Source organism: Peromyscus maniculatus, chromosome X (genome assembly GCF_049852395.1).
Source record: "Peromyscus maniculatus bairdii isolate BWxNUB_F1_BW_parent chromosome X, HU_Pman_BW_mat_3.1, whole genome shotgun sequence".
Classification (NCBI taxonomy): domain Eukaryota; kingdom Metazoa; phylum Chordata; class Mammalia; order Rodentia; family Cricetidae; genus Peromyscus; species Peromyscus maniculatus.
The window spans coordinates 143,737,881-143,809,969 of NC_134875.1; the positions used below are offsets into that span (position 1 = coordinate 143,737,881).

The following is a 72,089-nucleotide window of genomic DNA, read 5'->3' on the forward strand; positions in this document are numbered from 1 at the left end:
GCCCAAGATGTCAGAGCAGTAGCTAAGAGCTAACTCTAAAACTGCCTTCTTACCACCCTACAATTACTCCTTCTCCTCTTTTGTAGGATTCCCCAAGCTCTGCCTAATGTTTGGTTATGGGTCTCTGCATCTGTTTCGATAAGTTGCTGGATAAAGCCTCTCTGATGACATCAATCTTATCAACTCTTATAGTATATATCACACAAAATCTACCTAACATCTATCTATCTATCTATCTATCTATCTATCTATCTATCTATCTATCTATCTATCTATCTAAAGTATTTAGAGGGCAGTAGCACTATCTATCTATCCATCCATCCATCTATCTATGTATTTGGAGGGGAGTAGCAGAATGGTTAAAAAATGTTGACGAGGCTACAGCAGAATTTCAAGTAGTCATAGAAGTATCCTGATAGAAATGTTCACAGAATCAATAAGAAATCCAGACCATTTAGAGGAAAGAAGCTGCTGTTGTAGAGTCAGGCCACAGTGGATCACAGCTGAGAGAAAAGCTGCAGAATTGAGTCCATCTGCAGAGGTTAAAGGGTAGGATTGGGTGCAGGCATGGGAACAGGAGGTCCAGACAGGTGAACAGAAGGATAGGTAGGTGGCAGTTGAATATGCTGTATCAACACTAAGGGCCAAGCTGAGCTGAAGCCACTGGGATAGTAGGGAGTTCTCCACCCCTTAGTCCTTGGTGCATATCCTGGTTATTATTTTTTTGTCAACTTGATGAATGCTAGAGTTATCTGGGAAGAGAAACCTCAATTGAGAAATAGGCCTTTCTCAAGATTGCTGAAGGCAAGTCTGTAGAGCATTTTCTTAATTAATGACTGATGGAGGAGGGCTCACAGTGATGAGCACCCCTTGGGACCCCTGGGCAAGTGGTCCTAGATGGCAAAAGAAAGTAGGCTAAGCAAGCCATAGTGAAGTGAGCAAGCCAGTAAAAAGTGTTCCTTCATGGCCTTTGGTTTAGTTCTTGCCTCTAGGTTCCTGCTTTGAGTTCCTGCTGTCACTGCTTTGGATGATAGACTGTGTTGTATAACTCTAAGTTGAAATAAAGCCTTTCCTTGTTGTTAAGTTACTTTTCTATTTCTGTGACCATGACAAGGCAACTTATAAAAGACAGTATTTATTTGGGCTTATGGTTTCAGATGTTTAGAGTCCATGATAGAGGAGTAGAAGCATAACAGCAGGAACATTGAGAGCTACATCTCAAACCACAAGAGGAGGTAGCAAGGGCACATAGGAAATGATTCCAGTCATTTCAAACCTCAAAGCCCACCCCAACAAGGGCACACATAATCTTTCCCAAACAGTTCCACCAAATGAGAACCAAGTTTCCAGTGAGCCTATGGGAGCCATTCTCATTCAAACCACCATACCTCCCCAAGTTGCTTTTGGCCACGCTATTTTACAACAACAATAGGAACCCTATCTAAGAGTGCACAAATCAGGTGTCAAATTACAGGTCAGTGGGGGCCATTGCCATCAAAGTACTGGTTGATCACTTTTTCATGAACTCACAATCAGAAGGCTGCCCCCTTTCCTCAGCTGAATGTGTCCAATAAGTTACTGGACTTATATCACTGATACAATTTTAACATGTCCATGTACCACAAAAGTCTCAACTCACCTGATACATTTATAGGGTGATACTCTCTTTGCTCCTTTTGCTTATTTTGATATGTCATTTATCAGTCTGTACTGCATAGGTAGTGTTGGAGACCGACTCTGGACAGCTGTGTCTTGAACCTTGTGTTACCTGCCACGATTTATCAAGCCTCGTGTAAATAAGAGGCTTTTAGTCTAACCTAGGAATGTAGGATTAAATAAACCTCTTTAAATCAGCCAGCTGCAGGGGCCTGGGACCAAAGCGACCTCCTGCTGACCCTCCTTAGGAATTTTCTTTGTCCTCTCCTCACTCCTGCTCCCCCTCCCTACCTGAAGCCCTGTTTATAAGCTCTAACACCCAGTCAATAAACGAGACCTTGACGCAACTCAGACTGACTTTGTCTTTCTTCACGCGCTTGGTCTCCTTTCCCTCTCACCCCCCATTGATTCACAGGTGGCCCCTCCTCGAGACCCTCGAATAACCTGGCCTGCTGGATGGGTCAAGTGGCACCCGAACGTGGGGCTCGAGGCACGGTGGCTCACTACTGGACGGCAAAGAGAAAACGGGGTCTGGCCAGACTCACTAGGGTAGAGGTGCCCCAACAGCATCACTCGTGCGCCGCGGGCAGCCTTGAGGTAAGTGCCGTTCATCAATCAATGGGTAAAGCACTCTCTAAAGAGGCTCTCTTCATTTAGGAAATGAAGATTTCAGGGAGAGGGGAATAAGAGTCAAAAAGAAAGAAAAAAAAGATTTAATTAAGTTTTTCTATTTTGTGGAAGAAAAATGTCCCTGGCTGGTTATTAATGGCCCGGGCATCTACCCTTTGACGTGGAATAAAGTTGGAAAGGCTATCAATAACTTGCTTAAGGACGGAGAGTACATCCCCGATGCATTCTTTAGTTTCTATGGAGTAATCAGAGATGTTTTAAAGGATTCAGAAAAGGATAGTAGGGTGTCACATCTTCTGGCACTTGCTGAGGACCTATTAAACGATGTGTCCATCCCAGAAGACGGTAAGAGTGAGGTTGTCACAAATCACATTGAACAAAAGACCAAAAGACCCACCGGGACCCTCAAGGGTCCAGAGGTTTATTGACATCTACCGGTAAGAGCGCTCTCTGTCTTGTCTCTGTCTCTGTCTTGTCTTGTTAAGTTTTGTGCCAGTCGACTGATTTGTACTTTGCAGGCTCTCACTGGGACAGACGTGTCCGGACAGTGATCCTGGGAGGGAAAGAGAGACGTCTCATTCCCTGATTTGGGCAAGGGACCCCCTAGTCCCGAGCCATTTGGGGCCACCTCAGAGGTGACCATTTGATTTTAGGAGTCTCTTCCAGGGAGTGCTCAGGAGAGGAGCATTTTTGGGTACCTTTCCCCATGGTGGGAGGAAGTGCCACTTTGTATTTTGTTCCGGGAAATTGTTAGAGCCATTTTGTGGGGGATTTTTTTATTTTTTTTGTATGTTTTATTGTGGTCATTGTTACTTTACACTCTGTTTCTCTTCCAAGAAATAAGGTACATGTCTGACTGACAGGGATGTGAAAGCCCCCTGATGTCTGTTTGATCTGGATTGTTTTTGGTGTGATTGAGCCTGGAGGGTCACTCTCCACAGAGCACATCAGGCTGTCATTGTTCTTGGAGCTTTGTTGGTTGTCTCGTTGGGGCAAAGTTTTTTTTTCGTGTGCCCTTTGTCTTGTGTGTAGTGTGTTAACTGTTCTCATTGTTGACTTGACTGTGACGGACGCTATGGGACAGTCCCCTTCTTCTCCACTAGACCTTTGCCTAGCCCACCAGAAGGATGTGCGAGCCACAATCGAGGGGCTTGCTTGCTGTGAGTGAGGCCATCATCATCTCAGTGCTGATGTGCTGGTACTTGGATTGCCTGTGTAATTGTCATCTGTTTCTGCTACTCATCTCCCTTATTTTCCCGGGGAGAAGGAGAGAGAGGCACAGCGAGGGCCACCTCCCTCCTTCCCTAGCTCTCTTGCTTTCAGGACTGCAGGCAGCTGGCTGCTCTCACGAGGGTGGGGGTGCGTGCTCTCGGTACAGGAGGGCTAAGATTCTCATGTCCTGCTCTGGACAGGACAATGGCTACCTGCAACTGACAAAACTGTGTGAACACTGAACAGAGATAGTCAGAGGAGTTAATAAAAACTTTTTTTTTCAGGAACACTGGCAGCCAAGGACATACTTTATGACCACTGCTCCCCCTCCCTTCCTTTACTGTGATAACTTCAAAGTCTCTTCTGCCAGCTAGGAATTTCTCTTGTTAACCCTTCTCTGTCCTGATTGTGAAACCTCAGTAACCTCCCCCCCCACAACTTCATCCCCTACAGACAAAGAGAAGCTAAAACCAGGATTCTTAAATGTAGATAAGAACTTAGACGCCTTTTTCCAGGTGGCTTTATCAACTACAGAAACTTAAGAAAACACAGAGTTAGGATATATGACCATCTGACAGAGACTAAGTGGTCATAAAACATCCCAAACTCCCCAAACTCCCCAAACCCGGGAGACAGCTCATAAAACTCCTAAACACGGTTGCTAAACTAATGAGAAATAAAGATAACATAAAAAAACTACTGATATGAACATAAAAGAGGGATGTGGGCGGTGGGAGATGAATTATGTGGTCTGTGCTAGCCTTACAAAGAAAGACATGTGCTCCTTCCAACCTCCCTGCTGTGTGTGAGAAGTTTGGAACTAGCCCCCCTGCCGAGGCTTGTAAACTTCATTTGTGTAAACCTTGCTTTTGCATTCTGTACCTGAGGTCTCCAGTGGCTTCTTTGGGGATGCGATCTGGGCATAACACTGATATTGCTTGATAAAGAAATGTTAAATCACCAGTTCAAGATACTAGGAAAATTATGCTTTTGTTTCCACAGGAAAAATAAAAATTTACATGGGTTTTGGTCATTTGAGTTCAATGTGTTACAAATACTTGCCATCATTTAAAAAAATTGGTTTCAAATTATTGTTGGTTAAAATAAAAGTTTAAATAAATGATTTTTTGACTTGAGGAAACAGTTTAAGATATAAAAATTTAAAGTCTTAAGCATGTCATGAGGGTTTAAAAAAATATAATGAAACTTTAAGGTCTAACTTTAAAGTTTAAGTAAACATGTTTCAGATTTCTTTCTCTTGCTATTCTGCTGTTTCATGGAGACTCCAAAAGGTCATAGTTTTAAAAATGTCTGTCTACTCTGCAGGTATGAATGAAAATGTGGCCACATGTGTGTTTGGTTTTGAATGTCTGAGTTTGCATGCATGTCCTCTGTGTTAAGGAATACAAGTTAATACTAGTCATCTGGCTATCCAGATACTAGTTTAAAGCATAAACGGTTCTATTTAAATAAAAACAAACTGAGAGGTATATTTGACTAATATATCATCTATAGGAAAACAAATTAGCCTGGTCATTATTACCAAACTTAGAGATATTTTCAATATCAGGCCTAGATTTGTTTGGCTCAGATACATTTAATAGATAATGGTCCTCAAACCTGTCAATGATCTGATGAATATGACATTTAAATTATTTGATTAAAAACTTACTATCGGAAACAGAGACTCCTAGCAATGACTCCCAAGGTCTCCAAAGAAGATATGGAATGACAAGAAGATGCCACCTGAATTGCAAACAACACTGACCACAGGGCAAGATGCCTCAATGCAACACCTGCCTCCAGGACCCAGCCCAGACTGTGGACAAGTAGTAGGACACTGTCAGTCTTCCGTGTCCCTATTCCACAGAAAAGGTACTCTGCCTTATGGGCTTGATGGTGGTAGAAGATTGAAGTTGTTCTGACTGGAACCTCCAATGCTATAGAGACCTGGGTAGGGATTGATCACTGTAATTTATAGGATTGGATGCTTCTTGGTCTGCACTCAGATATAGTTTATCCTTCTCAGAACTTTGATGGCTAGGCTAGCTCTAACTTTGTCAGCATGGCAGCATCAGACAACCAGATCCTTCTGCAAGGCCATAGCTAGCCTGTTAGCTCACTTTAAAAGAAAATGTTCTAAGATGTAAAAATTTAAATAAATCATAAAGGTTTGGATATGAGTCTAAAATAAGATATGATTCAGATTACTCTCCTGTTCTATGGTTCAGAGCTTAACATTTAGGAGTCCTGATGAGCTGATAGAGCAATGACCACTTACTGTTCAGTCACAAACTCAACATTTTGGATTTGTTTTAGATGTCATCTAGATATGTCTAAATGTAAACCTAAAAGTGCTTCTCACCAGGCCAAAAATCTCTGTCCAACTTACACCTGGCTTTCTGGACAGAAGTAAAATGCCCAAATCTGTAGTTCTTGTTGGGACTCAAAGGTATAAGTCTACTTCTGCTGTTTTACAGATACCCATTATCTGCTTTGTCTACAATATGGATTTCAGTACAGATTGGTAATACTAATGTATCTAAAACTTTTATGTCATTTTGTAAGTAGGCCTCAAAGGATTAAAAGAGTCATAAAAACATAGACCCACTTCACAGAGGTCGAAAGGACCCCAGATAAGTATTCCTAAAGATGGTATTTTTCCTTTCTCCTGGTCTTGGGATTACTGCTTTTCCCATTACTAAGGGTATAAACCTAAGGGTTCCAAATAAATTCATAAATTTTAACCTCTGTTCCTAGTTTAAATCTGTCTCAACAGATTTCTACTTGGCTGGCAGACACCTCCAAGTTTCAGTTGCTGACTCCAACACTCCAGACGACTGTGGACTCCGGACGTGCTAAAGACTAACGTGGACCAGCCCAGCTAACATGATTCTTCTCTGTCCCTATGGGGTCAGGCAGCTACATGCTACAGACAAATGCCCCTTGCCCAGTCTTTGACCAGCTTTTCAGCCTTTTTGGGGAGGGGCCCTGATAATGACGCCCCAATGCCAGCTTGAAGCAGTTCCAGAAGAGAATACATCGTCCCAATTCCTTGTTCAAAAGAGGCTGAAATGCTGGGTCAAAAAAACTCCCTGGCATAGAGACAAGATGGCTAATTATACATGAACTATGCATGGCCATTATAGGCCATGAGTTACTAAAATAGGCCATGAGTTACTAAATGTAATACCATAATTTTAAGATTAAAATTTGCCAAAAAAAATGGGGGAGTGAAAGACCCTAGCCCTTCAGGCTTACACCCCCAAGCCTCAGGAATAGAGAAAACTTCAAGCACCAGGAAATGAGAAACTAAAAATCTAGTTCCAAGAGCAACCTGACTTAGCCATTGTTCAATCTCCCCTGCAACCATATAACAATGTAAAGAGATTTCTGTTAAGAGATGTGCTCAACTGTGACTGGGATAGTTGCAGGTGTTCCAGGAAGGACCACTGTGACCTTTGTGTAAACTCCACTCCTGCCTTGATACCCCCCCCCTTGAGGTTTCAGGAAAAATGTACCTGTTGACACAAATTACCCATCTGTGATCACTCTGTACCCAGACCATGATGTTGTGAAACGAAATTGTATGGGAATTGTAATCTTGTGGGTTTTTCCTTTATTAGCCTTTATGGGGCTTCAGTAAGATGCGGCTCTTGCTCTTAGGAGCAGGGTTTGCTCTTCTATACAAAAGCTTTAAAGAATCCCCTTGGCTTTCTACCCTGATCCCCACCCTCCTGGACCCCTGATTATTTTCCTTCTCCTTCTCATTACCTTTGGTCCCTGGGCCTTTCAGCAGTTGACTCGGTTTATCAAAAATCAGATTGATTCGGCCTTACCACGACACGTCTCGATTCATTATCACAGAGTAGATGCCAAGGAGGCTGGCCAGGAGCCCCATCAAGGACTCAGATTCAGTGTCCTAAAGCCCTAACGTCCCCACAGTCTTGCTAGAGAGTACTCAATGACGGGAATAGTACAGGGCCCACGCAGGAGACAACAGTGTACAGAGGTCGTTGAGACCGGCTCAACATGGCACCTGCCATGCGTGGGAGTCCCCCTGTATAGCCTAAGACAGAGGCTCTCTCGGACCTCCGCAACCCCGATCACATGGACTTGGTCCATTTTTGAGAAAAGAGGAGGATATGTTGGAGACCGACTCTGGACAGCTGTGTCTTGAACCTTGTGTTACCTGCCACGATTTATCAAGCCTCGTGTAAATAAGAGGCTTTTAGTCTAACCTAGGAATGTAGGATTAAATAAACCTCTTTAAATCAGCCAGCTGCAGGGGCCTGGGACCAAAGCGACCTCCTGCTGACCCTCCTTAGGAATTTTCTTTGTCCTCTCCTCACTCCTGCTCCCCCTCCCTACCTGAAGCCCTGTTTATAAGCTCTAACACCCAGTCAATAAACGAGACCTTGACGCAACTCAGACTGACTTTGTCTTTCTTCACGCGCTTGGTCTCCTTTCCCTCTCACCCCCCATTGATTCACAGGTGGCCCCTCCTCGAGACCCTCGAATAACCTGGCCTGCTGGACGGGTCAAGGTAGGGCCACATAGATAGATGATATTGTTTATATATCCACTCAGGTGAGCAGCTGTCCTCTATCTTCAAAATGAAAAAAAAAATGAACAAAAAAAATATGATTATATAATGGACTCTTTTTTGTTGTTTTTTGAGACAGGGTTTCTCTGTGTAGTTTTGGTGCCTGTCCTGGATCTCACTCTGTAGACCAGGCTAGCCTCAAACTCACAGAGATCTGCCTGGTTCTGCCTCCCGGGTGCTGGGATTAAAGGTGAGCACCACCACTGTCCAGGATAATGGACTTTTTAGGGCAAGCCACCACAGTCTGAAGACCCACTGTTTTCCACAATATAGAGTAACTTAGAGCTGGTCTGGTTAAACAAATAACAATAGGTGATGGTGATTTCTTTAGATGGGCTACCTTAGGGCCCCCAAAATAAGACATGAAGATTATGATAGTAGTTCATAGCAGTGAAATCAAACGAAACCAACTTCAGATTGGAATCCTAGGTTCATGTCAAGAATCTTCTGAATCTTCCTCTATTGCTCTTCTACCATTATCCTTTGAGGGAAAGTCTCTCAATTAAACCCAGAGATCACAGATACACTAATCTCATTAGCTATCTTGATGTAGCAATACTCTAACTCTGCCTTCTGAATCTCAGATTATAGGTGGGTTACCATGGCCATCCTGCAGTTACATGGCTTCTGGGGATCCAAGTTCCAGCTCTCTAGTTTGGGTAAACAGTGTTTTAACCACTGAGCAATCTCCCTAGGTCACTAATGTGTTCTTGTTTCCTTGTTTGCTCTAATTAAACACTTAACTATTTCATCTATTACTTTGTCTCCTTTGAATATCTCTTAGGAGCAAAAGACTGCAGCCTGCTGTTGGACTTGAGACAGGAAGAAACTGGAGCAATCCCCCATAACACACATTATTTAACAGTTTTTAAAATCAAGTGAAGAATTATGCATTCACATTATGTTTTATAATTACATAATTGTTTTTGCCAGTATTTATTTTATTTCCCTTTTTCCTGTATGAATTTGGATTACCAGCTGAGGTTACTTGTTTTATTCCAAAATAGCTTCTAGTATTCTACTAAGATGGTGTCTGGTAAAAGAGTATTGCTCTTCTTGTTTATTTGATAACACCTTTTGTTTCACTTTTAGCTCTGTAAATTTACTTTGCTGGACGTAGAATTTTTAGTTGACTCCCCCCTTCCCCAACTTTTGGAGCGCAGTGACTGGTTCCCTAACTTCAACTCCAACCTTCTTCCTTGTTATTTTTGAGCTCTTGTTCTGTCTTTGACTTTTGTTTTTCTCTGAGAATGGCTGGCTTATTTTAGTGAAGACCACTCCCTCTCGTGAAGCCTCTGATATTGTTCCTCCCCCACAAAGCATGCCTGTCAAGTTACCCTGAGGTGATAGAAATTTTACAGGCCCCTCTTTCTCTTTCCTTGAGCGATTTCATCTGTTAAATCCCAGGGATTACCAGCCAATTGCTTTATTGTTATCAACCATGTTTTGAAGCTTAAGTTCTTAGATAGACATATAATCAAATGTAAGATCCTTTGACCATAATTTGTATGTTTGCTTGTTTCTTTCATTCCTTTTGTTTGAGACAGAGTGTCATGTAGTCCAGGCTGGCCTCAAACCCACCATATAGCTAAGGATATCTTGACATTGAACTTGTTTTCCTCCTGTCCCCAAGTGCTGGGACTATAGCCTTTCATCACCAAGAAGCTCTACTTGAGGCAGGAGAGGGGCTCTTGAAAGTTGTATCCCTAGCTGAGGAACTCTTGGCAACTGATGGCTGTGGGGGGTAGGGAGATAGGGTAGGGGGGCAGAGAGTCAATTTTCTCCAGGGCATGGCCCCTGAGACGCTACCCATGCTCCAGTAGATTGCCCTACACCTCTTTACATATAGGTAGCTCTAAGTAGACACAGTAGGCACTTTTAAAAAAGTACATATGAAGTTGGGAAGGAAAAGTGATGCTAGGAGAAGAAGGAGGAAAGTAAAGGGGAGGGAACTGGGGACAGATTTTTTATCAAAACATACTATATGCATGTATGGAATTATAAAAAGAATAATAAAATAATAAAAAGGGTTTTTTGTTCATATTTTATTTTTTGCTTAAAAAAAGAAAGAAGGAAGAAAAGTTTGGTTTGACAATAGTGCTTGAAGTCAGTGTTGGAAACCTGTTCTGACCCTAGGAAGGCTGCCTCTTCCCCTGAGAGGGAAAATCAGTAGCCATCTTGAGAGACACTGCCCCCCTCGTCTAAAGGTATTTGCTGACCAGCAGTTTTAGAACTGACCAGAAGTTGAACTTATAGGAAGATAAGGCTGAAACAATAAATCAGTATACCCTGGACTTGGTAAAACAGGATATGGGGAGTAATGGACTCAACTGACCAGAAATTGAACTTATGGGAAAATAGAACTGGAACAATATATCTGAATGTATATATCCTGGGTTCAGCAAAAGCAGGGGATAGGGAGTAAAAATTTATGTCTCTGTAGATACCCTGAATCCTGTTAGCCATCAGTAACCTCATGCTTATAGTTCAGCTAGTAATTTCAAAGAACTACCTCATCCCTAGCCCTGTTTTCCAATCCTGAGATATGTAACTCTCTGCATGTAAACTTTTCTTATATAAACCCCTTAAAGTAAGTGCTCAGGGGCATCCTCCTTCACCTGCTATGTTGAGTGTTTGGAATGTGGACCAAGCCCTGGGGCTTGCTTTGTTATTAAAAAACCTCTGTGTGCTTGCATTGGATATTGGCTTTGTGGTGGTCTTGCTTGGGGATGTGGGCACTGATATGGATTCACACGTCCCCATGGTTGGGCATGGTTACGCATGGCAAGTGGGAGCTAGTCACTTCTGCCTGGTCATTACCGGGTCAAAACGTCTCACGTGACCAGGACCCGGGGGCTTTTTGTGGTTGCATAAAGCATGCAGTGCAACCATGTTATCTACACGCATGCATGGAATAGGCACATGGGCCTGTGTATGCAGGGGTGGCACAAACTTTATAAGCCGGCGCCATGATTCCCAGCTCCATCTTTACTCACATGTCCTTTCCACAGGCCTGTGCACCTCTGTCTCTTTACCTTATCTTAATAAAACTCTTGTTAGTGGATTCTGTAGTATTTCATGACATTTCCTTGCAGGGTAAGAGCACCGCAAAAAACCAACATCTGGTGCTGTGATGAAACGGGAGTGCCTGTAAACCTGTAAACTGGGGAGTCTACTCCCAGACCACTGTCCATTTGCCTGGCTGCAGGAATCTGCATGCAACACCACTGCTTCAATTGGTGAGTCTCCCACTTTTCAGCCAGCGTAAATGGTTTCCTGAATCTGTGAGAATGACCATTGAGCATCCAGCACCTCACTGAGTATTCTTGAAACTAGGGGAACCCCCGACCACATTCTTTATTGGCTATGGTCAGCCCTAATCGCAGGCCTAAATTTCTAGCCATCTCCCATGTCTGCAGTTTGAGATATTCTTCGTCGTTGGATTACTGCCATTGTGTGCATCCTGAGGCTGTGTGAGAGTGACAAGTTTTTCTGGCTTAATGAAGCTGTAGACATTGTTCCAGATTCCCAGGGACTCCTTACTTCACACAGTGTAGGCCCCTGCCTTTCGGCTGATGAGCCATCTGGCAGCCTGTGCCTGGTGAAGATCCGTCCTTGGCCTTAGGGATGCCTGGGGCCTTGGCTCCAGATCACTTTTTTTTTCTGCCTCTCTGCTGCAGACATGGGAAATAAGTCTTCCAACTGCATCAGTCCTACCTCTCCCCTAGGCTGTCTTCTTGAGGCTTTAAAACCTCTCAGCTTAATGCCTTGCTTGAAGAATCCTAAGCTTATCCATCTCTGTACTAAGAGATGGCCCAAATATACTTAAGAAAATAACAAAAAATGGCCACCAAGCGGCTCCTTAGATCCCGATATTTTATGGGAATTATCTATTTTCTGCCAGCAAACAGGCAAATGGAAAGAGTTGCCCTATATCATAGCTTTCTTCTTTCTGAGTACTAAACCTTCTATTCTGGATTCCTTCTCCCCTGCTCATATGCTCCTAGTTATGCCTAAATCAGAGGATTCTCTGACTTCAGAAACTCTGACTCTAGATCCTGCTAACGAACCTCCACCTATCTGACCTTCCATTTCCACCCCTATTCCTAGGGCATCTGTTCCTTCAGATCCATCTCAAGATTCCTCTTCCTCTAAAGCTGATTCTTCCTTGGCAACGGCCATTTCCAAAGGCCCTGCCCTGGCTCCAACCTTCACTCCTCCTGCCACTCATTCTCAAACTGCTAAAGGGCCTGACCCCAACCATTCAAACTCTCAAATATTCTAACTTTGTGAGAGGTAGCCGGTGTGGATGGACTGATTAAGGTCCATGTTCCATTCTCTCTCACAGAACTGTCTCAGATAGAAAGTAAGCTGAGTTCTTATACTTCTAATTCTGCTTCCTTTATTAAACAGTTTCAATATATAACTCAATTTTATAGTCTCACCTTTCATGATATATACATGATACTTTCTAATAATTTACTTCCTGAGGAGCACAGGCAGGTATGGGAGCATGCTAGGACCCATGCAGATGAAATTCACCAGACTAACCCTTCACATCCTCCAGGAGCTGAGGTGGTACCTGACCAAGAACCACACTGGGACTGTAACACCCAGAGAGACTCTCTAGCCAGAGATAGGTTTATTACCTGTCTCCTGACAGGCCTCCGTAAGGCTGCCCTAAATCCAGTAAACTATGAAAAACTAAAAATCATAATTCAAGATAAGGACGAAAATCCATCTCACATCTTGGAGTGCCTCACAAAGACTCTATTTCAGTTCACTAGCTTAGACCCGGAGAACCCTGAGGGCATGCAGCTCCTAATGACCCACTTTGTCTCACAGAGCTTCCCTGACATTAGGGCTAAACTTAAACGTTTAGAGAACAGCCCTCTGACCCCACAGGCAGATGTGCTAGCAATAGCATTTAAGGTATACCATGGGAGAGATGAGAAGGCTCAAAAAAGGAGCTGCCAGATGCTGGCAAATACTATCTGACCAGCTCCCAAAAGCCATTTGGTCCCTGCCTCAAGTGCAGGAAAGAAGGCCATTGGGCCCGGGTTTGCACCACCGCCCCACAAAGGGCACCAACAGGGCCTTGTCCAAAATGTTGCCAAAAGAGTCACTGGTCAACTGACTGTCCTAATGTCCCAAGTGACATAGGAACACCAGATGAAGACCACCCTCTGGCTGACTTTCTAGGCTGGGCCTATGGTGACGACTGACACTGCCCGGTTTCCACCCCGGCCTCTCCCAACTCACACAGGGAACCTAGGGTAGTGATAAAAGTAAATGGGTGCCCCATCTCCTTCCTTTTGGACACCAGAGCTACCTATTCTGTCCTGAGAGAGTTTTGGGGGCCTACCTCTCCTTCTTGTCTCCCCATTGTCAGGGTTGGGGGACAGCCTTATCTACCTCATCAGACACCACCACTTAATTGCATTTTCAGAGGCATCCCTCTCTCACACACACATTCTTAGTGGTGTCAAGCTGCCTGGTGCCTTTAATGGGAAGGGACCTTCTAGCTAAAGTAGGAGTGTCCATTTCTTTCACTTACCACATTTGTCTCACCCCAGACTCGCCAGCAATTCCCCTCCTCCTTCTCCTAACCACTTACTCTACTGACTTTAACTGTTCATTTTCCTTGTCAGCCTCTCAGGTAGACCCAAAGGTCTCAGATACCCAGAATACTTCTATCACTAGGCACCATCAGCCTATTACTATCCATCTACAGGACCCTACCAGATATATCACCCAAGCTCGGTACCCGTTCTCACTCCAGAGCCTAAGAGGACTTAAGCCTATCACTTCTGACCTTCTCAGGAAAAACCTGCCCTGCTCAACCTCTTCACCTTTTAGCACCCCCATACTTGCAGTTAAAAAGTCTAATGGAATCTACTGCATGGTTCAAGACCTCCGGCTCATTAACTCAGCAATGTTCCCCCTCCTTCTCTTAGTGCCTAACCCTTATACTCTCCTGACCACTATCCCCTCAGGAACCTCTCACTTCTCAGTTCTAGATCTCAAAGATGCCTTCTTTTCTATCCCTCTCAGTCCTCAGTCTCAAAATATCTTTGCTTTCACCTGGAATGACCCTGACACTCACCAATCCACACAGCTGACCTGGATTGTTCTGCCACAGGGATTCAGAGACAGTCCACACCTATTTGGTCAGGCTCTGGCCTCTGACCTGCTTTCTCTATCTCTCCCTGTCTCTAAACTAATACAGTATGTAGATTATATTTTACTTTGTAGCCGGTCCTTACAGGTTAGCCAAACTAACACTCCTAAATTTCTTTTCCAGCCGAGGTTACAGTGTATCTCCTTCTAAAGTTCAGCTGTCAACTCCCCAGGACACTATTTGGGTCTATTACTCCAACCCACAAGGCTATTGCTGTAGACAGAAAGCCTCTAATCCAGTCTCTTGTAGTCCTTTCTACTAAACAGGAGATTCTGTCTTTCCTAGGAATAGCTGGCTTCCTATGGTCTTGGGTTCCATCTTTTTCTCTCCTTGCTTGCCCATTATACGAGACAGCTCATGGTTCACCACATTAGCCCCTCCTCCATCCTGTCACTAAACCTTTCCAGAAGCTCCAACAGGCTCTTCTTCAGGTCACAGTGCTTCATCTCCCAGACTTAACCTGTCCCTTCTCACTCTATGTAGCAGAGAGCGAGGGATTTGCCCTGGGAACTCAGCTGGAATCCTCCTTTGCAATGTAGCATATCTGTCAAAGAAGTTAGACCTTACCAGTCAGGGCTGGGCACCTTGCATCTGTGCCTTAGCAGCTGCAGACCTCCTTATTTGGGAATCAAGGAAGGTAAGCTTGGGTCACCTATTACTGTCTTTTCTCACCACAACATGGCCCATACCTTAGCTTATAAAAGCTTACAAACTTTACCTCCTTCCTGGGTTCTTTCTCTCCAGTTGGCATTACTAGAGGATGACACTCTTAATTTCCGGACCTGTCCAGCTCTTAATATTTCAAGCCTTCTCCCTCAACCTACTGCTGACTATTCTCCTTCTCATTCCTGCACTTAAATCTTAGAGGAACTGTTACCTCACCCTTCACACATATAGGAGGGCACATTGCCTCAGGCTACTTATACCTGGTACACAGTTGGCAGCTCCTTTATGCCACACCATTTCCAGTGTTGTCAGTGTGACATGAACAATTATGTCTATAATAGTGGACAGGAGATAGGTGTCCCACAGGACTAAGCTTCCTAAAGGTCCCTGGCAGAGTGCCCACATTATTATGCTTCCTTCTCAAAAAAGATATACTTCACAGATCATGAACAGAACATGGGTTCTGTATAACTGCTTTTCTGATAATGTTCTAATTAATCTATGCAGCACATCCAAAATTAATAAATGCTTAGGTTGTGAACTATGGAGGAAAGGGGAAGCTAGACACGGATCTTAATTAAATGTAGCAGCATGAGCTGTTTTTTAAGACCCCAAGCCTCTAGATAAAGAAAGTATAAAGTTTCAAGCACTTGTAGGGAATGAACACTCACCCATTAGGAATCCTTTAGGAATCCCAACTAAAGTGATTTATGGCAGAAGAAGTTATCTCATAGGAGGCAGATGGTGGGCCCCACCGTTGAGGAAGTTTAGCATGGGAAACTTAAGGACTACAACAGAACCCCTTTCCCTTACAGGCTTAAGAGTACAAGAGTCCATATTCCAGCAGGTAAAAAGGTTTTATAGTAAAAGAGATATGTGATAAAAAAAAAACTAAAGAAAGACTTAGAGAGGGTCTACAGCATCCAAATTGGCTAAGTGGGTCGTGAGAACCAGAAATGTAAAAGTACATAATAAACTAAAAAGCTGCTGAGATAAGATAAAGGACACAGGTACAACCACAAAGAAGTCTACACAAGTCTAAGGACGGCACTAATTTTAAAAATCACAAGCTACTCTGGTTCATAAAGTTCTTGTGGGTGAAGGGATATGTCTAGCGCCAATTAATAACTGTGTGCTTACTGTTTTTTTAAAGATGATGTAATGGAATTATTGCCAAGCTCTTGTTGTTCCTTGTATGACCTGATAGTTTTCTTTTCTGTATATAAAATACTGATTTGCAGAAGTAAAATTGCAGCAGATTCAAACCACTTCTGAGTGTGTTGTCTGTCTGTCATTTGCCAAATCTTTGCCTTCTTGACTACCCAAGCCCTGGTTCCCCTATGGTCATGGTACCCACGATGGTCCAGTCCGTGGTACCTTTTTATATGAATGGACCCGTAAAGTGTGTTATGCCATAGTGTCAGATACTGAGATAATAGAAGCACAGGCATTACCCACACACACCACTAACCAACAGGCTGAGCTGACAGCTCTCACTCATGCCTTCCAATTGGCACAGGGACAATCTCTAAAAGTTTATACAGACTCCAAATATACTGTTCATATCCTCCTGTCCCATGCTGCTATTTGGAGGGAACGTGGCCTTCTCACAGCAAAAGGGGAATCCATATCTAACTCAGGCCAAATAATGGCCATGCTGGAGGCTTCCCACCTCTCCAAGGCCATAGGAATTTTCCACTGCAGGTCTCATCAGACCAATAGCTCTATCATCTCTAAAGGAAACAACCAGGCTGATCAGGCAGCCAGGACAGCGGTCCTCCAGGGCCAAGTCTCACCACACCCACCACGGGGAATCCATACAGTACAGCTTACACCCTCACAGGGAACTCCTGACCCTAGGCAAATTCTTTCCTATATACACCAGCTCTTTCATCATAATAATCTTGCTCTGTCTCAATACATAGAAGTTCACCTGGAGCCCACCTCTGAGGACTTACAGTTCTTAAGAACTAATGCTGTCTCTTGTGAGATCTGCCAAAAAACAGATCCCAATACCAAGTACAGGAGTCAACCTTTTCCCACCCAGCTGGCTAGAGGTTCCCTTCCAGGGACTGATTGGCAGCTCGATTTTACCAATATGCCCACTGTCATGAAAGTTAAATATCTCCTCATGATGGTAGACTCATTTTCAATTTGGGTGGAGGCATACCCAGTTTCTAATAAGCAAGCCCAGATGGTTACAGACCTCCTTCTCTTAGAAATTATTCCTTGGTTTGGGGTTCCTGCTTCTCTTCAGCCAGACAATGGCCAGAAGTTCACCTCTCAGATTTCCCAGACACTATTTAAGGCTATTAACATTCCTTGGCATTTTATCTTTGTATCCTATATTATTTATCATTTTATCTTATATCATTGTAACTTGATAACTCTTGGCTAGCCTATATCCCTCCTCCTAAGCCCTCTACAACTTCTAATCTTGAGTAACAATCATTCAACTCATGTTCATTCTTAAGGCTTAATAACATTCCTGTGTGTGTATATCACATTTTGTTTATTTGCTTATTGATGAGTACTTGTTTTTTTAAATTAATTTTTACAGTTTTGTTTTGTTCTGTTTTTCCCATCTCTCTGTCTCTTTCTCTGTCTCTCTCTCTGTCTCTCTCTCTATCTCTGTGTGTGTGTGTGTGTGTGTGTGTGTGTGTGTGTGTGTGTGTTTGTGTGTGAGTGTGGCTGTGGTGTGTGGAGGTCAGAGGACAATAGTTAGATTACAGATTTACTACCTGGCTCTGTCTTTCCCAGAAGTTAGCCCTACCCCCATGGAGTCTGTCTCTTGACAGAAAGAAAACAGGTAACTGTTAGAGCATGGAGGCCTGATAAGCAGCAGAAGAAAAGCCAACCTGCCCCTCCGTTGTGAGGGACCAAAGTAATTTTGAACTATGGTCTACTTAGCACACAGGCATTCATGTCAGGGGCCACATAGACCAGAACAGACTATATCACATGGTTTGAAACCTTCCCACCCTTTCTGGAAACTTGTAAGTGTCAGAAATATTCTTTGTTCACATATTTGGAGGTTTTCCTTCACGTGTCTTATGCTATACATGAAGACTTGCTCACTTAATGTAGCCTATGTCTGGAATCGAAGGCCCTCTCTTCTGTTCCAGGGCCCTTTCTCCCCTAATGCAGCCCCTGTGTGGACTTGACAGCCTTCTCTTCTGTTCCAGGGCCCTATCTCTCCTAATGTAGCTCCTCACAGGTTTTAAAGAAAAAGCTCGTTCTCCCTTCAAATCTCCACTATATTGTCTTTGGTATGACACTCTATATCTCCTTATTATTTTCCCATTTCAAGAATGGATCATCTTTGGCCTTTGAGACAACTGTAGTTAAAAGGCCCTCTCTTCTAATAAAATTCATTCTGAAAAATAACTCTGCATCAGCTCCTTTTCTGAACCTGCTATTCTCTCCTTTGTAACAACTTTGGGGAGTCAGTTCTTTCATTTGTCTGTGACATCTGTGGATCTGGATTAGGCCCTCAGGTTTGTGCAGAAAGTGTCTTTATCCTCTGAGCCATCTCACTGACTTAATCTTTTTTGCACATTGCAGATATTGTGAATATTGCTATTATGAACATGATTGTATAAACATCTCTTCAGAACTTTGATTTTAGTTCTTGTCTACATATCTAGAAACAGGATTACAAGATTGTATGCTAATTTCAAGTTGAAATTTAAAATGAATTGTCAGCTTTACTATTTAAAAATTGTTTTATTTTTATTATTTAATTTTTGTATGTACACGTGTGTGTGTGTGTGTGTGTGTGTGTGAGTGTGTGTGTATGTGTGTGTGTGTGCCCACCCATATGTATATGTGTCTGCCTACCATAGCACACACATAGGTCAAAGGACAACCTCTGGGAGTTGGTTTTCTCTTTCTACCATATAGGTCTCAAGGATTCAAGTCATCAGGCTTGGTGGCAGTTGGCTTTATTGGCTGAGCCACCTCAATAGCCAGGTTCAACCATTCATACCCTCTCTTTTCACTATCCCCCATAGCTTTCTTCCAGTGGTTCTCAAACTCCAGTGTGCATAAGAATCACCCAAAGAGTATATTTAGATGTAGACTGTTCATCCTACACCAAGAAATTGTCATTCAATAGGTCTTCAGAGGGTCACAGAAATTTTCATTTTCTAAGTTGACTGAGGTGGTTCTTATGCAAGCATTTTTGTATGGGATGAAACTTGAGAAAAACTGTGGTTAAAGGTGCGAATCTAGAATCTCATAAACACAAAGTTTAAATGTTTGCCTGAATGCCAATTTAGACAACTTTGATATGTCAATGTATGTCATGCCTGGGTGTGAGTGACTGTGTACAGCCAATGTCCAAAACCCTGATTACATGACTTAGGAAAGAACATCTTGTCAAGATTCTTCCTGGTTTCTTCAGCTTTCTAGATTTTTACCATTTTCTCCTCTTTATACTTTTCTATGTTTCTATTTGCCCCAAAGTTTCCCACATTAAACTCACATGACTTTTATAACTAGAAAAAGAATTTTCAAACTAAATAAAAACCCTTTTAAGGCTTACATACTTCCGCTGTGATATCTTTTTTGGCTCTGAATTCCCTGTACATGAAGGTACTTTAATCACTCTGAGGTCTACCTTTCTTGGTATTTCATTTGAACTCTAGTAAAGAACATTTTTTTTCATGAAATGATAGTTGATCACATTTGATAGAATCTTAAGAAAGGCAGGCCAGTAGGTCTTTCCAATGGAGCCTCACAGGCAATGGGATTTGCTTGAAAGAATGTAGGAGCAGGAATTTTATTTAGCTAGTTATGGACCCAGAGACTAAGATTCAGGGACTATAAAATCACTAAAGGCCAGATGCTTATTTATTAAATCATGGCAAGCAATGGAACAGCAGACTAGAGGTATAGCTCAGAGGTAGAATGCTGATTTATAACTTGAATTGAACAACACTACTTTGCCTTGGAGAAAAGATTAGCTAGGAGGCTAAGTGACTACAATTGAATAATTAATTGCTTGGTGCACACAAGGATCAGACCACAAGGGTCAGATGGTTAGAATAGCTAGAGCTACCTGATGGGCATGTTAGCCCAAATTTCCAGGGCACATAGGCAGAGGTGAAATTAGTACCACTCTGGTCACTCTGTGGAGCTACATTCATGTTTATTTTTGCATTCCATATATACTATCATGCTGTAGAGATATAATTCATTTTAGAGCAAATATGTGGGCATGTGACTCTCATTTCAGGACTACTTACATGAGCAGGCATCCTCATTGTGCCATATGCAGCAGAGGACAGAGAAAGCCCTGGAGGGGCTGTGAGTGGCAGACACAAGGTCAATTAGGGAGTGGGTGTCTGGCTGCAAAAATCTGTGTAAAATGGCAAAGACCACTTCCAGAAGCCAAGGAGTTCCTGGTAATGTGACCAAAATCAGATAGCAGAGACAAAAGACAGTAAATGAAAAGTCAGAAGACAAAAAGTCCCTGGTAAAACAGGAGCCAAAGACAGGGCTGTAGAAAGCGCATTCAGACTAGTTCTCATGGAAAAGTTTTCCTAATGATAACCATTGCCAAGAACAAAGCCTGCATCTGGAACACAACCTCTCCATCTGCAGGCTGGCCTATGTCTCATGGGTGCCCAACAGCTTCTAAGTATTTCAATGTATACCATGGTTAGAAACCATTTGTTAGGTATCTTCTCCATGTGGCTAAGACAATCAATTTTATGTTTTTTTAAATTCATAAGGTGACTTTCAACTGACCTTACTTATAAAACCTAAGATCTGATATATCCAGAGAAGCCTGCCCCTAGGTCTCATCCCTGGGGACCAGCCATTCTGGGGAAGACCTGCCCAGGTTGGTCCCACATTCTGGCAGGACCCCCTATCCCGAACCCCACTGGGAAGGTTCCCCTTCTCTAAGACCTCCAACAGACCCTGCAATCTCCACGTCCTGCTCCCATGCCCATCCACCTGAGACTCCAGCCACTTCCTGAGTCTTAGAGAGCAGCCTCCAGCTCCCATCCAGCCCAGAGCTTCCATCTGGATCCAAGAGAGACTTCCTGAATCTGTCAGCTCTGTCTGGATCAACAGCGCTGATAAGACCAAGAATGAATCCAGAAAGAGATGGGCAGACCTCAAGGCAGAAGTACATAAAACAAAATGAAGAGCAATACAGCATCACCAGAACCTAGCCCTCCTCCAACAGCTAGACCTGAACATCACAAAATGGAAGAAGCAGAAGAAAGCAACCTTATAAATAACATTATGAAGAGGGTAGAGGCTTATATAGAATAAATCAAAAATGAAATTGAGGAATAGACAAACAAATAATGGGAAGAACACTATAAAAAAACTAGAGGAAAGGACAAATGAAGCACAAAAACAATAAATCCATAAGAGAAAATCATGAAAAAGCACAGAAACAGATGAAGGAAAGAGTCAAGACCTGAAAAGGGAAATAGAAAAAAATGAAGAAGACACAAACAGAAGGAATGCTGGAAATAGAAAATCTGAGTAAACAAACAGAAACTTCAGATGCAAGTATAACCAAGAGAATGCAAGAGATGGAAGAGAGGATCACTGGCGTTGAAGATACATTAGAATAAACAGACTCATCAGTCAAAGAAAACACTAAAGCCAACCAAGGCAGGATCCAAAATGTCCAAGAAATTTGGGACACCATGAAAAGACCAAGCCTAAGAATAATTGGGATAGAGGAAGGAGAAGAATACCAACTCAAAGGCACAGAAAATATATTCAACATGATCATAGAAGAAAACTTTCCCAACTTAAAGAAGAAAATGCCTATGAAGATACAAAAAGATTATAGAACACCAAACAGACGAGACCCCCCAAAAAGTCCCCTTGCCACATAATAATTAAACAAACAAACATAGAGAATAAAGAAAGAATATTAAGAGCAGCAAAGGACAAAGGCCAAGAGACTTATAAAGGCAAACCCATCAGAATAACACCCGATTTCTCAATGGAGACTTTGAAAGACAGAAGGTATAGCCAGATGTAATGCAGACACTAAGAGACCATGGATGCCAGCCTAGACTAATATACCCAGCAAAACGTTCAATCATCATAGACAGAGTGCACAAGACAATCCAAGACAAAGCCAGAATCAAACAATACTTATCCACAAACCCAGCCCTACAGAAAGCACTAGAAGGAAAATTCCAACCTAAGGAAGTCAGAAACACCCTTGAAAACACAGGCAATAGATAAAGCCACAGCAGTAAACTCCAAAGAAGAGAAGTACACACACACTACGATGAAAAAATAACAGGGATGAACAATCATTAATTAAGGGTCATAATTATCCCTTAATATCAATGGCCTTAATTCACCAATAAAAAGACACAGGCTTACAGAATGGATATAAAAGCAGGACCCATCTTTCTGCTGCATATAGGAAACACACTTCAAATTCAAGATAAACACTACCTAAGAATAAAAGGCTGGGAAAAGACTTTCCAATCAAATGGTCTTAAGAGGCAAGCTGGTGTAGCCATCCTAATATCCAGGAAAATAGACTTCAAACTAAAATCAATCAAAAGAGATCAAGAAAGGCATTACATACTCATCACAGGAAAGATCCACCAACATGAAGTTGCAATTCTGAACATTTATGCCCCAAACACAAGGGCACCCACATATGTAAAAGAAACATTACTTAAGCTTAAACCCCATATAAAACCCCACATATTAACAGTGGGACTATTCAACACCCGACTTTCACCACTGGACAGATATCCCAAATTGAAACTTAACAGAGAAATAAAGGACTTAACTGATGTTATGGCTCAAGTGTACTTTATATCTACAGAACATTCCATCCTACAGACAGATCTCCCTCAAGAACACTGATGCAAAAATACTCAGTAAAATACTGGCAAACAGACTCCAAGAACACATCAAAACAATTATCCACCATGATCCAATAGGCTTCATCCCAGGGATGTTAATGGTGGTTCAACATATGAAAATCCGTCAATGTCGCCAGGCGGTGGTGGCGCACGCCTTTAATCCCAGCACTCGGGAGGCAGAGCCAGGCGGATCTCTGTGAGTTCGAGGCCAGCCTGGGCTACCAAGTGAGCTCCAGGAAAGGCGCAAAGCTACGCAGAGAAACCCTGTCTCAAAAAAAACAAACAAAAAAAAAAAACCAAAAAAAAAAAAAAAAGAAAATCCGTCAATGTAATACATGATATAAACACACTCGAAAAAAACCATATGATCATCTCACTAGATGCAGAAAAAGCATTTGACAAAATCCAACACCCCTTCATGATAAAAGTCTTGGAGTGATCAGGAATACAGGGAACATACTTAAACATAATGAAGGCAATTTACAGCAAGCCAAGAGCCAACATCAAATTAAATGGAGAGAAACTCAAAGAAATTTGTTGGGGACCGAATCCGGACAGCTGTGTCTTGAACCTGTGTTACCTTCCACGATTTATCAAGCCTCGTGTAAATAGGAGGCTTTTAGTCTAACCTAGGAATGTACGATTAAATAAAATTCTTGGAGCTTGTACTAAATCAGCTAGCTGCAGGGGCCTGGGACCAAAGCGACCTCCTGCTGACCCTCCCTTAGGAATTTTCTTTGTCCTCTCCTCACTCCTCCTGCTCCCCCTCCCTACCTGAAGCCCTGTTTATAAGCTCTAACACCAAGTCAATAAATGAGGCTTTGACGCAACTCAGACTGACTTTGTCTTTCTTCACGCGCTTGGTCTCCTTTCCTTCTCACCCCCCATTGATTCACAGGTGGTTCCTCCTCGAGACCCTCGAATAACCTGGCCTGCTGGACGGGTCAAGTGGTGCCTGAACGTGGGGCTCAAGGCATGGCGGCTCACTACTGGATGGCAAAGAGAAAACGGGGTCTGGCCAGACTCACTAGGGTAGAGGTGCCCCAACAGCATCACTCGTGCGCCGTGGGCAACCTTGAGGTAAGTGCCGTTCATCAATCAATGGGTAAAGTACTCTCTAAAGAGTCTCTCTTCATTAAGGAAATGAAGATTTCAGGGAGAGGGGAATAAGAGTCAAAAACAAAGAAAAAAAAAGATTTAATTAAGTTTTTCTATTTTGTGGAAGAAAAATGTCCCTGGCTGGTTATTAATGGCCCGGGCATCCACCCTTTGACGTGGAATAAAGTCAGAAAGGATATCAATAACTTGCTTAAGGATGGAGAGAATGTCCCCAATGCATTCTTTAGTTTCTATGGAGTAATCAGAGATGTTATAGGATTCAGAAAAGGATAGTAGGGTGTCACATCTTCTGGCACTTGCTGAGGACCTATTAAATGATGTGTCTGTCCCAAAAGACGGTAAGAGTGAGGTTGCCACAAATCACATTGAACAAAAGACCAAAAGACCCCACCAGGACCCTCAAGGGTCCAGAGGTTTATTGACTTCTACCGGTAAGAGCGCTCTCTGTCTTGTCTCTGTCTCTGTCTCGTTAACTTTTGTGCCGGTCGACTGATTTGTACTTTGCAGGCTCACTGGGACAGACGTGTCCGGACAGTGATCCTTGGAGGGAAAGAGAGACATCTCATTCCCTGATTTGGGCAAGGGACCCCCTAGTCCCGAGCCATTTGGGGCCACCTCAGAGGTGACTATTTGATTTTAGGAGTCTCCTCCTAAAGAGGAGCATCTTTGGGTACCTTTCCCCATGGTGGGAGGAAGTGCCACTTTGTATTTTGTTCCGGGAAATTGTTAGAGCCATTTGGTGGGTTTTTTTGTATGTTTTATTGTGGTCATTGTTACTTTACACTCTGTTTCTCTTCCAAGAAATAAGGTGCATGTCGGACTAACAGGGATGTGAAAGCCCCCTGATGTCTGTTTGATCAAGGACAGAGATCCTCGAGTCTCGATTGTTTTTGGTGTGATTGAGCCTGGAGGGTCACTCTCCACAGAGCACATCAGGCTGTCATTGTTCTTGGAGCTTTGTTGGTTGTCTCGTTGGGGCAAAGTTTTTCTTTCATGTGCCCTTGGTCTTGTGTGTAGTGTGTTAACTGTTCTCATTGTTGACTTGACTGTGACGGACAATACGGGACAGTCCCCTTCTTCTCCACTACACCTTTGCCTAGCCCAATCGAGGGGCTTGCGTGCTATGAGTGAGGCCATCATCATCTCAGTGCTGATGTGCTGGTACTTGGATTGTCTGTGTAAATGTCATCTGTTTCTGCTACTCACCTCCCTTATTTTCCTGGGGAGAAGGAGAGAGAGGCACAGCGAGGGCCACCTCCCTCCCTCCCTAGCTCTCTTGCTATCAGGACTGCAGGCAGCTGGCTGCTCTCACGAGGGTAGGGGTGCATGCTCTCGGTACAGGCGGGCTAAGATTCTCATGTCCTGCTCTGGACAGGACAATGGCTGCCTGTAACCGACAAAACTGTGTGAACACTGAACAGAGAATCTGACTTTAGTCAGAGGAGTTAACAAAACTTTTTTTCAGGAACACTGGCAGCCAAGGACATACTTTATGACCACTGCTCCCCCTCCCTTCCTTTACTGTGGTAACTTCAAGGTCTCTTTTGCCAGCCAGGAATTTCTCTTGTTAACCCTTCTTTGTCCTGATTGTGAAACCTCAGTAACCCCCCCACACACACACTTCATCCCCTACAGACAAAGAGAAGCTAAAACCAGCATTCTTAAATGTAGATAAGAACTTAGACACCTTTTTCCAGGTGGCTTTATTAACTACAGAAACTTAAGAAAACACAGAGTTAGGATATATGACATTCTAACAGAGACTAAGTGGTCATAAAACATCCCAAACTCCCCAAACTCCCCAAACCCAGGAGACAGCTCATAAAACTCCTAAACACGGTTGCTAAACAAACGAGAAATAAAGATAACATGAAAAACTACTGATATGAACCTAAAGAGGGATGCGGGCGGGGGGAGATGAATTATGTGGTCTGTATTAGCCTCACAAAGAAAGGCATGTGCTCCTTCCAACCTCCCTGCTGTGTGTGAGAGGTTTGGAACGAGCCCACCTGCGGAGGCTTGTAAACTTCATTTGTATAAACCTTGCTTTTGCATTCTGTACCTGAGGTCTCTGATGGCTTCTATGGGGACGTGATCTGGGCATAACACCGATATTGCTTAATAAAGAAATGTTAAATTACCAGTTCAAGATACTGGGGAAATTATGCTTTTGTTTCCACAGGAAAAATAAAAATTTACATGGGTTTTGGTCATTTGAGTTCAATGTGTTACAAATACTTGCCATCATTTAAGAAAATTGGTTTCAAATTATTGTTGGTTAAGATAAAAGTTTAAATAAATGATTTTTTGACTTGAGAAAGCAGTTTAAGATGTAAAAATTTAAAGGCTTAAGCATGTCATGAGGGTTTAAAAAATATAATAAAACTTTAAGGTCTAACTTTAAAGTTTAAGTAAACATGTTTCAGATTTCTTTCTCTTGCTATTCTGCTGTTACATGGAGACTCCAAAGGGTCATAGTTTTAAAAATGTCTGTATATTCTGCAGGTATGAATGAAAATGTGGCCACATGTATGTTTGGTTTTGAATGTCTGAGTTTTCATGCATGTCCTTTGTGTTAAGGAATACAAGTTAATACTAGTCATCTGGCTATCCAGATACTAGTTTAAAGCATAAACGGTTCTATTTAAATAAAAACAAACTGAGAGGTATATTTGACTAATATATATATAGGAGAACAAATTAGCCTGGTCATTATTAGCAAACTTAGAGATATTTTCAAGATTAGGCCTAGATTTGTTTGGCTCAGATACATTTAATAGATAATGGTCCTCAAACCTGTCAATGATCTGATGAATATGACATTTAAATTATTTGATTAAAAACTTACTATCGGAAACAGAGACTCCTAGCAATGACTCCCAAGGTCTCCAAAGAAGATATGGAATGACAAGAAGATGCCACCTGAATTGCGAACGACACTGACCACAGGGCAAGATGTCCCAATGCAACGCCTGCCTCCAGGACCCAGCCCAGACTATGGACAAGTAGTAGGACACTGTCAGTCTTCCGTGTCCCTATTCCACAGAAAAGGTACTCTGCCTTATGGGCTTGATGGTGGTAGAAGATTGAAGTTGTTCTGACTGGAACCTCCAATGCTATAGAGACCTGGGTAGGGATTGATCACTGTAATTTATAGGATTGGAAGCTTCTTGGTCTGCACTCAGATATAGTTTATCCTTCTCAGATTTCTGATAGTACTGATGGCTAGGCTAGCTCTAACTTTGTCAGCATGGCACCATCAGCCAGATCCTTCTGCAAGGCCATAGCTAGCCTTTTAGCTCACTTTAAAAGAAAATGTTCTAAGATGTAAAAATTTAAATAAATCATAAAGGTTCGGATATGAGTCTAAAATAAGATATGTTTCAGATTACTCTCCTGTTCTATGGTTCAGAGCTTAACATTTAGGAGTCCTGATGAGCTGATAGAGCAATGACCACTTACTGTTCAGTCATTTGTTTTAGATATCATCTAAATATGTCTAAATGTAAACCTAAAAGTGCTTCTCACCAGGCCAAAAATCTCTGTCCAATTTATACCTGGCTTTCTGGACAGAAGAAAATGCCCAAATCTGTAGTTCTTGTTGGGACTCAAAGGTATAAGTCTACTTCTGCTGGTTTCTACATAACATGGGTACATGAATGTGTACATACCTAAAGCGCTCTCTCTCTCTCCCTCAACACACACACATATACATATTTAAATGAAGTCACAATATGTGGAGTGATAATACTTCCTCCAGATTATTTAACAACAACAACAATAACAACAACAAAATAGTACCAAGTATGGGAAACCTCCTTCATATTTGTTGGTCAGTGGAGTCTAAGAGACTCCCAAACAATTGAAGCTGTTGCTGTTGCTCTTGAATGCCTCCCAGAAATTAAAGTTACATGCCTATTGCTGAAGACACTATGCACTTTGGACACTATGCACTCAGAGGACTGGAGCTGGAACTGACCCAAAAGCTTCCTTCCACCCTGAGGACTAGCTTCCATAGTACTAGAAGGAGAAAAGCAATTAATAGTCCTACCCAGCTGGAGGAAGAGGAGGTATAAAGATTGCAAGAGCCAGAGGACTAGGAAGTCTGCTTTAAGAGTGTAGGGAGCCTCTTGGCTGCTCCAAGGAGCCTGAGAGACCCACAGAGGCTTCTTTTAGAGCCACAGGAGCTGAGGATGAGCCTGCTGCATAAGAAGTATCTCCGGAACACGTGGGTGGGAGTGGGGGGCGGGTCTTATAGGAACATGCTTGTAAAAGTGTTTTCATAGAATCAGATGCTGAGTAGGGTCGGTCCTCAGGTGGTCGGGAGGCTTCGACCACCACCATCAGGCCCTCCTCACCCCTATACTGCGATATGGATCCAGTGTGTTTGCTACTGTTGCTGTTGCTGCTGCTGCTGCTGCCGCCGCCACTTTGTCTGCTTGCCCTGCTTGGGTCAAGGGGGCAGGCAGGGGTACCAGCAACACGCAGGAGTTGAGGGCAGGGTGGTGTACAGCAACCTGGAGCTCGTGCAGGTCCTGTTCCTGGACACACTGCCCAACAACATGATTACCCTGACTCTGAGCAACAGCAAGATATTCGAGATAAAGAATGGTTCATTTTCTGGAAAGACTTCCATGGTCTGTGCTGCCTCTGGAGGCCATGTTGATGTCTGCGATCCATGCCGCCTTTGAAAACAATGTTGATGTTTCTGATCTGAGCACTGGGCAGCTGCCATGGGCAGAGAAGCTTCTTTTGCAGTTGTATTGATGACTGCAGACTCATAACTGAGAGTGAGAGACACTGAAGGTTTCTGTGACAACCTCTCCCAACCCCCAAAAAGGAAGCAGTCACGAAGCTATTGAAGAGAGTCCTTCAAAACTGTGATGATAAGGATGAAGTATATACTTCACAGTCGATGGCTTCTGGTGGGAGGTGCGGAAGGACTCAGTTTTCTTTAAGGGCCTGGACACTGGGAGTTTGACCATGCTCCAGTGAATATATGGGCAACAGAAATTGGACTTGGTGGGGTTTCTTTTGGGGGGAGGCACAAAGGTTGGAGGGTAGACCTGAGAGGAATAGGAAGCAAGTTTGATCAGGGTGAATTGCATGAATTTCCCAAATAATTAATAAAAATATTATGTTGGGGAAAAGTAAAATAAAATATTTTTAAGAAGACATACAGATTTAGCTCTATAAAAATTAAAACTTTAGAATCACAAACAAGCATCATAAACAAATTACACTAGCAAAATATATGAAACATATTTGACAAAAATTCAACGTCTTATTTTTCTATATTTAAGTTATTACAACTCAGAAGAAAAATTACCACACAAATAGAAAAATACCTAAATGTATGACTAGATGATTCTAGAAGGAGGAACCAAGATGAGGAGATATGGAATATCTGTATTAACCATTGCTTGGTTGATGTTTCTCAGCCTTCATCAAAGTCATCTGAGATGCTTGGTAAAAGTGCAACTCCCTAGACCTGAAGAATCTACAGTTACTTATGTGAGTGCATGGTGCTCAGGTCAGGGGACAAGTTGGGGAAATTAATTGGTTCTTGCCTTCTACCATAGGATCAAACTCAGGTAATCAGGCTTGGCAGCAAGCACTTTTACCCACTGGGCCTTCTCAATGAAATGGCCTAAATAATCTAACTCTGAAGTGAGGCCAGATGCAGTATAAACTCTCTGGTGGTTGGCAATCACGCAATTCAGAAATAAATTCTTGACTCGAAATTTTCCTAGTTTTCTTTTCCAAACAAATAAACACCAACAAAACTGGTCATGGTAATGCAGGCCTGTAACCCCAGCACTCAAGAGATAGAGGCAGGAGGATCAGAAATTGAAGGTCATCCTTAGCTATATATTAAGGCCCACTCTCAATTTAGTTTTTTTCTTTTTCAATCCATTTATTTTTGTTTCAGAAGAAATGTAGGAAAACAGAACTAGTCAATTTCCCCTTTTCCTTTCCAGCCTGTGTGGTGCCTTAGGCAAATTCCTTAACCACATTAAAAACAGTGTGGGTACCATCTTGAAGGGTTCTTGTAAAGATTCGAGTTCCTGTTCCTAAAATGTCCAATACTATGATTGGACATGGAATACTTTCATAATGAATGGTGGTTATTTTTATGTTATTATTACTTATATATTCTACCTCATCAATTTACACTCATCTTCCTTTTCCTTCTTCTTGTATAGTGCTTTGTGTATAATTATGTCCCTACAAGCAAATATGTAGAAGTCACAACCCCTAGAACCTTAGAATGAGATTTTATTTTAAAATAAGATTATTATAGATGTAGTTTTCAGAACTCTCCTCAACTCCATGCTGGAGATCAAACTCAGGGCCTCCCAAACACTAGGCAAATATTCTAACACTTAGTTACATTCCCAACCAGAAGAAGTCATATCACAGTTTCAGTTGGCCCCCTAATCTGATTGGCATCTTTTTGTTGTTTTGTTTTTCGAAGCATGGTTTTTTCAAGGTTTCCCTGTGTAACAGCCTTGGCTGTCCTAGAATTCACTATGTAGACCAGACTGGCCTCAAACTCAGAGATACTCCTGCTTCTGCCTCCCAAGCCCTGGGATTAAAGACATGTGCCACCACTGCCTGGCTCTGATTGGCATCTTAATAAGAAGAGAAAAATCTTGAACACCCATCACACAGAAGGAAGATGGATGTAGACACATAAGAAAGATAGCCACGTGACAAAGCAGAAATTGGAATAATGAATTAAACAAAGGAATGTGTGCCAGGATCACCAGTAGCAAGGGACAGACAAGGAAAGACTCTCCCATATAGGTTCACAGGAAGTGATTTAGGACTTTTCGCCTTCAGAACTGTGAGAAAATAAATTACTCTTGTTTAAGACACACTTTTTTGGTATTGTGTTACAGCATTTCTGAGGATTATAGTATAAAGCTTCCTATCTTTATGTAGAATATAGAATCCTGATATCTTCATATCTTGATATAGAATCAACTGTGATACAGCCACAGTATGGAGCACAATATGAGGGAATCTTAGAGACATTGTGCTGAATGGAAGAAGTCACTCTTCAGAGACCACATCTGTGTGGTTTCATTTATCTGACATTCAGTTCAAAGCAAATCTACAGGGAAGGAAAACAGATCAGCATTTGCTAGAGGTTAGGTTCTGCTGACTACAGAGAAGGATGATGGAAATTTTTTGAGGCATGAAACTGCTTGGTGGCTTGGTTACAGTAGTGGTTTTATCTAGATCTATGCATGTGCTACAAATCCTAGCACAGTATATTCCTGAAGAGTTCATTCCATGGGATATTAAGATTCAAAAAACGAGCACACACAAACTTATACTCAAATAATTTTCTTTTCAACAAAACATGTAAAGAAATTTCCCGTCTTGGTTTCTGACAGAAAAATTATTTGATAGTGATTTTGCCACATCAGCCCTTGTGTTCTGTGAACCTGTTTTTGTTTTTCATTCATAAAAAGAAACAATCTGTCTAAAGCAGTGATTTTCATTTGATGAAACCTCCCAACATGTATTTCCTTTGTGGTAGTAGGGGTCAGGGTGAGGGCCTTTTGAATTTCACTGGTCTCTGGACCCACAGGTTGGATTCAACCTGAACAGTCTTAATCTGTCTCCATCTTTCTGTGTCTGTCTAAAATCCTCTGAAGTACAATGGCTGGATCTGAGTCAGAGCCTCAGGTATCCAGAAAGTTGGAACAATTTTTGATTCTAGGGCCTGCTTATGGGACTCATTCATGCATCCCTTTGGTAAATGCTCCACCCAGATCCAGTAACTAGCAAGATCAGTTTAGAATCTGTGATTCTAAACTAGGTATGGGTGGGGGATGGGGAGGTTCATTCAACACAATGAAGCCTCTAAAAAGGTTCTAAATCTAGGTCCCTTGTTTGGTTGAGTCTGACAAGACCTTAAACCAGTTTTTCCACACTGGATGATTTTTTTTTTTTGGAAGAGTGTTTTGTAAACAACAAAAAGTTGCAGAGTCAGAGAAAGGCCATGAGGAGCATGCTCACTGCTCTCTACTCTCGGCTGAAACCTTGCAGTTGCCAGGTTGTACTAAAGGGTTTTGTCTTCAGAAGGTCTCTGGTTGCTTTGATAGAAAACTGAGACTCATAGAGACCTCCAAATGGCAATAGAAGGAGGTGTCAGTGGTTGACAGGACTGAGACATGGCCAGCAACTCTAGCCTTTCCAAGTTGTGCTGGCCAGATATATGTCAACTTGACACAAACTGTAGTCATCTGAGAATAGGGAACCTCAGTTGACAAAATGACTCCGTAAGATTGGGCTGTGGGTTAGCCTGCAGGGCGTTTTCTTTATTACTGGTTTGTAGGGGAGGGCCCAGCCCATTGTGGGCAGTGCCACCCCTGGACTGTTGGTCAGTTCTGCAAGAAAGCAGACTGAGTAAGACATGGGGAGCAAGTCAGCAAACAGCACTATCCCATGGCCTCTGCATTATTCCTGCCCTGTTTGAGTTCCTGTACTGACTTACTTCAGTGATGGACTACAAATGTGAAGTATAAGCCCAATAAACCCTTTCCTCCTTAACTTGCTTTTTGGCCGTGGTGTTTTGTCACAATAGAAACCCTAACTAAGACACAAGTCAAGGCCCATGAGAAGAACCTGTGTCAAGTCAGCTCATTCTCAGCACATGATCTTGAAACTAATGTCCCTCTGGGAGGCTGCTGAGGGGGTCTCCAAGGACCTCTTGAGGCTCTGGTGTTTAATACATTACTCAAAAACAAAACAAATCAACCAAACAACAAACCCCAAACTGTATAGAGTGGAATGACTTCTTCAACAAATGCATAAATCCAATCTACAAAATGAGAGTTGGGTAACTGGAGTTAAAAATCAGTCAGGAATGGCTTGGGACTCCCAGAGGCTTCCCAGAGCCTGATGTAAAGGCTTGGAAGCCATTTTTCTGTACGTTCTTGCTTATCCAAGATATCATGATGTCAAAAGCTCTGATTTTGAGTTGGAGTGGGAAGAGGATTTCCTTGCAGTGTAGTGAATCCAGGCAGGGCTCAGGATCCCAAGTCTTCTGTATGTACACAGTGCTATTTAAACAGAGCAACTCCTTCCCTGCTGGCCCCACTCTCCCACATTCCCACCTCACAAATGTAGTTCACTATCATCTCCTACTTCCCTACTCCCAGATCCCCATCTTACACCCACTCCATCTTCCTCCACCTTCCACCTCCACATATTCCTACCTCATGATTCCAACTCTCTCCTCCTCTCCCCTTCCATTACCTCCACACACTCCTACCTCATAACCCCAATCTTCCCTTCCTCCCACCTTCTCTATTTCCCCATGTCCTCCCACTCCCACTCACCTGCTTGTAACTATACTTTGCAATCTTAACCCTCCCACCCCTATTTTCCCCCTCAGCATACACCACCTCAAAATCCCAACCCTCTTCTCTCACTCCCTCATATCCTTACATCACACACATCACCTCCCCCATTTCCACCTTCCCGAATCCTGCCTAACATCTTCAGCCTCCCAGACACACCTTCCTCCATCCCCTGCCTCTGTACCTCACACCTGGATCCACCTTTCCCCACACTCTGACCTCTGTCCTGTGCACTCCCACCCCTGCCTTCTGCCAGGTCCCCGTCACCTGACCTATTTCTTAAGAGGTAAGAAATATTTTACTATCTTACATTACTGAATTTTATTCTTTAAAGATAAGACTTAGAAACATTTCATCATCTTACATGTAACTTTATTGGAAGATATGACAATTAAAAATCCCAATCCCTTTCCCCCTCATCCACAAGGCCTCTTCTTCTTTTTGTTTTTGTAATTAACCAAAGGTCCAAGGTTATTCGTTTATCTTGTAGGATGTAGGAGCCAATGCAGATGTCTGGGGAGGGGTGGGTGGCTCATATTGGCTCCATTACATGGGCCTCCTTTTCATAGATGTTAGGGATCAGACCCATAGGAGAGTTGATCATGTGCACAGTATTCTTACTAAATAGCTTGAACTCGTAATGAATAAGTTGCTCCCAAAAGCAGTTGTTGGGACGGATGATGGGTCGGCAGGACTTGGTCCATGTGTGTGCATCCAGCAGCGTCATGTTGTGGTATTTCATGAGATAGGCAAGGCAGAAGGCTGCTGAGCCGCTCACTCCCGTGGTACAGTGCAGCAGCACGCGGCCATTCCTCAATTCCACGGCGTGGATGTGATCAGCTATGGGGTCGAAAAAATCATAGAGGTAGGCGTTGGGAGCACCACTCACCGGCACTTGCACGTACTGAATGTCTTCAAAGAACGCATTCACTGCTTCTACCGAGGCATTGATAATCGTGGTGATGTGGTTGTTGGACAGGGCGAGTTTGTCGTTAGCGACCACAGCATTACTGATAAAAAGGCTGTTAGTTATTTGAGAGAGGTCATAAAGGTTGTCTTGTTCCATAGCCTGAGTCTAAAGGATACAAGACGCTGTTGTCATCACCAGGGTGTCAGGTCAGCTGTCTCTCTGCACTAGGTTCCAGTGCACCTTTAGGAAAGCAGCTGCTCTGCTGAAATGTCAGGTCTTTAACCTCTGTCTCCTCCTCCACTACTCACGTGTCACAGTGGTGACCAATCTGTCTCTCTCCCATGCCCAGGCGTCACAATCCCCAAAGTCACAAGGCTCAGGTTTCTAGGGCAAAGGTAACTTTAGCTGCCCCCTAGCTAGGTGGTCACAGCCCAGCTTCACCTTTCTCCCTTCTCGTTTTTTCTCTTTCCCCTTTCTTTTTTTCTTTTTCCTCTTCTTCCATTCCTTCCCTCCTCCCCTCCCCTCACTCCCACCCTTCCTCCCTTCTTTCCTCCCTTCTTTTTGCGGTCGTTTGCTTATATTTGAGACAAGATCTTTTTTTTTTTGGTTTTTCGAGACAGGGTTTCTCTGTGTAGCTTTGCGCCTTTCCTGGAACTCACTTGGTAGCCCAGGCTGGCCTCGAACTCACAGAGATCCGCCTGCCTCTGCCTCCTAAGTGCTGGGATTAAAGGCATGTGCCACCATCGCCCAGCGAGACAAGATCTTAACATTGTAGCCCAGGCTGGCCTCAGCTTCCCCGAGGTTTGGGAGTACAGGCCTGCCTGCACAATCATGTCCAGTTTCCCATTCCTTTCTTCATAGTGTATAGTTTATTTTTGAGACAGGTCTCAGGTATTCCAAGCTGATCTTGAACTCATTATGTAGCCAGATGTTCTTGAACTTCTGTTCCTTCTGTCTCTACTTTCTGAGGACTGTGATTACAGGCTTGCACCCATTTATACAGTTCTGGGAATTGAATCTAGGGATTCATGAATGTAAAACAAGCTCTCTATCAACTGAGCTACATCCCTGGTCATTTTTAAAAACAGAAAAAAAAAATCACTTCATGTTTTTTTTGTTGTTTTTTGCCTTTTAAAATGTTCTATTCCAACATCTCTGATTTATGCTTTAATTTTTCTACCACACTGAACATATCATATATGAATGCTTCTATGTCATTAATGTTCAAGAATAGTTTATACTTTCCCTACAAAGCAAAATAGTCTCATATTTGAAATTGCAACAGCCTTTGGCTCATGTAATGTGCTAATAACTACAAAATTGCAGCAAGAATAGAGGTTGGCTGTGCTGGGTGGAGTTGCCATGGTACTTCTTTGTCAGTTGTAACCACAGAATTTTGTTCCTGCTTACAAATACATTAGAGCTGGTTGTAAGGAAGCATGGCTAACAGCTCTCTAGTGGTCAGTTGTGACTAATTCATCCGTGTCACTGTTACATACATCCCAGTTGATTTATCTCTGGATTCTTTTTATTTGCTGAAACAGTAGCTCAAATAATTTCATTTGCTTTCTTCAAAAGAATGCCCTTGTGCTTTGTAAACTACAAGTCATTTGATTATCACCAAGATGTCTTGTCAATAATATCAAAACATTCTAGAACAAGTTAATGTCACATTACAGTTGGGCCAAAATTTTGTTTTCAAAATGCTTCCCGAGACTTTCATTTCCTTTCAGCTGTAAGTATCTTGACTGAAATTGTAAAGAATATCTTAAAATTAATGCATTGTTTCACAGACAATCCAGAGACTCATAGTCTTCATTGTTGTTTCATCATCATTAAAAGTATTTATTATTATTATTATTTGTGTGTGTGTGTGTGTGTGTGTGTGTGTGTGTGTGTGTGTGTGTGTAAGGGCACATATGCCATAGTGTGCATGTGGAGATCATGGGACATGTTTGAGAGCAGTGGATCAAACTTAGGCCACCAAGTTTGTACTGCAAGTGCCTTTACCCACTGAGCCATCTCACTGACCTATCATTATGAAAAAAGAGGAAACAGTTGATATCTTTCTCATAATGGTCAAGGAAATTATAACCTCAAGATGCAACACAGTTTTCCTTTTTTCAGATGTGGTAATCAAGTTTTTATGTTACTTAAATTATTAGTTCCCACAAAAATAAAGAAAATAAAATATAATGCAAATACTAAATAAATATGAGAACTACTTTTTAAGATATCTCAATTTCACTAAAGTTATTTAAAAAGAGTTAGTCCAGGGCAAGATGTATATATATATATATATATATATATATATATATATATATATATATATATATATATATATCTCAGTGATAGAATATGTGCTTATCTTGAAGAATGCTCTGGGTTCCATCCCCAGTACCAAAAATAAACAAACAAATAAAACAATAATAAAATAAAAAGGCTTATTTTGAGATACAGTATATTCTATATAGTAATAGGAAGACCTGATAGAGCATTAGATTCCAATGATTTCAAAATTATGTACTACTTAAACTTGTAAATGTAGCATAATTGACCAATATAAATTCAGACCTGTTTTCAAAGGCACTCATTGCCAACATTAAACTGTAATATTCTTTCAGCCAATATTCTGTAATGCTCTTAGCCTGAGGGATGATGACTATCTTAAACTTCTACTATGGGACAGTTCCTGGGTGATGAAGAATTGACATCTTCTAAGTCAGTCACCTTCAGACTCTTCTTTCTTGTTATTTAGTGAAGAAAATATTTAAGAACCCCTCTCTGTTTCCACTCTCAGAGAAAGATAATATGTAGTCAGGTGGGGTGGTGGTGGTGTAGATGTAATTCTGAATAGTTTTATTAAATAAGAAACACAGAGCCAAGTGCAGAGTTAAAAGCTCCAGAGGTCAGAGAGCAGTAGCTAAGAGCTGAGACCAAGACCACCTTCTTACCACCGGGTGCCGTTGCCATCCTTCACCTGAGAAAGAGACCTACTTCCTGTGTGTCTGTCTTTTTATTAACAGAACTTTCTGTTCTTCCTTCTCATTGGTTGTAAACCCAACCACATGACCTCCTTGTCACTGCCTGTCTATACAGACCTCCAGGTATCTATGGTTGGTATTGAGATTAAAGGCATGTGTCTCCATGCTGACTGTGTCTTTGAACACTCTGCCTGTCATGTGATCAGGATTAAGGGCATGTGCTACCACTGCCAGACTTCTGCTAAATGGCTTACTATTAGCTCTGACCCCGGGGCACTTTTATTTATTAACATACAAATAAAATCACATTTCAGCACAAATAAAATATCACCATGAGGGGAGTAGAGAGATGGCTCAGAGGGTGAAACTGCTTGCCATACAAACCTAAAGATGTGATTTAGATACCTGGAAACATGAAAACAGTTGGATCATTGGGGATGAAGTTGTAATCCCAGCATTCCTTCAGTGAGATGGAAAACAGAGATAGGAAAATGTGATGGTTTGAATAAAAATGGCCCCCATAGGCATATAGGGAGATGTGTCCTTGTTGGAGTAGGTGTGGCTTTGTTGGAGGAAGTGTGTCACTAGGGGGTGGGCTTTGAGGTTTCAGAAGCTCAAGCTTGGCCAGTGTGTCACTGTCCCTTCCTGCTGCCTGTAGATCTAGATGTAGAACTCTCAGTTCTTTCTCCAGTACTGTGTCTGCCTGCACACCACCATGCTTCCTGGAATGATGATAATGAACTATAACTCTGAATCTATAAGCCAGCCCCAATTAAATGTTTTCCTTTATAAGAGTTGCCATGGTTATGGTTTCTCTTCACAACAACAAAACCCTAAGACAGAGAAATTGCCTGGAATTCTAGATATCCTGGAAGGCTGAGAAGTAGAAACAAGAGTGATATTCCCTTAGGGTGTAGTCCAGTGGTGGAACACTTGCCTAGCATGTATGAGGCCTTGGCATCCAGAGAGAGACAAAGAGAACTAGTTAAGATTTGTTTTTCTTTTATTATGTTAAGTGAAATAAGCCAGACTCAGAAAAATAAATACTCTGTGTTTTCTTTTATGCAGAACTTAACTTTATGTAGGTCACAAAGCTAGCAAGAGAATCATGAGAGGAGAGGAAGAGATCTTAAGGGATTGAGAAATAGAGACAGAAATGGAATTCATATACTAGGAAAGCAGGAGGGGAGATTAACTGGGGAAAGAAAAGGAACCAAGTGGAGAGGAGGTGAAGGAGAGGAATAACAATGGAGGAAGAGGGGAATGAATGAAAGTAAGGTATAATGACCTATATATGAAGATGGCATAATGAAACCCACTACTTTGTATATTGTGATTGCTATTCTAGGTTGTCAACTTGACTACATTTCATATTAACTAAAACCAAAAATAGAGGGATTTCTACTTAATTTGAAGTGGGAAGATCTATTTCTAATCCAGATCTTTGAGGCAGAAAGACACATCTTTAATCCAGATATTTTGAGCTGGGAAAACCTACCTCTAATTTGGGCCATACCTTCTGCTGGAAGCCTAGATAACAACATGGAAGAATGAAGCTTTTACCCTTTGCCTGCTTAGCAGAAGTCTGGGGAATGTGTGGGGGAATGAATTTTAATGGTATGGGATAGTAGTGGAAGGAACATGAAACTGGATCAGGCTGAGTTTATTGATATGGGCCCACTGAGTGGAAATTCTAGGTTTAGTATGGAAGCTCACACAGTTAAAAAAAAGTGTGAAAAGTTTGTTTGAATGGTTGGGTGAAGCATTTGTCAAAAGCTGGCCTACTGAAAAGGAGTTGGAGATGCCTGATATTCTTTGGTTTAGTGATGATGAAGGGATTTCAAGGCTCAGGAAAATTGCATTGCTAGAGTGGATACACTGTGTAAAACCTGACCCCCCCACAATGGGAGGACCCAGAAGACATGCCCTCATGCATCCTGCAATATGCAAAATGATGAGAGAGGCACCAGCTCATTTGACAAGCTTCATTGTTGCCCTTTTTTTTGTTCCAGACCTTAGGGATGGAGACTCTGCTGTTCAGTTGGATGAATTAAATGAAATGGGTTTAATTGGGCCCTGAGGTAGCAGGGCCAGGTGGCAGCACCAAATCGCCAAAGACAAGGTGGTTGTAGCTATCATAATGGACAGAACAGACAAAGTAATATCCATAATAGCCTGACCTGTAATGGTCAGCACAGGCAAAGTAAATTCTGGGGTCCATTAGATATTGGTTCTGCATTAACACTCTTCAACAGGTCCAGGCTGCTCTACCACTTGGACCACATGATCCAGCAGATTGGATGGTACTTGAGGTATCAGTGGCAGGGAGGGGTGCTGTTTGGAGCCTTTGGCAGGCCCTATAGGTGAATCACAGAAAAGACCTTTGGAATTTTGGAGCAAGGCTCTGCCATCATTTGCAGACAACTATTCTCCCTTTGAAAGACAGATCTTGACCTGCTATTGCACCTTAGTGGAAACTGAACATTTGATAATGGGCCATCAAGTTACCATGTGACCTGAGCTGCCCATCATGATCTGGGTGTAATCTGACTCACCAAGTCATAAAGTAGGACATGCACAGCAGCAACCTATTATCAAATGGAAGTGGTATATTGTTGATTGGGCCCAAGCAGGTCCTGAAGGAACAAGCAAGTTACATGAAGAAGTTGCCCAAATGTCTATGGTTTCTACTCTTGTTACAATGCCATCTGCTGCCAAGCATGCACCTATAGCCTTACAGGGTGTGCCCCATGATTGATTGACTGAGGATGAGAAGACTAGGGCCTGGTTTACTGATGGTTCTGCATGTTATGCAGTCACTATCCAGAAGTGGACAGTTGCCGCATTACAACCCCTTTCTAGGATATCCCTGAAAGACACTGGCAAAGGGAAAACTTCACAGTGGGCAGGACTTCAGGCAGTACACTTTATTTGGAAGAAAATAGGCAGATTTTCTATAGTTCACTGATTCTTGGGTTGTAGCCAATGGATTGGCTGGATGGTCAGGGTCTTGGAAAAAATATGGTTGGGAAATTGAGGAGAAAGACATTGGGGGAAGAAGTATGTGGATAGATCTCTCCAAATGGGTGAAAGATGTGAAGATACTTCTGCCCCATGTAAATGCTCGTCAAAGGGTGATTTCAGCAAAGGAGAAGTTCAATAATCAAGTAGATAGAATGACCCATTCTGTAGACAGTCAGTCTCTTTCCCCAGCCATTCATGTCATTGCCCAATGGGCCCATAAACAAAGTGGCCAGTGTGGCAGAGATAGGGGTTATACATGGGCTCAACAACATGGACTTCTACTCACTAAGGCTGACCTAGCTACAGCTGCTGAGTGCCAGATCTTCCAACAGCAGAGACCAACACTGAGCCCCAGATATGGCACCACTCCCTGGGGTGACCAACCAGCAACCTGGTGTCAGGTTTACTACATCCTCCATGGAGAAGACAATGCCTTGTCCTTACTGGAGTAGATACTTATTCTGGTTATGGATTTGCCTTTTCTACACATAATGCTTCTGCCAAAACCACCATCCAAGGGCTTACCTTATCCACCATAGTGGTATTCCATACAGTATTGCTTCTCACCAGGGAACTCACTTCACAGCCAGGGAAGTGAGACAGTGGGCCCATGGAATCCACTGGTTTTCCCATGTTTCTTACCATTCTGAAGCAGATGGCCTGATAGAAAGATGGAATAGCCTTTTGAAGACACAATTACTGCACCGTTTAGGTGGCAGCAGCTTGGAGGGCTGGGGCAGAGTTCTTCAGAAGGCAGAATATACTTTGAATCAGTGTCCAATATATAGTATGATTTCTCCCATATTCAGGTTCCACTATCACCCTTAATGACCCATTAGGAAAATTTTTGCTTCCTGTTCCTGTATCCTTAAGTTCTGTCAACCTGAATGGTTTGTTTCCAGAGGGGGTGCTCTCCTACTAGGAGTCACAAACATTCCATTGAACTGAAAGCTTAGACTTCCCCCTGGCCACTATGGGCTTCTCATGTCCTTAAGCCAACAAGCTAAGAAAGGAAAAACAGTGTTAGGAGAGGTGATTGATCTAGATTACCAAGGGAGATTGTATTGCTTCTCTACAATGGAGGTCAGAAAGATTATGTCTGGAGTGCAGGAGATACTTTGGGCCCTAAAGTTTAGGGCATCTTTTGGTGCTGCTATGTCCTGTGATTCAAGTCAGTGGGAAACTGTAGTCAGAATTTTCTTTTGGCCACCAACCAGCTCCCAAATACAGACACAGAGACTTGTTATTAATTATGAATAAATGGCCTTAGCTTAGGCTTGTTCCTCTAGTTCTTTTAACTCAATTTAACCTGTTTCTATTCATCTATGTTTTGCCTTGGAGCTTTTTACCTTTCTTTCATTCTGTATGTCCTACTTTTCTGTTTCCTCCATGTCTGTCTCTGTCCCCTGCTGTCTCCCTGGCATCTCTTTTTCTTCCCCACTCCCTAGCCTAAATTCCTCCTCCTCCTGGTTCTCCCTGCCCACCTATATCTCCTCAATCACTATTGGCCATTCAGCTTTTTATTAGACCAGTCAGGTGCCTTAGGCAGGCAACGTAAAACAGCAGCACATCTTTACATAATTAGACAAATGTGACACATCTCTGCATAGTTAAATAAATATTCCACAACAGGAAATTACAATATCTTACTCCAGGCAGGATAACAAGGAGAACAGACCCATCAGGAATGAAGGTATGGGTCACTCCTCCAGAAAAAGAAGTAAGACAAGGGTAGAGGAAATACAGAATGGGTAGTAGAGGAAGGTAGTTATAAATACCAGCCATGAGACCAGTTACAGAAAAGAGGATTATAATTGACATGAGTGTTTCTGTTATATTTAAAGAATGCATTTTCTTTCCTCAATTTGTCATGTGATGTAACATCAAGAGAATATCGCCGGGCGGTGGTGGCACACGCCTTTAATCCCAACACTCGGGAGGCAGAGGGAGACTGATCTCTGTGAGTTCGAGGCCAGCCTGGTCTACAAAGTGAGTTCCAGGAAAGGCACAAAGCTACACAGGGAAACCCTGTCTCGAAAAAACAAAACAAAAAAATATCAATGGTTATCATATTTAAATATGAGATAATGAATGTCCCTCTGTCACTTATTCTAAATTTATAATGCATTTGTGGTTGTAAGAGGGATAGTTGTACCATGGTAGGCATAATTATAACCTGGTTAAATATATAATGCATTTGTGATTGTACATGGCATAATTATATTATGTTTAGGTGTTATTATGGCCTGGTTACTGTTTTCATCAGGAAATTAATCATGATATGAGGAGATATGATTGTGTGTCAAGTTGAAAGAAGTGGACTTATGATGGCTTTTATTGATTATCAACCTAACTACATCTGGAATTAACTGAAACCAGAGGGCATATCTGTGAGGGATTGCTACTTAATTTGAAGTGGGAAGATCTTTGAGGTGGGAAGACACACCTTTTATTTATTTATATTTATTTATTTTTGGTTTTTGGAGACAGGGTTTCTCTGTAGTTTTGTGCCTTTCTGGAACTCACTTTGTAGACCAGGCTGGCCTCAAACTCACAGAGATCTGCCTGCCTCTGCCTCCCGAGTGCTGGGATCAAAGGCGTGCACCACCACCGCCCAGCTTTTGACACACCTTTAATTCAGATCTTTAATCCAGAGCTAACCTGGACCATATTTTCTGCTTGCGCTTCCTTTGGTAGCAACTCCATTCCTTCACTGGCATTAGAGTCTACTTCTTTGGACTGAGCAACTACCAGATTCTTGGACCTTCCATTTATAGCCAGCCAATGTTGGATTAGCTGGTCCACAGCCTGGAAGTTATTTTAATAAACCCCACATATATATGCACACACACACACACACACACACGCACACACACACACACACACACACACACACACACATTCATCCTATAAGGCCTATTACTCTAGAGAATCCTGATTGATACATGTGATTAAGGAAATAAAGTGGATGAAAAATGATTTATGCTTCCCCATTTAGTAGCCAAGGCCCTTTCCAGTTTTCCCTAAATTATACTTTTCAAAGCTCATTCAGTAGATTTGTATTAAGAATGTGTTGTTAGAGGTCCTAGGTTCAAGTCTCATTATCAACAAATTAATTAATTAATTAATTAATTAATTAATTAATTAATTAATTAATTTTTAAAAGTATCTGAGTGTGATAGCTCACACCTGAAACCCTAGCACATGAGAAGCTAAAGCAGTAGGATTACCTAAAGTTTGAGACCATCCAGTGCTACAAAGTGAGACCATGCCTTAAACAAACAAAACAAATTGTTTTTTGTGTTTTAGATTTTTTTCTTAAACAATTCTCAGTTCTAGCCAAAGAAGAGATACATTTAGTAAATACAAAATGCACATTTCTGCTTCCTGAATCCTATTTATACACAAGGTTCAAGATTGCGTGATTAATTTTAAAGGGAATAAAAAACTGAGTGTGGGGGTCTGGAGAGATGGCTCAGAGGTTAAGAGCACTGCTTGTTCTTCCAAAGGTCCTGAGTTTAATTCCCAGCAACCACATGGTGGCTCATAACCATCTGTAATGAGATCTGGTGCCCTCTCTTAAATCTTAAAAAAAAAATCTTAAAAAAAAATAAATCTTAAAAAAAAAACTGAGTGTGATGGCATACTTCTTTATTCCCAGAACTGGTTAAGTTCAAAGCCCAGGACTAAGAAGATAGCTCAGTTTGTAAAGTGATGAAGACCATTAATCTGATCTCTAGAACCCACATAAAAAAGTTGGGTGCAATGGTGCATACTTAAAATCTCAGTGCTGGGAAGATGGAGGCAGGTGGATCCTTGGGGCTCACTGGCCTGCAGGCCTAAACTAATCAGTAAGCTCCAGGGCAATGAGATACCTAGTATTGTAGATGGAATTTTCTTTTTGAGCTGCTAGCTCACAAAAAAAAAAATGACATGGAGACTTATTAATTATGAAAGCTCAGCCTAAAGCTTAAGCTTGTTTCTAACTAGCTCTTATAACTTAGCTCCTGAAGAAGAACAGAGAAAGTTGGCCTCTGGCTTTCATGTGCAAATACATTCATGTCAACTCATATGCACATGTATACATACACACACACACACACACACACACACACACACGCACGCACACGCACGCATGCGCGCACACACACACACACACACATCCAGTTGTCCAGTTGAAGGCCATCTTTGCCTAAATGAAGAGTTCAAGGTAAGCCTGAATTACTTGAGACCTATTCTCAAAACAAACAAACAAATAAATAAGAATAAAAGTAATAAAAAATAGAGGGTCAACTAAGCATAAGCACTCCAGTATACAGCTCAAGCTCCAAACTCCTTCCAGTCATGCCTCAACCTTCCAAATGTTGAGATTATATGAATGAGCCACCCCACATGACTTCACATATAGTCTTAGCATGTAAATCTGATACGATCTGGGCTCTGACTTGGAGGTGATAGAGAGAGAATCATGGAAGCATTCAGAAGACTGGGTGATGCATTGTTTTGCATGAGTGTTTGCCAGAAAAGTGTATAGAGAAATATGATGGGAAGCTTCACAAAAAGTTGACCTTGAATAAAGCTCTTTGTTTGCATTTATTATTTATTGTTGGTTCTGTCCAAGTTTTTTATTTTGAAACAACAAACATACAGAAAAGCTGCAAGAGTAGAGTAAGAAAAGATACTGAGGATATATATAAGTGGTTAGAGCACTTGCCTAGCATGTTCAGATCCTGAGTTCAGTCCTCAGTACTGGAAAAGAAAACTTTAAAAGAACAATGAATACCTTTCATCTATTAACCTCACTACATTTGCTTTATGTCTCAAAAGATAGAAACACATTATTTGATTTTTTGATTTTATTTTGTTTTTGAACTAGAGAGTGTTTATTGCAGTGACACTTTAGCCCTTCCTCACATATCTCCTAAGAACAAGGATATTATCTTACATAACCATAGTAATCACATTCAGGAAATTAACATTACTAAATGTATGTATCACCTAACATAATCTATATTTAGATTGTACCAAGTCTCCCAATAATGGTATTGACACCTGCTTTTTGTCTTGTGACAGTGTTGAGCCAAGAATTTTACATGGCAGGGATTGTACACAAGCATTGTAAACAACATTTGTTTATCAGGCTTAACATATCTTTCTTTGGAGTTGTCCCTAAGCCTTCTAAAGCAGAAAGTTTTTTGTTTGTTTGTTTGCTTGTTTTTTGAGTTTCCAGGCATGGTATTTTGGATGAGTACAGGACAATTTTTAAGAACGTTTTTCAATTTGGATTTGTTTGATTGTTCACTCAAGATCAGACTTTGGTGAAATATTTTTGGTAAAAGTCCTACCTGAATGTGTGAATCTCAGTACCTTGCATCAGGGTGCATAAAATATCTGTTTGTCTCATCGATGGGTATATTTCTGACTGCCAGGTTTGGGGAATGTTGTGATTTGGATATCGTTTGGGTGTGTCCCCCAGGCTTCCTGGAGAAATTTTATTCCTATTGTGAAGTATTAAAAGGATGGGAACTGTCTTAGTCATTGTTCTATTGCTGTGAAGAGACCATGACCAAGGCAACTCTTATAAGAGAAAGCCAGCCAGCCAACCAGCAAGATGGTCATCACCAGATTTGGGCCTGTGAACTTGAACCTCTAGAGCCATGAGCTCAAATTAGCCTCTTTTGTTTATAGAGCTAGCTCTTCATTCTGTGGTATTCGTTTACCAGCAGTAGAAGGTTAACATCAGTTAGGTGACATGCCTTGTGCATGTTAGGCAACTATTTTACCAGTGAGATACTTCCCCAGCCCACATTTTAATTCTGATCTTTAATAAGGGTTTAAGCTGATAGATATTTTTGTTTTTTAAACTGGTAATTAACAATTTGTGTACATAACATTACCATTTGAAATATATGTGTTTGTGTATATATATGATAAGAGCAAGCTAAATTAAAATGCTTATTACCTTATTTTATTGTTTTTGTGAATCTTAGAATTTGGTATTATATTTGAGTGGTTGAGTTAAAAAGGAGTCTTTTTTTTGTGTTATACTTTTTAACTTATATAGTCACTTTATTTATTTATTTATTTTAAACTTTTATTCTTTCATAAATTGCATCATGACAGCAGTTTCCCCTCCTTCCACTCCTTCAAGTCCCTCCCTCCACATCCTCTCTACCCTAGATCAATTCCTCCAGTGTTTCTCTTTAAAAAAATAAATAAAGAGCAGGCCTCCCAGGGATATCTACAAACATGACCTAACAAAAATTAATAATAAGACTGGGCACAAACTCTCATATCAAGGTTGGATGAGGCAACCCACTAGGAGGAAAAGGGTCCCAAGAGCAGGCAAAAGAGTCAGAGGCACCCCCACTCCCACTGTTAGGAGTCCTATAAGAACACCACACTACACAACCATAAGGTATATGCAGAGGACCTAGCTCAGACCGATACAAGGTTCTTCAATTGTCACTTCAGTCTCTGTGAGTCCCTATGAGTCTTGCTTTGTTGATGCTGTGGGCCATGTTCTTGTGGTGTCTTCTGACCCTTCTGGCTCCTACAATCCTTCCTCCCCATTTTCTGTGGGGTTCTCCAGCTCTGCCTAATGTTTGGCGGTGTGTCTTTGCATCTGCTTCCATAAGTTGCTGGATGATACCCCTCTGATGACAATTGGGATAGGCACTAATCTATGAGCATAGCAGAACATCATTAGGAATCATTTCATTGACTTTTTTTTTTTTTGCCGGTCATGTTTGGCTCTATCCTGTGGTCTCTGGGTTGTCCTGCCTCTGGTTCCTGTCCATTCAGACAGTGTGAAGCACAGGCTTCTTCCCATGGTATGGGCCTCAAGTTGGACCAGTGAAGGGTTGGCCACTCCCACAAGTTCTGCACCACCATTGCTCCAGCAGGGCAGATTGTAGGTCGAAGGTTTTATGGTTGGATTGATGTCCCAGTCCCACTGCTGGAAACCTTGCCTGCTTATAGAAGATGGCCAGTTCAGGCTCTGTATCCACCATTATTAGGAGATTTCATTAGGGTCACTCTGGTAGATTCCAGAAAGTTTCCACTGCACTAGATTTCTACATCGCCTCCTAGTTCTAGTTGTCTCTTCCAGTAATCTTTCCCTCTGTCTCTCACACACACCCTACTTGATCCCTACTGTTCCCATACCCTCCTGTCCTCAGTCTACCTACAAAATCTCTTCTATTTTCCCTTCCCAGGGAGATCTATGTGTCCCTCTTGAGCCCTCCTTGTGACTTAGCCTCTCTGGGTCTGTGGATTGTAACATGATTATCCTTTACTTAATAGCTAAAGTCCACTTATAAGTGAGTACATACCATATTTGTCTTTCTGGGTCTGGGGTTACCTCACTCAGGATGATTTTTTTCTAGTTCCATCCATTTGCCTGCAAATTTCATGATGTCATTGTTTTTTTTACAGGTGAGTAACACTCCATTATGTAAATGGACCATATTTTATTTATCCATTCTTCAGTTGAGGGACATCTAGGTTGTTTCCAGGTTCTGGCTATTATGAATAAAGCTTCAGTGAACATGGTAAAACAAGTGTCTTTGTGGTAAGATAGAGCATCCTTTGGTTATGGGTCCAAGAGTGGTATACTTGGGCATAACATGAATCTAAAATGGTTTTATTAATAGAAAAAACCCAGAGCCAGATATTGGGGTGAAAGCTGAAAGATCAGAGAAACAGAGGCAGCCACAGCCATCCTCACCTCACCAACTCCTCAGCTGATTCTTGGAAGGATCAGGCAGTTTCTGGGAGGGCCATGAACAAAAGACACAGTCCTTTCAGTAGCTCCCTTTCTGCATGTACTCTGATTGCTCAAGGTTCAGCCAGTTGTTTACTGTCTGGAACTCCTTACCTACTTAGAGCTACATGCATGGGTCAATGTGAATGTGTGAGGCCAGGCAGCCTCTATGGCAGCTCAAGGACAGAGCCTGGGACTTGTTCAGGCCTGCTCAAAAATGATATCTGTAACCCCCAACCAGTAAATTCAAAGGTTACATACCCTCACCCAATTATATGACACAAAGGCTTGTACCACCCTGCTTGTGGTTTTTCCCTTTAAAAACCCCTCACTCTGAGTGCTCAGGGCCATCCTCCTCCACCCGCTTCATCGGAGTGTTGGACATGGACAGAGCCCGGCCTTTCCTGTTATCAATAAACCCCTGTGTGTTTTGCATTGGATATTGGCTCTGTGGTAGTCTTGCTTGGAGGTCTCGCAACACAGGCACAATTCTCTTTCCTCAGACTGAAAGCCTCTAAGTCCTCACCCAGAAGGGATCTCAGCTGAACTGCTGCTAAAAGCTTCTAGTTCTTGGTCCTCATGCTTCTTGCCATCACTTCCTGGGATTAAAGGCTTGTGTCCTTCCCAAGCAAAGACATGAGATCTCAAGTGCTGGAATTAAAGCCACCAAGCCTGGCTCTGTTCCCAGTGTGGCCTTGAACTCACACAGAGATCTAGATGGATCTCTGCCTCCCAAGAGATAGGATTAGAGGCATGTGTGCCACCACTGTCTGGCCTTTATCTCTAACCTAGTGGCTGGCTCTGTCCTCTGATCCTTAGATAAGTTTTATTTGTTAGAGCACAAATAAAATATCACCACAGCTGGGTCTTGAGGTAGATTGATTCCCAATTTTCTGAGAAACTGCCATATTTGATTTCCAAAGTGGCTGTACTAATTTGCACTCCCACCATCAATGGAGGAGTGTTCCCCTCTACATCCTCACCAGCATGTTGTCACTTGTGTTTTTGATCTTAGCCATTCTGACAGGTGTAAGATGGAATCTCAAGTTATTTTTGATTTGCATTTTCCTGATGAGTAAGGATATTGAACATTACTTTAAGTGCTTCTCAGCCATTTAAGATTCCTCTATTGAGAATTCTCTGTTTGGATTTTACCCATTTTTTAATTGGATTATTTGGTTTGTTGATGTCTAGTTTCTTAGTTCTTTTCATTTTGGATATTAGTCCTCTGTTGGATGTGGGGTTGGTGAAAATATTTCCCCTTCTATAGTCTTCCATTTTGTCTTACTGATGGTGTCCTTTGCCTTAGAGAAGCTTCTCAGTTTCATGAGGTCCCATTTATTATTGTTCTTTGTGCCTGTCTATCAGTGTTCTGTTAAAGAAGTTGTCTCCTTTGCCAATGAATTGCAAGGTTGTTCACTACTTTCTCTTCTATCAAGTCCAATGTATCTGACTTTATATTGAGGTCTTTGATCCACTTGGTCTTGAGTATTGTGCAGGGTGATAGAATATGGATCAGTTTGCATTCTTTTATATGCTGACATCTATTTAGACTATTTGTTGAAGATGCTTTCTTTATCAAAAATCAGGTGTCTGTAGGTTGTGGATTTATGACTGGATTTTCAGTTGAATTCAATTGATCAATCTGTTTGCTTTTATGTCAATGCCATGAAGTTTTTATTACTATAGCTCTGTAGTATACCCTGAAATCAGGAATGGTGATACCTCCGGGTGTTCTTTTATTATACAGGATTATTTTAGCTATCCTGGGTCTTTTGTTTTTCCATATGAAATCTTGTATTGTCCTTTCAAGATCTGTAAATAATTGTGTTGGAATTTTGATCTAGATTATGTTGAATCTGTAGACTGCTTGTGGTGGGATGGCCATTTTTACTATGTTAATCCTACTGATCTGGGAGCATGAGAGATCTTTCCATCTTCTGATGTCTTCTTCAATTTCTTTCTTCAAATACTTGAAGTTTTGTCATAAAGTCTGTCACTTGCTTGGTTAGAATTACCCCAAGATATTTTATATTATTTGTGGCTATTATGAAGGATGTTGATTCCCTGATTTCTTTCTCAGCCCATTTGTTATTTGTGTATAGGAGGGCAACTGATTTTTTTGTGTGTGTGTTTATTTTGTATCCACTCACTTCACTAAAGGTGTTTATCAGCTGTAGGAATTCTCTGGTAATCAGTACTGACAAGGAAGTCGGCAACATCTTTACCTCTGTCTTCGCTAGCATTAGAAGCAAGCTCACTCAGGCATGCTTCCAAGTATCTCTAGGAAATGTTCTGATATAAGGAAGGTGTCCTGACAAGGGCTGGGCGCAGCTCCCTGAGAGGATCTGCCTAGTATGTGTGAGGCCCTGGGTTGCACCCTGAGCACCACCAAAAGTGTCAAATCAGAGTTAGGACACTGAACTCAGGATCGTTTTTACCATAAGCCAAATGAACTGCCAATGGTCTTAGGCCAACCCACAAAACCAGGTCAAACTTCTGGGTAGCTCATTGTGCTAAAAGCACTGCCCCTACAGAGGACAAAAGGGAAACCCCATAGGCCTAGACAGTTGTAACACACACCAGTGCAGAGGAATAGGCAGAAAAACAAGGATGGGGCTCTGGCTGGTAGACTGAGAACAAACCCTGCATCTCAATCCACTTCAAGGGTTCAACTGGAGCAAAGGTATGGACCACGTTCAAACAGACCCAAAGCTCAGCAGTGTGCACACTTCACAGCAGACACTGCGGTGTGACATGGTTCTTAAACTGCATGACTGCAGATCCTTACTAATGTGTGTCACAACACAGACAATCCTCGTGTACTTTAGAGATCGTCTCCCCTCAAAATCCATTTTCAAATTTCACCAGAATCTAAATGCTTAATAAACTCATGTTTTGAAAAAAAAAAAAAGAATTCTCTGGTAGAATTTTGGGAGTCACTAATGTATACTATCATATCATCTACAATAATGATACTTTGGCTTCTTCCTTTCCAATCTGTATCCCCTTGATCTCCTATAGTTGTTTTATTGCTCCCACTAGAACTTCAATTACTATATTGAATAGATATGGAGAGAGTGGACAGCCTTGTCTTGTTCCTGATTTTAGTGGAATTCCTTTGAGTTTCTCTTCATTTAATTTAATGTTGACAATCAGCTTGCTGTAAATTGCCTTTATTATGTTTGAGTATGTCCCTTGTATCCCTAATCTCTCCAAGACTTTCCACATGAAGGGATATTGGAATTTGTCAAAGGATTTTTCAGCATCTAATGAGATGATCATGTGGGTTTTTTTTCAGTTTGTTTATATGGTGGATTACATTGAGAATTTATTGTATGTTGAACCATCCTTGCATCTCTGGGATGAAGCCTATTTGATCATGGTGGATGATCTTCTTGATGTGTTCTTGGATTTGGTTTGTTAGTATTTTATTATTTTTGTGTCTATGTTCATGAAGGAAATTGGTCTGTAATCCTCTTTTTTGTTGAATCTTTGTGTGGTTTGGGTGTCAGGGTGACTGTGGCATCATAAAATGTATTTGGCAATATTACTTCTGTTTCTATTTTGTGGAATGATTTGAGAAGTATGAATGTTAGTTCTCCTTTGAAAGTCTGGTAGAATTCTGTGCTAAAGCCATCTAGCTCTGGGCTTTTTTTTAAAGTTGAATTATAGGTCTATTTAAATTGTTTATCTGATTTTGATTTAACTTTGGTATGTGGTAGCTGTTAATATTCAAACCCTCCCTTTGAAATCCCATCCTTTGGCCCTGTGTCCTGACATAAAAGCTTCAGTCTAAGGAAAAACTCCTCCCCTTCCTCTCTCTCTTCTGCCTTTCCTCCCATGAGATCTCTCTCTCTCTCTCTCTCTCTCTCTCTCTCCTATTTTCTCTTCATCTCTCTATTATAATAAACTCTCCACGTGGATGCAGCGTCTGGGTTGTGAATTACTGGCCACCGCTGCCATGCCTGCATGGCAAGCATCTGCCCAGCATGTTTCCTGCACGTGCGGGATACCCTCAGGTTCCTCCCCCAACCTTGTGCAATAATTCATAACAGAATCTATCGAGAAAATTATCCCCTTCTGTTGCGGAATATTATTGTAAAGTGTGTTGCATTTTTTCCCTACTGCTTTTGTTAACAATGCAAAGATGTGTTACATTTGTTTGATTAAATAAAATTAACCTGCAAGCAGGAGGCTGAGTCAGCAAGTAGCTGACAGGAACTGATAGGGAGGAACCACATGTAGCAAGGGTTTTAAGTGGGGGCTATGAGAAGGACGCTGGGTTTTTTTGGAAGCTGTCAGAAAGGGAGAATGTTAGCTACTAGCTATTCAGCCTCTCTGAGTAAGCAGAATTCCACCTCAACCTTTGAATCTTGAGTTCTTTAGAGGAATAGAGATTTAGATAAAGTTCCCTTAGTAACTTTGAAAGAGTCAGTGCCTGATGGAACAGAATCCCCTCAGGCTGGGGCCCTTGTGGCTGAACCTCTGCCGGTAGCATCAAGAGTTGTAATCTCTGATTAGGGGAGCCATTCCTTAAAAGGCAGCCACAGTTATAACGAAAAACAAACTTTTCTTTTTGTATTTTCCAATTTTGTGATGTACAGGTTTTTAAAGTATGACCTAATGATTTTTTGGACCTCCTTAGTATCTGTTATTTTCCCCTTTTCATTTCTGATTTTGTTAATTTGGATATTCTTTCTCTGCCTTTTAGTTAGTTTGGATAAGGGTTTGTCTATCTTGTTGATTTTCTCAAAGAATCAACTCTTTGTTTCATTGATTTTTTTTGTATTGTTCTCTTTGTTTCTGTTTTATTGTTTTCAGCCCTCAGTTGGATTATTTCCTGCCTTCTACTCCTCTTGGGTGTGCTTGTTTCTTTCTTTCTTTTTTTTCTAGAGCTTTTAGGTGTGCTGTTAAGTTGCTAGTATGAGATCTCTCAGATTTCCTTATGCAGGCACTTAGTGCTATGAACTTTCCTCTTATCACCACTTTCATTGTGTCCCATAAGTTGGGGTATTTTATGCATTCATTTTCATCAAATTCTAGACACTCTTTAATTTCTTTCTTTATTTCTATATTGACACAGCAGTCATTCAGTAGAGACTTATTCAGTTTCTGTGATTTTGTACACTTCCTGTTATTAAAATCCAGCTTTAATCTGCAGTTGTCTGATAAGATACAGAGAGTTATTTCAATTTTCTTGTATCTGTTCAGATTTTCTTTGTGACTGAGTATGTGGTCAATTTTTTAGAATGTTCCATGAGGTGCTGAGAAGAAGGTGTATTCTTTTGTGTTTGGGTGAAATGTTCTGTTGATATCTGTCCATTTGGGTGACAATGTTAGTATTTCTCTGTTTAGATTTTGTGTGGATGAGCTGTCCATTGGTGAGAGCTGGGTATTGAAATATCCCACTCTCAATGTGTAAGGGTTGATATATGACTTAAGCTTTAGTAGTGTTTCCTTTATAAACATGGGTGCCCTTGTACTTGGGGTACAGATGGTAAGAATTAAAAGATCATCTTGGTAGATCTCTCCTTTAAATTTTGTTTGAAGTCTATTTTCTTAGATATTAGGATAGCTACACCAGTTTGTTTCTTAGGTCCATTTGCTTGGAAAATCTTTTTACATCCCTTTACTCTGAGGTAATGTCTATCTTTGATGTTGAGCTGTGTTTCTTGTATGCAGCAGAAGGATGGATCCTGTTCTCACATCCATTCTGTTAGGCTGTATCTTTTTGTTGAAGAATTGAGACCACTGATATTGAGAGATACCAATGACTAATGATTATTAATTCCTATTACCTTGTTTTTGGTAGTAGTGGTGGTGGTGGTGGTGGTGTGTGTGTTTCCCTTCTTTTGGTTTTGCTAGTGTGAGATTATTTATTTCCTATGTTTTCAAGGGTGTGCTTAACATCCTTGGGTTAGAGTTTCCTTCTAGTATCTTCTGTAGGGCTGGATTTATGGACAGATATTGTTTAATTTTGGTCTGTGGGTGGGCCTTACCTGGGGTTCTTGGTAAAGGTGTGGCCTCTGGTAAAGCTACTGTGTCATTTTATAGTCAAGGATAAGAGCTAACACGTGCATTCATAAAGGTGGAAAAAGTAATAATATTTGGTAGTAACAATAATTCTGAGAAATGGATATTCTTCCTCATTGTCAGAGTTGGAGTGGGGAGATAGGTCAGGTCATATGGTGACAAAAATTGCAGGGCAATGAAAATTCATGGGGTGGGGTAAAATGATACTACCAAGAAAATTAATTTGGCAGTATCTAGGAAAGCTAAAGGTACATGTATTCTATACTCCAGTAGTTCTTCCCCAGGTAGAAACAGTTGTTCTCACATACACAAGAAGACACTGAAAATAGTTATAACTCAAGTGTGGTGGTAAACACCTTTAATACCAGCATTTGGGAGGCAGAGGCAGGAGGATCTCTTTGAGTTCAAGGCTAGCCTGATCTGCATAGTGAGTTCCAGCACAACTAGGGCTAGATAGAGAAACCTTGCCTCAAAATAAAATAATATAAAATAAAATAAAATAAATAAAACAAAGCAGTGTTTTTTATTACAGCAAAAATATAGAAACAATATAGGTATCTACCAGGAAGAATATTAAAATTTGGTAGCATGGCCATCTAGTTAATACCATACAAATAGCTATGAAAATAAATGAACTAAAGATACATGTATAAACCTGGACAAGCCTCAAAAGTACAATGCTGTATAAGAGAAGCACATTTCAGGAGAATATATGCAAGATAAAATTTAAAAACAAGCAAAACCATGATATATATTGTTTATGCATATATGAATATATGTATGTATGTATGCACACACAATTTTTCTCTTTACAGATAACAAAAGTTTAAGACTTTAATGGGTCTAAGAAATAGCAAAAGAAGGTTATGATTCTCCAGGGAAAGAAAAGGCTCTGAGAATGTTAAATGGTGCATTTCACTATTCTTCATGTTTTATTTTGTTAAGAAAATAGATGTAAGCCCAACACTTGAGAGGCAGAGGCAGGAGGATCTTTGTAAGTTCGAAACCAGTTTGTTCTACATAGTTTGTTCCAGGACAGCTGTAGCTACATAGTGCGACACTGTTTAAAAAAAAAAATCAAGGGGTTGGGGATTTAGCTCAGTGGTAGAGAGCTCTTGCCTAGCAAGCGCAAGGTCCTGGGTTTGGTCCTCAGCTCCAGAAAATTAAAAAAACAAAAAAACAAAAACAAAACAAAAAACAAAAAAATCAAAAAAGAAAGAAAATATACGTAAAGCAAATATGGCAAAATGTTAAGGTGTGATAGGTTGAATGTTGAGTATATAGGTATTTATTATCACCGCCAGTAGACTTTTAAGATTGCTTGAACATCTCATAATAAAAATAAATGGGAGGAAATGTACCCCTGCTTTGAACTAGAAATTTCTATGTTAGTAATTTACTTGCTTTAAAAATATTTTTAGATTTATTTACTTTGTTTTTTTTATGTGTATGAGTGCTTTGCTCATGTATGTGTCTGTGTACCCAAATGCATGTCTGGTGCTAGAGGAAGTCAGAAGAGTATGTCAGATCCCCTGCAACTGGAGTTAAGGATTGTTGTCAGTTGTCATATGTGTGTTGGTAATTGAACCCAGGTCCTCTGCAAGTATAACACATGCTCTTCAGCTTGGCAATTTACTCATTTATTCTAGGGAAATCCTCAGAAATGCATGCATATTTATCTACCAACATATTGTTGTAGTGTTATTTATAAATACAAAATTGAAGAAAGCATCTTCTGGCCATAAGAGTTTTTTTTCAAATACATTACAGAACTCCATAAGGAAAAATACAATGTAATTCTTACAGTGATAACCTAGAGGGATATTTATAGATATGAGGAAAAGTTTATAGTATTTTTTTTTAGAAAAAACTATAAATCACTTTGATCTTAATTTATAAAATTAAAAAAAATCAATTTACTGCCACATGTAGATTCATGAATAGACAAAAGCAACTAAGGACATACTAAAAATGTGTATATTTAGTTATCTCTGAGCATTGTTATTATAAAAGCTTTTCATTTGGGGATTTCCCCTTGAATTCTTGATCGCTTTGCCTTTACATCCCAGGTGCTTGGATTATAGTCATGTGCAACCATGCTGGGATGCTTTTCCATAAAACAATAACAACAACAATAACACTTGGTGGCCTGTGGTGGCTTGAACAGGTATGGCCCCCACAGACTCATGTGTTTGAATGCTTGACCTATAGGGAGTGGCCCTATTAGGAGTTGTGGCCTTGTTTGAGGAAGTATGTCACTGTGAGGGTAGGCTTTGGGGTCTCATATATGCTCAAACTACACCCAGTGTGGGACAGTCTCCTTTTTGTTGCCTGTAGATCAAGATGTAGGACTCTCAACTACTTCTCCAGGACCATGTCTGTCTGCATGATGCCAAGTTTCCCACCATGATAATAATGGAATAAACCTCTGAACTGTAAGCCATCCCCAGTGAAATGTTTTCCTTTATAAGAATTATTGTAGTCATGGTATCTCTTCATAGCAATAGAAACCCTAACTTAGACATCATCCATGCCTTTAATCCCAGCATTTGGGAGGTAGAGACAAGCAGATCTCTAAGTGCTTGAGGCCAGCCTGTATTACATAGCAAGTATTAGGTAAGTCAAGGCTTCAGAGGGAGATTCTGTCTCAAAAATAGAACCAAACAAAGTCAGAAAAACAGCTAAAACCCCAGATTTTCAACTAATTACATTGTTCTATTTGCTCTTTTATTTGTGTGTGTCACAATTCTCATGTAGACGTCTGAGAACTTTCAGGAGTTAGATCGTTTCTTTCACCATGAGGGTCATCAGACTTAATCAGACTTAGTGACAAGTTTCTTTACCTGCTGAGTCATCTTGCCAGCTTTTACTGTCCCATTGTTTGAGACATAATTTCACTGTCTAGTCCAGGCTCGCAGCAAACTTGCTATCTTCTTGCCTCAGCCTCCTAAGTCCTGGGATTATAGGAATATGCCACTGTGCCTGACTGTGATAGTGTTATAATTAGAAAAAAAACCTTTGTTTTCAAAAAGGAACTGTTCTAATTTGCTTTTCATTGCTATGGTAAACACCATCATTAGCTGAGGAGCTATTGGCATTTGATAGCTTCTGGGAGAGGGAGAATCAGCTTTCTTTAATGACATGATCCCTGGTATGTGGACTACTCAGGGCAGGCCCCACTTCAAGAGTAGTTGGGCAATTGTACTTGATGGGAGAGAAAAAAAAAAGAAGACGAAAACTCAAAGTAGGGTGGATGGAAAGGTGAGGACAGAGATGGTAGATATAAAGGAGCTGGGGGAGTGACCATGATCAAAATACATTGTATGAAATTCTCCAAGATTTAATAAAGCTATTATTTTGGGGACTGGAGAGATGGCCCAGGAGTAACTGGATGCTCTTCCAGAGCCTCTGGGATTCCTAGGAGATCCTACATCCTCTTCTGACCTCTGTGGGCACTGCATGCACATGGTTCACAGACATACATTCTGGAAAAACACTCACGCACATAAAAATAAATAATTGAAAATATTGTTTAAAAAGACAAAAGCCAATCAAAGAAACAAAAACCTATCATGACCAAAAGCAACTTGGGAGTGTCTTAGTTAATCCCATCCATTAAAGCAATTTGTAATGTAAATACCATTTTCTAGAACAGAACTGTATCTTGCTGTGTTGAAATTTATGAGTGAGTTATAAATAGTATCATACAAAAATCTTTCCTCAGCCCATTTGGTCTGCTATCAGAAAATAATATAAGTTGAAAGACACATAATTAACAGACACTATTTCTCACAGTAATGGAGGCAGACATATCTAAGATCAAGGTGACAGCATATTTGATTATTCTGGTGAACCCCACTTTCTGGTTCATAAATGGCCATTTTCTTACTGTAGGGTCTGCACTTAGTAAAAGTGGTGAAGGTCACTAATCTCATTCCTAAGGTCTGATCTCATTATCTAACCTTTCACCAAGGACTTTACCTTTTCATATATCACCTTGGGGGTTGAAATTTCTACATGTGACGTTTCAGGGGGCTCAAACATTCAATCCATAGCAAATCTCTATCTTAGTGGTATAAATAAATTAATTTAGGATTATAAAATTATATAGGTACTATAAAATATACATCAGTGTCTTATTCTGATTTTTGAAGTTATAACATTTTTAATTAATCAAGAAAAATTTTAATTTGTTAATTCTTTGAGAATCTCATACATTCACACAACATATTTTGATTATATTTACCTCGACTCCTCTTCATAACTCACAGAATCTACCTTTCACCCTCCCTCCAACTTCAAGTTATTATTTAAAAAAATAGCCCACCAACTCCAATTGGTGCAACGAATATTTTCATGGGTGTGGGGCCATTCACTGGAGTGTGTCTGATCTACCAAGGGCCACTTCTTTCAAGAAAACTGACTCCTCCTCCACAGAAGCCATCAATTGTCAATAGCTCCTCAGTTTAGGGGTTGGTTGGTAAGCCCCTCTTTCTCCCACACTAGAATGTTCACTGGCTTGAGTTTGTGCAGATCTTGTATAGGCAACCACAGCTGGTTCATGAATACAATGTGTTGAAGAATATTCTTTTTTTATATTCAGAATTTTTTATTCAGTTTTAATACCAACCATAGATCCCCTTCTCTTCCCTTCTCCTGCCTCCCTCAGCCTTCCCCCACCCAACCCATCCCCCATTCTCTCCTCTGAAAAGATAAAGCCTCCCATGGGGAGTCAGCAGAGCCTGGTACATTCAGCTGAGGCAGGTCCAAGCCCTTCCCCTTGCACCAAGGCTGTGCAAGGTGTCTTACCATAGGTGATGAGCTTCAAAAAGCCAGCTCATGCACCAGAGAGGGACCTGATCCTACTGCCAGGGGGCCCCTTAAGCAGATCAAGCTAGACAACTGTCTCCCTTATGCAGAGGGCCTAGTCCAATCCCATGGAGGCTCCACAGCTGTCAGTCTAAAGTTCGTGAGTTCCTATGAGCTTGGTTCAGTTGTCTCTGTATATTTCCCCATCATGATCTTGACCCTTTGACTTGTTCAAATAATCCCTCTTCCCTCTCTTTGATTACACTCCCAGAGTTTGGCCTGGTGCTTGGCTATGGATCTCTGCATCTGCTTCCATCAGTTACTGGATGAATGCTCTATGATGACAGTGAGGATATCCACTGATCTGATTACCGGTAAGTCAGCTCAGGCACCCTCTCCACTGTTGCTAGTAGTCTAAGTTCGGGTTGTCCTTGTGGATTCCTGGGAAGAAACTAGACATCAAAATACCAAACAATCCAATTAAAAAAATAGGCTACAGAGTTAAACAGAGAATTCTCAACAGAAGAATTTCAAATGGCTGAAAGACATTTAAGGAATTGCTCAATATCGTTAGTCATCAGGGAAATGCAAATCAAAACAACTGTCTTACACCTGTCAGAATGGCTGAAATCAAAACACTGATAACAGCTTATGTTGAAGAGAATATGGAGTAAGGGGAACACTCTTCCATTATTGGTGGGAGTTCAAACTTGTACAGCCACTTTAGAAACCAGTATGGTGTTTTCTCAGAAAATTAGGAATCAATGTACTCCAAGAATATTCTTTTAAGATGTGTTATATTTGTTTATGCTGTGGAACATTTGTTTAATGATGCAAAGATGTGTTGCACTCTTTTGTGTTGCGTTTGTTTAACTCTGTAAAGCTATGTTACACTGCCTGTCTAAAACACCTGATAGTTTAATAAAGAGCTTAATGGCCAATAGCAAGGCATAAGAAAGATAGGCATGCCTGGCAGGCAGAGAGAACAACTAGAAGAAATCTGGGGAGAGAGGGAGGAAGGAGTGAGAAAAGAAGGGGCCAGCCACCCAGCTACACAGCCAGCCACGGAGTAAGAGTGAAAGTAACGTATATAGAAGGAAGAAAAAGAAAAAGCCCAGAGGCAAAAGGTAGGTGGGATAATTTAAGTTAAGAAAACTGGCTAGAAACTAGCCAAGCTAAGGCTAGGCATTCCTAAATAAGAATAAGATTCTGCATATGATTTATTTGGGAGCTGGGTGGCAGACCCCCCACAAAAGCAAAGAGTAAAAACAAACAAACAAACAAACAAACAAAAAACCCCAAAAAAAACCAGAGGAAACAGAGTGATGGCAGAAAGCAGAAAGGTATATAAGGCATGAATACCAGGAACTAGTCTAGTTAAACTTTTGTTCTAGTTAAGCTTTTAGGCTTTTGAGCAGCACAGTTCAGCTGAGATTCATTCTGGATAAGGACTCAGAGGCTTCCAGTCTGAGGAAACAGGATCAACTGAGGAATTGGCAAGGTGAGGTAGCTGTGGCTTATTCTGTTTCTCTGATCTTCCAGCACTCACCCCAATAACTGGCCTTGAGGTGTTTTTTTTTTTAATTTTTATTTTTTTAGATTTATTTATTTATTATGTATACAGCATGTATGGACTGCAGGCCAGAAGAGGGCACCAGACCTCATTACAGATGGTTGTGAGCCACCATGTGGTTGCTGGGAATTGAACTCAGGACCTCTGGAAGAGCAGTCAGTGCTCTTATCCTCTGATTCATGCTACAACAGAGCTAGTCAGATGCGAATTGTATCTTTTTTTTCCTGAGACAGGATTTCTCTGTGTAGCTTTGTGCCTTTCCTGGAACTTGCTTTGTAGACCAGGCTGGCCTTGAACTCACAGAGATCCACCTGGTTCTGCCTCCCAAGTGCTGGGATTAAAGGTGTGCACCACCACCGCCCAGTGTGAATTATATCTGTTGTAATAAACATGTTTAAAGAAAACAAAACAAACAAACAAACAGCTACAACAATGGTCCTGTCTTGTCCAGAAGACACTTTTTCTCTGGTCCTCCCTGATCTCTGGCTCTTACAACCATTCTGTTCCCCTCACCTTGATGGTCTCTGAGTCTTGGGAGGAGAGGGTATAATGCAGATTTATGGCTAAGTAAAGAAAAAAATTGAGTTCCTATCTGGGTAAAATTTCATTGTGTGTGTCAAGTAAATTGCCTTAGCAGTACCCACTAGATTTATTTACAAAATGAATGCAATTTCAATTAAATCTTGATGAGAATATATGTAAATGTTTATTTAAAACACCTAAGACCAATCTGGTAGTTTCCCCTCTCCCACCAAAAAGAATAGTCATCAGATTCAATAATTCCTCATCTGGGTAGATAACCAAAAATTTAGAAAGCGAAGATTCAAGTGAATACTCGCATCCCAATGACCATAGCAGCATTGTTTTGCAAGAGTCAAGAGATAGGAACAACCCAAATATCCACCAACAAATGAATGTACATGGTACATACAACAAAGGAATATTTTTCATCCTTAAAAGTAAAATCCCAATGCATGCTATAATATGGATAAATCTTGCTAATATTATGCTAAGTGAAATAAGTCAGATACAAGAGACAGCTATCACATTGTTTCATTTGTGTGTGGAACCAAGAGTAGGAAAATTCATAGACACAGAAAGTAGTCTAGTGGCCAGTAGTTATTGAAGTGGAAGAAAGGTGGTTATTGTGCAGTGGTAACAGAAATACAAATCGAGATGATAAGTAAGTTTTGGCAATGGATAATGGTGTGGTTATATATTAGTGTGAATGTACTTAATGCCACAAAATTGTACACTGAAAAATGGTTATAATAAATTTTTATCACATATATTTATGTCAATAATAAATCATTTACTAGGACAGATTCTTTTTGTGTATAACCATAACCAGTATGCCCTTTGGTTATTTATGCACACATACTTTAAGGAAACAAATGTAACATAAAAACCAAACTGTAAGATACCAAAAGCAAACTGGGTATGGTGATACATGACTGTAATTCTAGCACATGGAATTCTGAACCAGGTGACTAAGGCCAGCCTGGTATACATGAAATCCTATCTCAAAAGGAAAACCAAAAAATATTCAGGACTGGAGACAGGGCTCAGCAATTAAAAACAAATACTGTTCTTGCACGGTGCCCAAATTCCATTTCTAGCACCCACAATGAGTGGCTCACAACTGCCTGTTACTTCAGCTCCAGGAGATTCAAAATAAATCTTAAAGATGATACTTAATGCAGTCAGTAGAAAAATTTAAAAATACTTTATTAAAAATTACGACAAGTGAGACTAGGTGTGTGGTTCCTCTGCCCTCCCATGTTTTGTGACTGAGTCTTATGTAGCTCTGGCTGGCTTCGAACTCATTATGTAGCTGAGGCTGGGCTTGAACTCCTGATCTCCCTGCTTCTACTTCCCAAGTGCTGGAACTACAGGTATGCACTGTCATGTTAGATTAAACAAGTCTACTTTTCCAATTGTGAATATTATGATACTTAAATACAGATCAAGTATTACTAGTCAAAATTCAGCATCTGATTTGAAGTGTAAAAAATGACAAATATTTAGCCCCAAACAAATAAAATATCTCAATGATTTGTTATATTAACAACCTGTTTATAATATTTTTGCTTTATTTTCATTGGTACACACCAAAAAATTGTCTCTCCACTATGGAAGTTGAAGAAATTGGTAGGCGAAACTCAAATGTATAGGGTAAGATATTTTTCTTGGCACCCTAATCAAATTAGTATATTTAATGATTTTATAAAATTTTCTTTAAAAACTTTTGTCATCATCATCATCATCATCATTGTGTGTGTGTGCTCCCCACCCTTCTAGCACCATTCATTGCTCAACTGGAACCTACCAGCCGAAGCCTCTTCAAACTTCTCACTGTCAGAAGCCATGCAAGGTATTAAAATGACTATTGCTATCATATCTTTAAGTTTGATAATGGAGTGCAACAACACTAACTGCACAGTATAGCATTTGTTCTCTATGACATTTGGTACCACATCTCTGGAAAAAAATTCTCTTATGATATTTACTTTATACGCCAGTTTCAGAATTTGTGAAAGGTTCTGTTAAGTAGCTAATAGAATCATGTTCAATTTCAGAACAATTTTATTGATGTGGATTTATGTATGTAAGATTTTATATCTCTCTCTATATATATATATATTATAATTATATATATATATATATATATATATATATATATATATATATATATATATATATATAATTTTCCAGGAGAGAGTTCAGATCCCCAGATCTGATGGGTAGGCTTGGTGGTCCACCTGCAATTCTAGCCTCATAAAGAAGGATGAGACAAGATTCCCAGAGCAAGCTGACTAACAAGAACAGATGTATAAGCAATCCCTGTGTTTGATTGAGAGATCCTCCTTTTAAAAAATATGTAGAGCAGGGCACAGTGGCACATGCCTTAAATCCCAGCACTTGAGAGTCAGAGGCAGAGGCAGGTAGATCTCTGTAAATTCAAGGCCAGATTGGTCTATATAGTGAGTTCCCGGTTGCATAGTGAAACCGTCATAAAAAAGAAAAGAAAAAGAATAACAGGAAGAGCAGTTGAGAAAGATTTTTGACATTTGCCTCATGCCTCCACACATCCTGTTATGTGACAAGACTTTTCCTGGGGAGATGCAACACACACAACTATTCACCCAAAATAGGGAGCCCAGAACAGACCAAAATATGGATACTTACTACCAAAGTCCAACTCGGTGAACCGATGAGTTTTATTGGGGTTACTTAACAGGAGTATGAATGAAGGGTTAGTTACAGGAGCAAAAATGACTCAAAGACAGCTGTATCACTAAAGCCCACCCCCACATTGGTGACAGCTCACAAAAGTTGGGATCCTGGAGCACATTGCACAGCCTGCAGCAGCTCAACAGGTTAGAGAGTGTCCTTTCCAGGTGCCTCAGTTGGTCTGAACCTCTGTCCAGGCAGCTTGGCTGTTTCTGCTTTTTCCAGGCAGCTGGTTTGATCTCAGAGTTGTCTTTGCAGCTCAGCTTGTCTGAGAGTGAACCCCTGAAGTCTATATTGTTTACTCCGGAAGCAATGGGCCCACTGAATCTGGTGTGTTTCAGGGACTTCCTAAAGCCATTTTGAGTTGTTTATCTTCTGTCTTAAGGAGTCCTTGGGAGGTGGAATGTTTTAATCTTGGAGGAAACTGCTGCACAGCGCAGGCCTTCACACATGCATGCATCTCTCTTACTCTCTCTCTCTGTCTCTGTCTGTCTCTGTCTCTGTCTCTCTCTCTCCCTGTCCCTCTCTCCCCCTGTCCCTCTCTCTCTCATGCACACACTCACACACACAGACCAAAAAAATAAAATAATTTTATAATATTATGTTGTATATTTATTTTTTTTTTTTATTTTTTTTTTATTTTTTTTTTTTTTTGGTTTTTCGAGACAGGGTTTCTCTGTGTAGCTTTGCGCCTTTCCTGGAACTCACTTGGTAGCCCTGGCTGGCCTCGAACTCACAGAGATCCGCCTGGCTCTGCCTCCCGAGTGCTGGGATTAAAGGCGTGCGCCACCAACGCCCGGCTTTATGTTGTATATTTATAAAGCATTTTTTTAACTTCTTAAAACTCATTTAACTCTTTTTTAAGCAATATCTAATCCTTTCAATGGAACAATGGGACAACCGTGCTGGGTATTAATGAATAAGACATTAAAAATCCAAGAGAATACCATGCAGACCAGATGCTTGGATAACAAACTGGAGGAATTGGAAGGATCTTCACTGACAATTCCATTTGAAATTATGATAAGGAGACTAAGGCACAGAGAGTTTAAATGGCTTGTTCATATTCAAATATATAATGGAAAGTTGGAATTAAAACTGATTCTGATGTTACTTTGCTTCATCAAAAGCTTACTCAAATTTGCTTTAGATTAGTGCTCTGATTATGTCCAAATTTATTTCACCCTGAGTTATGTTAAATCATGTGGCATTTGACAGAAGCCTGCCGTTCTTATAGTAATCACAATTTTTTCTTTCTTCTTCCTTGTTTGCTATCTTTAAAACTTCATTGGTGTCTACAGTATTTCACCAATGTGTTTCATTTCAGTGTTAACTCCAACACAAGTGGTGATAATTATGTTCCAAAGTTTAGAAAATTATGCACAAATTATCAATTACGCAAATGCTGCAACAGTTACATGCCTCATCAAGAGAAATTATGCAAACTCTGGGAGAATGACAATTTTACATAAGATGTTTATATTTATTACATTTCCTAAATTCATGTGGATAACTTACCATAACTTTATCAAAATATTATACCTTTTTAAAGCCCAGATGAAATTTTGTGATCAGAGATCTTTCTCAATTGTTGTAAATATGACATCCACATGTCAGTCTGAGGTGTAGGTGTGAAGTATGCAAAATTTCAAACAGCCTAAGAGACTGCACACCTTACATTTTCCCCAGATCTGTTCTCACCTTAATACTTACTGTGTTGGTTAGCACTCTCTAGCTGAGTTAGACACTTGGGAGTCAGTTGTGATGTTTTCCTCTTCTTTGCACACCCATCCACCACCATAAGCATATGTCACATAGTACCATTGACTTATCTGTGAAGTGATTCTGGAATCTGTCCTCTGTGTTTCCTTTTAACTTAAGTTCCAAGTCACACAATAGGAAAGGATCATGATGGATTTGAGAGACTGGATTTTAGTGTTTGAAATATACTCTTGAATTCGTTCTAGGGTGTTTGTTCCAGTGCACTTGGCTTAATGAAACCAACTTTTACAAGTACCTGAACTGTATGCTTGGTAATTTTCTAGGTTATAGAGGGTACAAAGATAACTTTGAAACATGGTTGAAGGGGTTGAAGCCCTGAAGGGGGATATAGGTTGAGATAAATAATCACAATATATAGAAAAGCAAAATAGAAACATGTCTATTATGGATGTAATTTGTCTATAAAGAGTTCATTTAAACATGGATGGCTTAGAAGCATTTTCTCTCTTTTTTTCAGGGTTTGGTGATTAAACTTGGGGTTTCATGCATGCTAAGCAAACACCCTACATCCCTAGTCCTTGAATTCAATTTCAGATATTTAGAGTAAGACTAATACTGAAAAAGGAAAATGTGAAAAGTCATCAAGCTGGGTTCCTGGTAAGATATCACTCTAGATTTATGTGTATGTGTGAGTTTCAGAGAATAGAGGAGAATTTCTGGTATCCTGTCCTAGCACTTTCTGTCTTATTCTCTTGTTGAACCTGGAGTAAGGCTGATGGCCTGAAACTACAATGATTCTCCTTTATCCATCCTCCACAGTTCTGTGGTTACAGGCATGTGTGGCTTTTTACTGTTTTCTTCTTATAAGTAATAACAATGTACTTTACTTTGATAATTATTAAGAAAATAGATATTAACTCTTCTCAACACATATTAATTAGTCCAACTAAGACATTCCACAATGCATATGTATATTAAAACGTAGGTTATGATAAATGTATACAAAGGCGTATGCCTTTAATCCCAGCACTCGGGAGGCAGAGCCAGGCAGATCTCTGTGAGTTTGAGGCCGGCCTGGGCTACCAAGTGAATTCCAGGAAAGGCGCAAAGCTACACAGAGAAACCCTGTCTCAGGAAAAAAAATGTATACAAATTTTACTTTTCACCTGAGCAAAATTTCAACCTGAAAAATTAACTGAAGCATACAAATGTTCTCTTTTTAAACTTTTTTATTAATTCTTTGTAAATTTCACATTATGCATCCTGATCTTGTTCATCTCCCTGCCCTTTCGTATCTGTCCACTGCCCTTGCAACCTTCCCCCAAAATAAAATAAAATTTAAAAGAAAAACAAAGGAAAAAAGAAAAAAAAGTCTTGACATGGAAACTAAGTCACACAGTATATATACCCTTTAGTCCATATATCTTTACTTGCAAGTGTTCATTGCAATGAGTCATTGGTCTGGTTTGAGGCCTCTGGCTTCTGCTATACCCTTGATACTGGGCCATCACTAGGACTCCTGTGGATATCCCGTTGTTTCCCTGTGTCATGAAGATCCTGCAGCTTTGGATCTGCAGGGCTGGCTCCTTCACGTGCTCTAGCAGTTCATAGTTGGATGTTGGGATGGGCCAACTCATAGCCCTGGTTCTAGGCCTGGGTGGTAGCTGGGTTGGTCAATGTGCCAGCTTTCCCTCATCATGGCCACCAGGGCAAGCTCTCCAGCACTGCCCTAGCTAGCCCACCCAACACATCAGGCAGCAAGGGGCAGGGCCAGTACTCCCTGCTCTCATGCCCTCAGGCCTGGCTTATCTGTGCAAACTCTCCCCCCTCCAACAGGGTCATCTCTAGTGTGCTGCCCAGGCAAGGTACAAGGCCCACTCTTCTGAATGCTGCAGCCAGTGAAGGGCAGGGTCAGTTCTCCCATTCTTGTGACCTCAGGACCTGCTTTCCTGCCTGTAGTAGGTGGCAAGGGGTGAGGGGGGCATCTCTCCCTTACCCATGACACCATGTGACAGACAGCTAGTGGGGCTAGCTCTCCCACTCTCATGCCTTCAGGGCTGGCTCACCTGCATGCACCCTTGCCAACCAGGTCAGCTCTACTGTGCTGCTCAGATGAGGTGCAGGGCCTGCTCTCCTGAATGCTGCAACCAGTGAGGGACAGTACCAGTTCTCCCTAGTGCTGCAACCAGTGAGGGGCAGGGCCAACCCTGTATAGCTCTATCCTTACTGTCTTAGGTGATAACAGGAGCCACAGAGATCAACACAGACCGAGGCTATAGCGTGGCCACAGACCCAGGCATGGCCCTTAGCAGCAGCCCAGGCCCAGAGGACACTCTGGCCTCAGGTGGCAGCACAGGACACCCAGATCTGTATGGTCAGCATCAGCATGGGCCTTGGACACTAACATGACCCTAGTTGGCAGCCCAGTCCCCGGATGTCCCTGTGGCTCTTGGTGGTGACATAGGCCATGGATATCAACATAGACCCTGACTGTGGTTGGACCAAAGATCCAGACTCAGTCCTTGTCAGTAACCTGGGCCTGGATGTCACCATGGCCCTGGTTGGCAGTGTAAGTCACTCATAGCAGCCCGGACCCAGAGGCTGCATGGCCCTCAAACACCAACATGGCCTCACGTAGCGGCATAGATCCCAGGCATCCACATGGCCCTCAATGGCAACAGGAGTCTCAGACATCAATGTAGTCCCTGGCCACAGACCCAGAAATGGCTCTGGCCACAGCTTGGCCTGAAGGACACCATGACCCCTGTCAGTAGAGCATATTACTCATGTCTGTATGGCCCTGGCAGTGGCATGGCCCTTGGACAACAAAATGGCCAGAGGTGGTGGCCCAGATCCTAGGTATCTGTGTGGCCTTTGGTGGCAACACCGGTTATGGATGTCAACACAGACCCAGACTTCAGTAGGACCACAGACCCAAACATGGTCCCTGGCAGCAGCCCGTGCCCAAATGCCCTACCTGGCATTGCAGGTCACCTAGATTGGCATGGCCCCAGTGGCACCATGGCACTTGAGTGCCAATATCTTCCCAAGTAGCAACCTAGACCCTGAACATCCGCTTGGCCTTCTATGGTAATGGGAACCATGGACATCAACACAGATCCTGGCTTTGGTGGGGCCATGGACTCAGACATGGTCTGCAGTGTCAGCAGCAGTCTGGCCCAGACATCACTATGGACACAGGTAGCAGCACAGGCCTCCAAGATTGGCATGCCTCCTGTGGGGGCACATCTTTTGGATGTCAGCATGGTCAGAGGTGGCAGCCCAGCCTCCCTGGTGTTCGCAGGGCCTTTGGTGATAACAGGAGCCACAGGTCTGAGTCAGGGATGTAGGTCTGAGTTAGACTCAGACATGACACCTGGCAGTAGCCCAGGGGCAGACGGACATCATCATGGTCCTGGGTGGCAAGCAGACCACCCATGTCAGCTACTCCCTCACTGCCCCAGATCTGCCTCTCTTCTCAGCACATGAACAGTTCTGTCTCTCTCGATCCTGTTTCTACAGCACATACTTGCCCACCACAATGGTGTCCGACCATGTGGTACCAGAGGCACTGGGCAGGCTCATGGCTGATTTCTGCCAGCCCAGGGCAAGTGTCCAGTGGCGGAGCTGTAGGTGTCCTTCTTGCATCTGGGCCTCATGGCACCAGGCAGCTCTGGCTTTTTTACTTTTATTTGCTGGGCTTTTGCTCTAGCTCTCAGGTTCTTAACATCTATAAATGTAACATCGAAACAAGAAAAGCTACAACTGAGCTTTAAAAGCAGGAGAAACAAACTTTCTGCACAGAGCATGAACAGAGATATAAAATGAGGAGGACAGAAAGGCTGACTGGGGAGGTTCTGGGTCTGGAAACAGACAGCAACCCTGCAGGTTAAAAGGAATTAAGTGAAGTCTTTGAGAAAAGGATGATAGTTATCAGTAGCTGAGATAGCATCTCCTCATCCGGGGAATGTCTTAGTTTCCATTGCTGATACTGTGATAAAATATCCGGACAAAAAGCACTTTAGGGAAGGAAAACATAGCAACAGGTTACAGGCTGTCATTTCAGAGAAGTATAGGTGGTAATTTGAAGCAACTAGTCATATCCATAGGCAAGAGCAGAGGGGGAATAAATTCATGAATGCCTACTGTTCAGTACATTTTCCTAAACCTATATCACATATGGTACAGCCTGTGTTTGCTTTTAGCAATTTCAGGTTTTCCATTTGTCTTTGAGCCATTTGGAGTTTGTTTTTGCTGACACATACATTCTTTGTTTTTTTCTTAATTAAGACATTTTTTATTCATTCTACATACCAACCACAGATCCCTTCTTTTCCCTCTTCCTGCTCCTCACAGCCTTTCCTCCCAACCCATCCCCCATTCTCTCCTCTGAAAAGATAAAGCCTCCCATGGGGAATCAGCAAAGCCTGGTATATTCAGCTGAGGCAGGTCCAAGCCCTTCCCCCTGTATCTGTGCAAGGTCTGTGCACCATAGGCTGTGCAAGGTCTCCCACCATAGGTAATGGGCTCTAAAAAGCCAGCTCATGCACCAGAGAGGGATCCTGATCCCACTGCCAGGGGGCCCCTTAAGCAGATCAAGCTACACAACTGTCTTGCTTATGCAGAGGACCTAGTCCAGTCCCATGGAGGCTCCACAGCTGTCAGTCTAAAGTTCATGAGTTCCCACTAGCTTGATTCAGCTGCCTCTGTAGGTTTCCCCATCATGATCTTGATGCCCCTTGTTCACAGGATCCCTCTTCCCCCTCTTTGACTGGACTCCTGGACCTTGGTCTGGTGCTTGGCTGTGGATCTCTGCATCTGCTTCCCTTAGTTACTGGAGAAAGGCTCTATGAAGACAGGGAGGGTATTCACCATCTTATTACTGGGGTAAGCCAGCTCAGGCACCCTCTCCACTATTGCTAGTAGTCTAAGCTGGGGTCATCCTTGTGGATTCCTGGGAACTTCTCTAGCATCCAGTTTCTCCCTATCCCCATGATGTCTTTCTCTATCAAGATAATCTCTTTTGTTGCTCTCCCACTCTGTCCTTGTTCCAGTTCAATCATCCATTATATTCTCCTCCTTCATCCCCTACACTTTATTGCTTCCCTCACCCCAGTTTACTCAGGTGATCTCATCTATTTCCCCTTCCCAGGGTGATCCATGTGTTCCTCTTTGGGTCCTCCTTGTTAGCTAGTTTCTCTGGAGCTGTGAGTTGGAGTCTGGTTATCCTTTGCTTTACATGTAGTAGCCACTTATGAGTGAGTACATACTATGTTTGTCTTTCTGAGTCTGGATTTCCTCACTCAGGATGATATTTTTTAATTCCATCCATTTGCCTGAAAATTTTATGATGTCTTTTTTTTTACAGTTATGTAGTACTCAATTGTGTGTATGTACCACATTTTCTCTATCCATTCTTTGAGGGGCATCTAGGTTGTTTTCAGGTTCTGGTTATTATGAATAATGCTGTTACGAACATAGTTGAGCATGTGTCCTTGTGGTATGATTGAGCATTCCTTAGGTATATGCCCAAGAATAATATCATTGGGTCTTGAGGTAGACTGATTCCCAATTTTCTAAGAAGTTGCCATACTGATTTTTAAAGTGGCTGTACAAGTTTGCACTCCCACCAACAGTGGAGGAGAGTTCCCCTTACTCCACATCCTCTCCAACATAAGCTGTCATCAGTGTTTTTGATCTTAGCCATTCTGACAGGTGTAAGACAGTATCTCAGAGTTGTTTTGATTTGCATTTCCCTGATGACTAAGGATATTGAGTAATTCCTTAAATTTCTTTCAGCCATTTGAGATTCTTTTGTTGAGAATTCCCTGTTTAGCTCTGTATCCCATTTTTAATTAGATTTTTTGGTATTTTGTGTCTAGTTTCTTGAGTTCTTTATATATTTTGGAGATCAGCCCTCTGTCAAATGTGGGTTGGTGAAGATCTTTTCCCATTCTGTAGGCTGTCATTTTGTCTTATTTACTTTATCTTTTACCTTCCAGAAGCTTCTCAGTTTCAGGAGGTCCCATTTATTAATTGTTGCTCTCAGTGTTTGTGCTACTGGTGTTATATTTAGAAAGTAGTCTCTTGTGCCATTATGTTCAAGGCTACTTCCTACTTTCTCTTCTATCAGGTTTAGTGTAAGTGGATTTATATTGAAGTCTTTGATCCACTTTGACTTGAGTTTTGTGCATAGTGATAGATATGGAACTTAATACCTCAACCTTGGAAGGTAGAGATCTTTTGCCCCTCCCCTTGCTGATGTATAAAAAACTCATCATGATTAAACTTGAGGTGACTAGGTATTGACCCAGGGCCCTCCCAAAGCTATCCTGTGTCTCTGTCTTTTTCATCATCTCCATCTATATTTCTATCTAATACTTCCTCATTCCTCTCTCCTCCCTCCAAGAACCCTTCAACAGGTCAGAGCTGGTCTCCTACACATTTCCAATATTATTTACCCCTATTTCCTAACTCTAAACTAAGTTACTGAGTTACTATTTTTTTCAATCAACAAATGTATCAGTACACTTTTTTTTGCATTACTTGAATTAACTAAACTTGTCTTTTTCATTTTATTTTTTCTGGAATGTTTATTTACTTATTTATTGTGTTCATTTGTGTTTTAGCTGCATGTATATCTATGTGAGGGGGACAGATCCCCTGGAACTGAAGTTACAGACAGTTGTAAGCTGCCATGTGGGCCTGAGGGAT

General features: G+C 41.4%; 1 protein-coding gene across 1 annotated transcript; it reads right to left on the reverse strand.

Annotated features, from left to right (window-relative positions):
- Positions 1–33,668: 33,668 nt before the first annotated feature.
- LOC102925161 (dual specificity phosphatase 21-like) lies at positions 33,669–34,518 on the reverse strand. Its single transcript, XM_015990254.3, has one exon. The coding sequence runs from the start codon at positions 34,382–34,384 to the stop codon at positions 33,851–33,853; it is 534 nt and encodes a 177-aa protein (XP_015845740.3). The 5' UTR covers positions 34,385–34,518; the 3' UTR covers positions 33,669–33,850.
- Positions 34,519–72,089: the final 37,571 nt, after the last annotated feature.

Excerpts from the sequence above, each read along its gene's own strand:
- LOC102925161 (XM_015990254.3), bottom strand. The coding sequence starts at position 34,384 with ATGGAACAAGACAACCTTTATGACCTCTCTCAAATAACTAACAGCCTT.